Source organism: Mesocricetus auratus, unplaced genomic scaffold (genome assembly GCF_017639785.1).
Source record: "Mesocricetus auratus isolate SY011 unplaced genomic scaffold, BCM_Maur_2.0 Super-Scaffold_100676, whole genome shotgun sequence".
Taxonomy (NCBI): domain Eukaryota; kingdom Metazoa; phylum Chordata; class Mammalia; order Rodentia; family Cricetidae; genus Mesocricetus; species Mesocricetus auratus.
In genome coordinates, this window is record NW_024429266.1 from 60,465,624 (window position 1) to 60,537,712 (window position 72,089).

At 45.7% G+C, this 72,089-nt stretch overlaps 2 long non-coding RNA genes across 2 annotated transcripts; both read right to left on the reverse strand.

The window, feature by feature from the left end:
• Positions 1–706: 706 nt before the first annotated feature.
• On the reverse strand, positions 707–18,085 carry LOC110342755. The gene is made up of 3 exons (XR_005874460.1): positions 18,036–18,085; positions 11,190–11,303; positions 707–846 (listed from the first exon to the last, which is right to left on the reverse strand). It is a non-coding gene; the product is annotated as an uncharacterized LOC110342755 (long non-coding RNA).
• An 8,483-nt stretch (positions 18,086–26,568) lies between these two features.
• LOC121137135 lies at positions 26,569–33,085 on the reverse strand. The gene is made up of 2 exons (XR_005874362.1): positions 33,011–33,085; positions 26,569–26,926 (listed from the first exon to the last, which is right to left on the reverse strand). It is a non-coding gene; the product is annotated as an uncharacterized LOC121137135 (long non-coding RNA).
• Between the last annotated feature and the right edge of the window lie 39,004 nt (positions 33,086–72,089).

A 72,089-nucleotide genomic window follows, 5' to 3' on the forward strand; every position in this document is an offset into this window, starting at 1 on the left:
GTTCAATCTTAGAACCCTCCTCCCTGCCCCAGCCCACCCCATCCCTGTGAAAACAGTTTAGGAACAAACAGGACAGTCCCTGGAAACTAGGTCAGACATGAAACCATGCATTGATAGTGAATTCCATGTTGGACAGCCAGAAGGCCTGTGCTCTCTTCCTAAGCACAAGTGTGCAGGGAGGGATTCCCGGCTCAGTGCAGCCGCCGTGTCCTCAGTTGCCCCTCCAATCCCCATGTCAAGACCTCGTTCTCTAAAGCCTTTGTACATGCAATTTGAAAAGCACATCCAGATTTTCAAAGACCTCAGCCAAGAACTGTCCTCCTGTAAAACCAAGGCTTCCCACCCCAGCACAAACACTTGAATCCCTCGAGATGGAGATTAGCGTCTTCAAATCTGCAACTGTTTATGACAACTGACAGCTGGCTGAGAACTGAACAAGTTCGAACTTTTAAAATGTGAATCATTTCTGTTGTGGTTATTCTAAAGTTCCTTCTCACTGTATGTTTCTTGCTTATTGGACACTTAGTGACCTGTACCGTGGGGACATTCTGTTAGAAATGCATCCCCTCTCTCAAAAAGCTCGCTATTCTGGCCAGTCTATCGTTCCTACCCACAGAGATGATGTCTGAGGCTTGAAGTCGGAAAGCATCAAGCGATCACCTGAAACAGGGGCTAGGGAGGTGGCTCAGTAAATCAAGTGCTTGCCTTGCAGGTGTGAGGACCTGAGTTGAATCCGCGCAGAGTGGCAGCTGCTTGTAATTCCAGCATGGGCAGGTGCAGACAGGCATATTCTCAGGCTCATTGACCAGCCAATCCAGCCTACTTGGTAAGTTCCAGGGATACAATCTAAAAAAATAAAATAATAATAATAATAAGAAGATAAATAAGATAGACAACATCGCCAGGTGGTGGTGGCACACGCCTTTAATCCCAGCACTCGGGAGGCAGAGGCAGGCGGATCTCTGTGAGTTCAAGACCAGGCTGGACCGACAGCCTCCAAAACAATACAGAGAAACCCTGTCTCATGAAACCAAAAAAAAAAAAAAAAAGACAACATCTGAGGACTGACAGCTGTCCTCTGGCCTTTACATACATGCATACACATGTGCATCTCCACCTAAACATATATGCACCTATACACATATGAACACACATGTATACACAAGTTAAGTCAATAGATGAGTAAATGAATAAATAAACAAAAATAAAAATTCATTCTAGGGGCTGGAGAGATGGCTCAGCGGTTAAGAGCACTGACTGTTCTTCCAGAGGTCCTGAGTTCAATTCCCGGCAACCACATGGTGGCTCACGACCATCTGTAATGAGATCTGGTGCCCTCCGCTGGCATGCAGGCAGAAGACTGTATACACAATAAATAAATAAAAATATTTTTAAAAATTCATTCTAAAACCAGCTTTGAAACTTAGTCAATTCTAGTACAAGGTCTCCAGGGGTGACAAGTTGGCACAGCTTAAGTAAAAGGCCTTCGGAAAGTCTAAAACACCTCAATAATGTAATGTATTATAGATGGTCTCCCTCTAACCAGCCCTTAGCACTTGAAAAGCATCATCTAGGAGGTTAAGTATGCTTTGAAGTTTTAAGGACAGTGGGCAGCCTGGACTGTTGTCCCCTTTTGTCACCACAACCACCATGAGAAGGAAATGGTTTTGGAGGACAGAGAATAAAGTGGTGAGTAATTTTTGTCTTTTAGTCCTTCTGTGTGCGTACACATGTTCATCTGTGTAAGGGCGGATGAGTGCGGGCCAAAGCATACAGAGAACAACCTCAGATGCCTGCCCTCATCTTCCACCTTGTATGACACAGGCTTTCTCGTGTCATTTTTTTGCTGACCATGCCAGGCTAGATGGTGAGAGGGCAATTTGAATCAAGTAGCCCAGAGGGACAGGTGTGGGGAGTTGGAACATAGAGATGAGCAGGGGTGTTGGGAGGAGCAACGATATCCAAACATTGTCTCACATTTCAAGAAAAAGAAAACACACTGCAAAAAAGATCTCAGACCCAAACATTTACCCTGGGCAAAAACTGAAATCTGTCTATCGGAACAGTTGTTAATGTGTGGGAACACTTGTACGGTGGGCAAAGTGACATGCCAAGTGTTTTCTGTGTATTAATCCACACCTACCCTCTAAGAAGTCAGTGATAAGCAATTATCACACATGTAGTTCTTAGAACAGAGTTTAGCATGTAACCAATACTAGACAAGGGACTGTTATTAGCACCACCCTATAGGACTGGGAACTAAAAGAGAGAGTGGAGTTCACTCGCATCTGCACATCTGGTTGAAGTGGTCAAGCTTGATCTCAAAACACAGAGGGAAAGCATCGCCAGTGAATGTCAATCTAACTTAAACTGTCGCATTGTTTGGACAGCTAATTCAACTCAGCAGACACTTTTAAGTGCCTACTTTGATGAAAAGACTAAGTTCTGGGAGAAACGAGACCTGGGTTACATCATTGATGTGTTCCCAATCAATTAATTAACTGACTGTTTCAGGCATTCGAGAAAATAAAAATAAAGACACAGTAATGTCTGTTCGACCAGTGGAGAAGGCACATGCTTGAGTAACTGACTCCCTGCCTGGTCAGATGTGGATGACAATAGAAAGATGTACTGGAGCATGCTGGGGGATTTCAATCCAACAGATCAGGAAAAACCTATCTGAGCTGCGCTTCTCCCAGTGTGTCAATGTCAGAAGCTCTGGAGTGTAACCAGGTAGGAGGAGCTGTGCTCCCTCTGCATAATAAGGCCAGAGTTACTCATCTGCTAGAAATAGGGTTAAGGTCACTTTAATAGGAAGAATATGAATTTCTCCTGTTGGCCAGATGGGGGCCTTTGGAACAGGATGGATGAGTCCCAGGGGTCCTCAACTATATTTGAATTCTTATACTTTGTGAGAAAAATAATCCAGCCTAGAGACAAAGCCCCCACAGCCTGTCTCTCCCAACTCCCACCCCCTCAATCTCTTTTAAACCAGATCTCACCAGGAAGTGAGGTATCTTAGGCCCTGCTTTCTCCACCATAACCTCTCCCCTCCACCCTTCTTCCTGCGACCAGTGAGAGCTCTGGGGAAATCACATGAACCCCTCCAACACTGACTCCTTCTGAAACTCTGCTGTGGCTCCACTGGCAGTGTCGGCATAGCATTCCTGAAGTCTCGGGTTTGATCCCTAGCACCACATAAACCAGCTTTCGAGGTGCACACCTGTAATTCCAGCACTCAGGAGGTAGAAGCAGGAGCATCAGAAGTTCAAGGTCATCCTTCACAACCTAATAAATTCCAGGCCAGCCCAAGACACGTGAGACCTTATCTTTAAAGTACCACAAAAACCTTCAATGACTCCCATAGAGGAGTCACTGGTTGTCAGAAAAACTAACTTATTTCCCGAAATTTACCCATCTCCTGCTGCAATGGCCGTGTGAAAGTTCTGCCTTTGACCCACATGGGGAAGTTTTTAGGCTCCAAAGAAATGTGCTAAAAGGAAGCTCAGGAGATGACTGGTAAATACTTGCTATAAAAGCATGGAGCACCAAGTTCAATTCCCCAGAGTCTACCTAAAACACAAGCCAGGCATGGTACCACGCACCTGTAGCCTAGCACTGGAGAAAAAAAGACAAGTGGGGACTTCAGGCTCACCTAATTGGTGAACTTCAGGTTCAGTGAGAGACCGACCATGTCTCAAAAAGCAACACCTGGTAAGCCGGCTCAGCCAGTAAGGACCCCTGCTGCCAACCAGACTACTTGAGTTTGGTTAGTGGCACCACATGGTGGAAAGAGAGAACTGACTCCTACAAACTGCCCTCAGACCACACTGAAGCTGTGGTGTGTGAAACACACACACACACACACACACACACACACACACACAGTGTGTGCTATTGCACTGAGTCCTACTGTGGGCATTGTGTTTCAGACTTCCTATTGAAGTGATGGGTCAGCAGCCTCAGCAACAGCAGCAGCAGCAACACCCAGCAACAGGTTAGAAAAAAAAAATCCAGTCTCCACTCCACCCCTGTGCCCCTGCTCTACCATTAGCATTTCAATGAGATGCCCTTGTGACCTGGTACTGTGCCTTGGAAAGGCAGGAGGCATTTGTTCTTCTCTGGTCCAGGAAGCACTTAGTCTTCTGTTGAGGCAGATTTCATGTATCCCAAGTTGGCCTCAAAAGGTGTCAGGTGCTCCTGCCTCTAGCTGCCAAGTGCGGGGATTGAAAGTGTATGTCCTCATGCTCTGTTTATGGGGTCCTGGGGACCTAAACCAGGGCTTCAGACACCCTAGGCAAGCACTCTACCATCTGAGGTATATCCCCAGCCCACATTTGCCATTTTGAGTTTCCAGCCTTAACATATTCCCACAGCTTGACAAAACTATGAAGAAGAAAAACTGGGACCAGCCCTGGAAGTGGGAATGATCTGAGAGGCTGGTCACCCAGGCTGAGGGGATGAGCATCTGTCATGGGCGAGGTCAATGCCTAGATCTTAGGAGCACAGGAGATATTTACAGCTACTTTATAACCAGTTGAGGAAACAATCGGAACAAAAGCAACCAAAACCACTTGGAAAGAAAAACAGAGCATGAACAAGAAATAATAGCTAACTCAGTTCCTGGATCTCCAGGTCCCCAAGATAAAGCATAGTACAATTTAAACCTCAAAGAACTTACAACCTTGATGGAGATAAGACCTGGGGACATGAAGCAATGCAAGGCCAGAGACCAGGGTTATGTAACATCTTGCTTGCACTTTAATATTAGCAGAGTCTTGTGTACTTACTGTGTGCTAAGCACCCCTCTAAGGACTAGAAAGTGTGTGCGTGCGTGTGTGTGTGTGTGTGTGTGTGCGCGCACGCACGCGCACGCGCACGCGCACGAGTGGGTGTGTCCCCTTACAATAAGAGTGGGGAGGCAGAGACAAGTGGATCCCTGGGACTCACTTGTGCTGTCTCAAAATAAATTTTTTTAAAAAGTGTGGGGGAGGGCACCTGAAAAAAACAGCATCCTATGTTGTGCTCTGGCCTACACACACACACACACACACACACACACACGATCTGCTTTCTTCTTGAGGAAATTGAGGCACAGCGTAATCAGGTGACCTACCCAATGCCATGCTCAGCTTCTGCCACTAGCCCTAATCCAGCTCCACAGTATTTGGGGGGGGGGAATGTAGGGAGCCCCTAACCGTGATTTTAGCCACATCTTCAAGTAGTCACCTAGGCTGTGTTTGAAGGCTGGCTGGTGTGGGGATCCAATTTTACCAGGACAGTATTGCGCAGCAGTAGCAAGGTTTCCCTCCTACACTTCTGAAGAAGTGAGGTCAGTGAGTTCCTCTCCGTTAAAAGGTCAAGGACCCGGCTGGACGGTGCCCAGATCTAGACTCAGAAAGGCTTCAAGGACCAAACAAATGTGGCCAGTAACTAGAGCATGTCCACAGTCAGTAGCTTGAATCCACTTTCCCTCGTGATTTAACCCAAAGCAGGAAAGTTAGCTCATTCCATAGCTCCCCCTTTTAGCTTGAAAATCCTACCTGGATGATCACTTAACCAGAGAGTACAGAGATGTTTCTTAAACCCATTTGCTAGGGTGTTGTGCCCAAATTCTGAACCCCAAAATCACCAAGAGGCCCATTTCTTTGCAAAAGCCAAGAGTCTTTAATTGAAGTTATTTAACAAGCTAAACCCATTAGCGCGGGCCCTTCATCCCTCCACCATGGTGGATGGCTGGAGAAAGACTCAGAGCAACCTGGAGGCAGGGATTTTAAAGGGCAGTGTAAGGGGAGTGTCCAGGGGTATGAAACAGTCTCAGGATTGGTCGTTTCCAGGTTTGGGTGCTGATTGGTCAACTGGTTGTTATGACCCATAGGCCCTCCCAGGGCAGTTGCTATGCTCTACAAGTCACTGTTGTGCACTGTCCGAAAAGCACACCCAGAGCCGTAAAGCACAGCCCTGCTAGCTAACTTCTGATTGGCTCCTTGCCACAAGGAAGGGCATCTGACCTCCTAGTGACCAGGACAGGAGTGGCAAGGTCAGGCGAGCACATCGTAGCCTGTCATGGCTGCTAAAATGAGGAGCTGGTCACTACAAGGGTACACTTTCACCAAAGATTTAAAGGGTGCCCACTTAAGATACTGTAAAGTCAAAATCTCACCTAATGATATCTACAAACATTCTACAAGCTCAGACTTCAAGGTGTTCTGAGCTTTTACAGGAAGCATCCCCACTTGGAGCATCCTGAATGCGGCTGTCATGGAGACCTACCCCACCATTTGTGAGTCTGTGTTCGTGAATATTTATACACAAATACATCCTAGTATAGATGGGAAGGTACCTGTGTGTGCACAGGTGCATGTACGTACATGTATTGCTACATATGTGAGTGTATACATGTAGAGGTCATAGGACAAACTCAGCTGTCATTCCTCAGGCATGGTTGACTGTGTGTTTTGAGACAGGTTCTCTCGCTGATCCACAATTCTCCTATACAAGTAGGCTGACTGGCCAGGGAGCCCCGAGATTTTCCTACCTCCACCTCCTAGCTCTAGAATTACATATGCACATTTCCATACCTGCCTTTTTACTTGGGTTTTGGGGCTAGAACTCAGATCTCCAGACTTACCACACAGCAGGAGCTTTACTGAGTAAGTCACCTCCACAGCCCACCCCCAAAAACTCTCACTGTGTGTTCCTTGTTGCTAGGGTGATACAATCATCCTACCAACACACAGATTTTCAAATGGATAAAAAGATCAGAGCCTATTTCCTCTATGCATCAATTTTCCAGAGAGTCAGCCTTTGAAGAATGCCACTTCGACCACTTTGTGGCAATCTGAAAAATGCCAGTTTCCAAGCTCCAAGAAGAGTGTTTATGAAGGTGACCTACTCAGTCAGCCTCCACCCCCACAAGTCCCTTTCTTCAAACACAATTCTCCTCCACCCTCCAGGGAGGGTCCTGTGAACGAAAAGGAAGCTGGCACTTTGAGAACAAGCCCAGGAAAGGGGCAGTGTGAATGGCCATTGTTCTATTCTGTTGTTGGTCCTGAAGCAAAGACCACAGGTTAATTTCACACTCTTTCCTTCCTATTTTCACTGGAACGCAAACAAGTCATTTTTAGGACTAGCAAGACACTTTGGATGCCTCTGCCACTCCGAAGGATAAAACCTCCCCAGGAGAAGCCTTGCAGAAACACAAATAGCAACCCCCCAAGGCAAGGAGCCACACAGTCCCTGACCCCAGGCACTTAACAGCCTTGATAGAGAGATAAGGGCTAGCCACCTGAAGCAACACAAGGCTGGTGCCACACCTTACGCAACAACCGCTCACATGAGTATTAGAAAGTTTCCACTGGTGGAATTTCCTCTACTCCCCCTCTGTCTCATCTTCAATCTTCTCTAAAACCAGCTATTTGCACCCATTTGAGAAGATGGCTCCTCCCCCGTCCACACAGCAGAGTCAAGAACCCCCACCCCCACCCCTGACTCCCAGCAGCCCCTTGGAAGTAGTATGAAAGAGTCCGGTGCCTTGAGAAACTAGTGCTCGGCAAGGTATTTTGGTAAGGGCGGCATCAAAGCCGTGATTTCTGTGATGTGAAGGGGGGTGGTGAGGACAACTGGGGTGAAATGAGTGAGCAGTGAATGAAAAAAGAAATAAAAAGGGAAGCCGGGCGGTGGTGGCGCACGCCTTTAATCCAAGCACTCGGGAGGCAGAGGCAGGCGGATCTCTGTAAGTTCGAGGCCAGGCTGGACCGACAGTCTCCAAAACAATACAGAGAAAAGAAAAAGAAAAAAGAAATAAAAAGGACTCAACTGCTCCGAGGTATGGTGGAGGAGGAGGCTTACTGTAGACAAAAGGAGGAGCCTAGCCAGGAGCAGGTTCATCTGGGAGAGTCCAAAGTGGATGTGGACATGACCCTGAGCCGTGTGAGGAGGTGGGGGAGGGAAAGGGGAGAGCCGCTGCTGACCAAGAGACTAGCCAAGAGAGTAGACAGAGACTAGATAACCAAAATGGCTGGATTATGTAGGGAACAGCGGCTGGAGAAGTTTAGGGGAGGGAGGCCTGAGAGGACTGCCTGGAGGGTCCTGTAGGCGGCAGGTCCGATTTGATATGTTAAGTAGGCACCTGAGCCAATTGTCCCAGGTTTGAAACCTTAGCCAGCAGGAGGCAGGAGAATGAGAAGGAAGACTGGGAAAGAGCAACAAGACCAACTTATGTATGAAAACCCCTGCTTCTTATGCTAATTTTTAATAGAAAAAAATTAGGGGCAGGACTGGAGAAATGGTTCAGCAGTTAAAAGCATGCAATGCTTTTCCAGAGGACCCAAGTTCTATTCTGAGCACCTATATCAGCCAACTCACAACTGCCTATAAATTCAGCTCCAAGGATCTGACATCTTCTGGCCTCTGAGGGCACCTGCACTCAAATGCATCTAACATACTTACACACACACACACACACACACACACACACACACACACACACACACTTTAAAAATTGTTTTAATTTAAGAAAAAAGTTTTTAAGTTGGTCTGGGAAGGTAGCTCCGTGGATAATGCACACACTGGGCAAGCAAAGACTAGAGTTTGAGAACCAAAGTAAAAGGCAGGCAGGCATGGTGTCCTACCTGTAATCCCAGAACTTGGGGTGGAGTGGGGTGCCTAGAGCAAGCTAACTAGCTGCACAGGCAATCTCTGGGTCCAACTGAGACCCTGTGTCAGTAAATAAAAACCAATCAAGAAAGACATCCAACATCAACTTTGGGTACAAATATCACACACACACACACACACACACCAGATTTTATTCTCAGCATTTATTTACTTTAGTGTAAGAGAATAAAAAAGAAGTTCCCTGCCTTGTCTTGGAACATGCATCAATTTCCAGGGCAAACTGGCATTCTCTAGAGACACAAACCATTGTGTTGCCCTTGCTGCATCCACAGCAGACATCACTAATCAATGGCAATGCTCTTCCCTGCTCAACTCTTGTCTGTCGCGTCTGCTGTACGGCCTGTGTCCGAGAACGTGCGGAGGGTGTCGGGGATTGACAACACAGAGACTTGTTCAACGGTGTAAAGAAAACTTTAAGCAGGCCCCAAAAAGGTTCAAGAAAACTTCCTAAGAAAGGCTCCCACCAGAGAAGCTTCTGCTCTCTCCTCTACCCTGGCTGGTTCTCTCTGACCCCAGAAACTGATCTGGGCGTATCAGAAGAGGCGGCTAGTCTTTGGACAAGGTCGAGGTCAGGGTGGTTTCTGTGGGCAGGCCTTTTCCAGGAACTTATTGCCCCGGGCATTGTATTGTTTTTAGTAAACATGTTTTTAGTAAACATTGTCTTATAGCTGCCTACTCCCAGGCAGAAGGGGAAGTGGGTCTCTGCTCAAGGTCTGGTGTTCCCACACTTGTCTTTTTCTCTGCTCTCCCCACTAACTCAGTCTTAATTAAGGTTTCTATTGCTGTGGCAGTGCTGGAGATCTAACCTAGGGCTTTGCATATGGTAGGCAAGCACTTTACTACCGAGCTCTATCCCAGCCCTTTTATTATTTATTTATTTATTTATCTATTTATCTATTTATTTATTTATTTATTTAGAGACAGGATGTGAGGACAATCTGATTGCAACATCTGTCACCTCATTGACCACCAGGGTTGATTCAGCTAACCTGACTGACTAGGCGGGTGTCCCCCCTTCCTCCCTTACCACTCCATAAGATGCATGCCTTCCCTGAAAAGAGCAGAACCAGTGAAGGGTACACTCGCTTGCAGCCCAGGTAGATCTTCCTGCTTTAGCCTCCCCGGTAGCAGGGCTGACAGGCCTGCCCCACCAGACCACTGAGCACCATCTCCATGCTCTTAGTGGCTCTCTGCTCCTGTCTGCCACATCCAGCTGGGCACAGCTGCCTGGCCTCATGAGACCATGCCTCTTTCCTTCCCAGTAAATGATTGGAAATGAAGACACTTGGGGCTGCTTTCTGGGCCCCCTCAGCTTCCTTCAAGCACAATTATTCACACCACCAAGTCATCACACATCAGGAGCTGAATGTTCTCTCTTCTGCTTTTTCAAGGTAGAGCCCCCCCCCCAACACCCTCCCTAAGGTTTGGCTGGCACCTGATCTCTCTTGGAACTCTGGTTCATGTTCCCATAAGAGAGCTCTATCTTGTGACTTCCGGTTTTGTTTTGTTTATTTTTCGTCCTTTGTTAGACTCCAAATATCTAATGCATTTCAAACATTCTGAAACTGTTCAAATGAAATCACAGGGCAGATAGATGGCTAAGGTACTTACATCCAAGCCCGAGGACTTGAGTTCAATACTCAGTCCCACAGAGTAGAGGAGAAAGTTGACTCCATAAGGTTTCTCTGATCTCTGCATGAGCTCCACAGTATGTCCCTACTCTCCACCCCTGCCCCAACACATAATACATAAGCATTACAAAGGAGGAGGGGGGAGGGAACCAAAGAAACCATAGAAGGACATTGGGTAGAGTACACATTTAAGAGATAACTTGTTAGAACTGGCACAGTAGTACCTAGCCGGGGTTTAGGAGGCAGAGGCAGGAGGATTGCCATAATCCTGAGATCAGCGTGGCCTATGTACTGAGTTCCCAGACCAGACAGGAGTATTCAGCAACAGCTGTTTCAGATGGATGGATGTATGGATATATAGATAGACAGATAGACAGACAGACTGCAGAGATAGCTCAGTCTGTAAAGTGCTTGCAAAGACATGGACCCAAATTCAATCATCAGCACCCACGTTAAAGAAAAACATCCAGGTGACTTGGTACATGTTTGCAATCCTAAGACAGGAACGGCAGAGACAGGTGAATCCTAGGACTTGCTGGCCATCCTGATTCGCCTGTTAGGTGAGTTCCAGGACAGCAAGATACCCTGTCTCAAAATAACAACAACAAACAAATGATGGACAGAGCATGAGGAATGACCTCCAGCCTGCACGCACACACACAGGTGCACACACACTGAAACACAGAAGTACCCACACAGCTGGAAGAAAGAGGAGACAGAGCACAAGAGCTTGTTTGTCTTCATCTGGTCTAGGGGTTGTTATTTGGGTGACCCTCTGACTGGAGTCTAGAAACAGCAATTGCCACTTCCTTTGGAGCAGCACTAATTTGAGGAAGCTTAATGGCCTTTCAGTTCCATCACTGAGAGGCAAGACCCCACCTGCCATGCCTGGAGGAAGCTACGAGGTCTTCCCATATTTGCATGTATGGGCCACACGCAGATGTGTCAAGTGATCTCCAGGGCCAGGCTGAGATGAAGGCACGGTCTCTTTCCCTAGAGAGAAATAAGAACTGGGCTATCAACTCTGTCAGCTCTGCCCAGGAGATCCTACCTCTAATGTGATGGCTGAGATTTTACTCTGTCTTAGTTATTGCTGTGAAAAGACACCATGACCATGGCAAATCTTTTTGTTTAATCACTTTACTTTTTTCATTTTACATACTAGCTGCAGTTCCCCCTCCCCATTCTTCCTCCCTCCCACCTCCCCTCATCTCACCCACCATCCACTCCTCAGAGGGGGTAAGGCCTTTTTGGGGGAATCAACAAACTCTGGCATACTAAGATGAAACAGGACCAAGGTCCCCATCCCCTTGTCAAGATGGAGCTAGGTATCCCCCCACAGGGAATGGGCTCCAAAAAAGCCAGTTCGTGCATCTGGGATAGGTCCTGGTGCCACTGCCAGGGCCTGTCCCCTAACAACAGATCAACCCACACAACTGTCACCTACATTCAGAGGGTCTAGTTTGGTCCCATGCAGTTTCCCCATCTCATAGTCCATGAGCTCCCATTAGCTCCGGTCAGCTATCTCTGTGTTTTTCCCCCATCATGCTCTTGGCTCCCACCCCTTGTTCATATGATCCCTTCTCCCTCTCTTCAGCTGCACTCCATTAGCTCAGCCCAGTGCTTGGCTGGACCAGCCTTGATAAAGGAAAACATTTAATTGTGGTGGCTCGCTTATAGTTCAGAGGTTCAGTCCATTATCATCACGGTGCGACATAGCATGCAGGCAGGCATGGTATGGAGAAGTGGCTGAGAGTCCTACATCTTTCAGGCAACAGGAAGTGGCCTGTCACTGAATGAAGTTAAAGCAAAAGGGATCTCACAGCCTGGTCCAATAGTGATACACCTCCTTCAACAAGGCCACACCTCCTAATAATGACACTCCCTATGAGCTCATGGTGGCCAATGACATTCAAACCACCATATAACCCTTATGCGATGGCAGAGATTCTACCCTTCATGTGATAGATAGCATTAGGAGATAGATGACTGACAGATGTGGTCATAAGGGCAGGTGTGCGGGATTGGACCACTTTCTAGAGAGTGCTCTTACCCACCATGTTCAAGCTTGGTAACTGTATTAATTGCTTTGGCCACTGCTACAAGAGGATACTTGATAAAACAACTTATGGAAGGATTTTTTGTTTGTTCACAGTTTGAGGGTACAGTCTATCACGGTGTGGCTACAGGCATGTAAGTGAATAAGAAGAAATAAAAAGGAAAGGGACATAATGGCTCCTAGGTACGGTGGAGGAGAAAGTTTATTGTAGATTAAACGGAGGGCATAGCCAGAGGTAGGGACATCTGGGAGAGTCCAGAGTGGTCATGACTCTGAGCCATGTGAGGAGTTGGGGGAGGTAGGAGGAGAGCAGCTGCTGGCCAAGAGCAGCCTGGGCCAAGACTGGCCAAGAGAGTAGATAAAAAGACCAAGTCACCAAAATGGCTGGATTACACAGGGAAGGGTGGCTGAGAGAAGGGAAGCCCAGCCCTTGGGCTGGAGAAGTTTAGAGGTTTATTTTTTCTTTCGGGGGTGGGGGTGGGGTGTGACAGCCTGGAGGGCCCTGCAGCAGATAGGGAGTGAGGGATGCAGGGAGAACCTGGTAGCCAATGACTGCCATTTGTGCCCAGTTTGAGACCTAACAGTGAGCAGCTGATCACATGGCAACCACAGTCAGGAAGCAGATAGATGTGTGCTGTACTCAGCTCGCTTCCTATTCAGTCCAAGACACTGGCCCATGGAACGATGCTGCCCACAGTTATGGCAGTCTGCCTCCCTTAGTTAACACAAGTTAGAAACTCACAAACGTGCCCAGAAGTTCATCTCCTAAGTGATGGAAGACCCTGTCAGGTGACAATCAATAATAGCCATCACAGTGCCCAGTCCTATGCTGTACCAACCTGATCAAGATACAGAGTCAGACTGGAGGAACATGGCCAGGAGACCTGGCCTTCATCCTCATGCTGTGTTGGCTCTAGGACTCAACCTGCACACTTAAAATTTGTATCTATAGTAGAGTATGAATGTTTGAGTCACCCCAAAATTATTGATTAGAACAGAATCACCAAAGAGTTGGTATTAGAACGTGGGGTTGGGTCAACATTCTATCATGGATGGGAGAGGGGGTAAGGATGAGGCCTCACTGCTTCTTCAGGAGCTATTGACAGTTAATAGTCATTTTTCTTCTATGGTATAGTCACTAGTAAGTTGCCTATGTTCCAAAAATAACGCCACACCCATGCTCGTGAAATCATCCATGATTAAACTCAATGGGTCATAACAAAACAAACAAAAACAAAGCAAAAAACATACATGAAAGTAGGAGGGGGACAAGCTAAGAAGAAGAGAGTTCTAGAAGGAAGGGAAAGAGGATACAAGAGGGTACTGGGGAGCAGCAATGGCCAAACTTCATCATACACATATATGAAACTGTCAGTGAATTTTTTTAATTAAAAAGAAAATGGTGCTGTTAGGAAGTGAGTAGATAAATCAATGGGATCAACATCATTATAAAAGAGACCCCAGGACTAGGGATATAACTCAGTTGGTAGCTGCCTGCCTAGCATGCATGTAGTCTTGGGGTCCATCCCCAGTACCACATGACAGGGTATAGTGATATACACATGTGACTCCAGCACTTGAGAGGTGGAGGCAGGAGGATCAGGAGTTTAAGGTCATCCTTAGCTACCTAAAGAATTGGAGGTCACCCTGGACTACATGACACTCACAAAAAAAAAGAAAAAAAAACAAGAACATGGATGGATGTGACGGTGGTCAGCCACAGTGAGCCATTTCCATCAGAACTCTGACAGTAGTAGCCAGAGTGTATGACTCTGTTGCACTAGGTGCTTGTGTAGCATTCCAGTTTCGGATCTCTCGTGCCAGCCCCATTCAGACTGGTCCACTCAGAAAACAGACCCTCACCCTCATCGAACCCTTCCAGGCTAAGCACCAGCCAGCTGGGGCAGCCCTGAGTTTCCTCTCTCCCCTTCCTCTGCACTCCATATCCTTCCTAGCACTGACGACATCCCTCTCTGCTTAGAGGCACTTCCTTCCTCCACTCCCTCCTCAAGCCCTCTTCTCTTGTTCCTTTATAATAAATATCGTGACCCATCAGGTCCGAGATCAAAAGGGAGGGGGCGATCCTGCTTCTCTGGGAGGCAAAAGGGGCAGAACCTCATAACCACACCGGAGGTTAGGGACATCGTCACAACAGCAAGACAAGGGAAGAAGTGTAGACTGCCTCACTTGTTTGCTGGGTTAGATAGATGTCAGGGAAGCCGCTGCAGTGAGACCAAAATCACAGAGGCAAAACTGAGTAAAGGTCTCAGCAGGAGGACCTAAATTCAATCTCCCAGAATTCACTTTGAAAAATAATACTTGTAATCCAGTTGTGGTGGTGTGTGTTTATAATCCCATTGCTGAGGAGGCAAAGATAGGAGCATTCCTGGACTCCCTGGTCTAGTTGTTGAGGTCCAAGCCAGTGAGACACCCTGTCTCAAAAAACTATAAGTCGGACAGCACCCGAGGAACACTAAGGTTGTCCTCTGATATACACATACACAGTCATATACACATATATACATATACAAATAAACAAAATTTCTCTCTCCCTTTCACTAACCATTAAGGCACAGGTGAACAAATTGGGATAAATGTCTACTCTAGTCTACAATCAGTGTAGTCCTTCTGTTCTTCCATTATCCCATCTGCCTACACAGTTAGGAAAGAAAGCAAAGTGAAGTCTCTCTCTCTCCCCCTCTCCCTCTCCCTCCTCTGTCTGTCCTTCCCTCCCTCCCTCTCTCTCTGAGAGGTAGGGTTCTAGGGGTTGGGGACAGAAGTTAACCTTAGCTGTAGTTCCTCATGCACTCTCCACTTAGTTTTTTGAGACAGGGTCTCTCAATAACCTGGAACTGGCTAACTAAGCTAGGCTACCTGCTCAGAGAACCCCAGGGATCCTCCCGTCTCCACCTCCTCAGTGTTGGGATTACAAGTGCTTGCTGCCACACCTAGCCTTTTGTAAGTAGGTTCTGGGGCTCAAATTCAGGAACTTGCTCTTAAACCGCAAACACTCTGCCAACTGCACCATCTCCTCTGCTCAAGAAGCTTTCTTTTAAGAATGATTATGAACTTCTTTCCACAAGCACTCTGTTATATTCCGTCATCAACCACCTAGCTGCAAGGGATGCAGAAACCTACAGGCTAACTGGGTGGCCATGTGTCTTCATCAAGGAGGGGGAGTGGTGTCATGTTAAAATAGTTGCACACAATTATTACTGTGGTCATTGTTATCAGTCTTTGCCAAGTCCCCATCATTAGACCATTCTGAAATTTACACCCACTCCAGCACTCAACTACATATGATGCAATACAATGATGAGTAGAACAAACGAAACTCTCTAAGGGTTCCAGGGAAGGAGGATTTGTTTTGTGTTTATGGTTGAGATAAACTACCTTTTTTAATAGTTTGAGTATAAAGAGTGTTAGTCTTGTTAACAGGTGATGGTGTTATTGAGGAGTGATTGGTGCACAAGGGCCTTGACGTCACTACTGCATTCGTCATCCTCTCCTTCTCCACATACCCCACACCCCTGCTCCTTCCTGCCTGTCAGGAGTAAGCATCTTTCCTCTGTGGGTCACTTCCACCATGGTGTCCTGCCTCACTCGACTGAGCATAGGCAGAAACCTCCAAAGCTGTGAGTCAAACAAAGCTTTCTTCGTTCACGTTGAATTGCTTGGATATTTTGTCACAGAGGAAAAGGAGTCTACCAACATAGCCTGGGTCCTGGAAAAAAACAAAAACAAAAACAAACAAACAAAAAAACAAGTCTAAACTAAGAAGAGGGAAGGAGGGAAGCTGCTCTTCCATTTCACTGAAGGGTGATTTTTAACCAGTCATAGCACCATTGGGCACATCCACACATTGCCATAAATATTACAGAAAAAAATTAGGCTCTTAATAAAGGCTGAATCACACACTGAAGACATTCATAGCTCAAGTTACTTGGTCAACAATATGTTAAGCCTCAGGCTTCTCTCTTTCTGGTTTTACAGGTGTGTACTAAGCAGTTAGGCAACTAACACAGAGGAAGACAAGCATTAAGTTCAATTTCCTCTGTGAGCACTCTATTCTTCCTGAACAAAGTCATTTCCTGATGTATCACAAGACAGGGTTCACCAGCTCACCCCATTAAATCTATTTGTTTTCACTGTATAGTTCTAATCCCACTGACCAGGAACAAAACATTTGATTTTTCTCCCAGTGCATTTCATATCTTATTGTAATCACTACTTCCTTTGCCCATTTTCCCAGCTTGTAGTCTCCACTCTAATCCTCCAGCTTCCTTCTGACCTGGGAGACAGAGAGCTCACTGAGGCAATGCCTACTCACACCTCCACCTGCAGCCCAGCATTATACCCGACTACTTCCCAGCAGGAGCCGGACCTCAGGGTCAAGAACACAGGAACTCGGAGTGGTTTTGCAGCCAGATGCACTGGCCTGTGGCGAGCTCCTTAACTCCCCTCTGAAATAACATTTTGAAGCAGGTGTAAAAGTCATCCCAAGTCCATCTTTCTGAAGCATGAGGTCGAAAGGACAGCCATCAAAGGCTGGCACCAGCCTCTTCCTGCTCCTGGTTGGATCTCTACTGCCGCCAGAGTCAGGGGAGACATTAGCTCTGGAGTTATAGTCTGAGCACCTTGGCCTTCTTGTAAATGAATGTTTCAGAAATGCCTGGTAGGCAGGTTATTAAAACCTCCCCGAGCATTGTCTAAGCAAGGCCACCGAGAGTCACAAATCATGCCGTGGGGGTTCAGTATTAACCCAGTCAGCATTTCCTCGGTGGCTAAGGGCTGGTGAAGGTTTTCACAGTGATTCTTTCTACTTCTCTATTTTACAAGGTGGCCAGGTGAGTTGACCTTGAGCAGGTCATGTCTCTTCTACCTCAGCTTCCTTTCTCATCTGGAAGACCAGAGCCTTCACTTCTGAGACATAAGGAAATGACTCCAAGATTCCTGTCTAATCCAGGGGTCTGTCTCAGAAGAGAATGGAAAACAAAGCAAAAAACCCTTGCTGAACTGGCTATTGGCCTGTAAACTCTAACTGGCCGAGGCTGGCAGGATGGCTCAGTGAGTGAGAGAGCTTGCTGCACACGCGTGAAGAAGGGCACTCAAGGTTTGCTCTTTATTACCCAGAGTCACCTTCTGCTGGTGCTAATAAAAAGTCCGGAAGAAGTGGGATAGGTTTTGGGGGGTGGGAGATGTCTTCTTTTTTATTTTATTCATTTTGAGACAGGGCTCACCCAGCCCAGGCTGGCCTCAGACTCACTATAGCTGACAATGGTCTTGAATTTCTGATTCCCCGCTTCTGCCTCCTAGGAGCAGGGTTGCCATGCACATGACTATATCCGGTCCATGTGCTAGGGACAGAAGTCAAGGCTTTGTGCGCGCAAGGCACACATCTGCCAGTGAAGCACGTCCCCAATCCCAGAATAGGGTTTCAATGTGGTAAACATCCAAGTTGAAGGCTCCTTAACAGTTCGCAGAGGGTTAGACAAAACACGGGCAATTCGTGACCTGTCACTTTGTCCTTGTAAGAAAGCCACAGCCTGTCCCAGCTTCCCCCTGTAGCTGTTGCTTTATTACTCTTTACTCTTTGGGGGTCCTGCCAGCCAGCTCCCAAACACATACATGGAGGCTTATTATTACTTATAAATGTCCGGTCTTACCTTGGCTTGTTTCTTGCCAGCTTTTACTAAGTTAGCCAGCTTATCTTTTGCCTCTGGGATTTTACCTGCCTCTACTTCTGTATGCCTTTCTTTACTTCTTACTCCGTGGCAGCCTGTGTAGCTGGCCCCTGATGTCTTCCTCCTCGATTCTTTTCTTCCAAGATTTCTCCTCCTATTTATTCTCTCTGCCTGCCAGCCCGGCCTATCCTTTCTTCTTTCTGCCTTGCTACTGGCCATTTAGCTCTTTATTAGACCAACCAGGTGTTTTACACAGGCAAAGTAACACAGCTTCACAGAGTTAAACAAATGCAATGCTAGAGAATGAAACGCATCTTTGCATCGTTTAAAACAAATGTTTCACAGCATAAACAAATGTAACACAGCTTAAAGTAATATTCTTCAGCATTCCCTTTTACTGTGCTTCAGGGAAACCTTTAGATTCTTCACAGGATACCAAGGTTATGTGACTAGTTTACTTCTATGGCTCTTGGAGACAGCATCTAGTAGGTATCGTGTGTAACATGGATCTCCAAGCAGTGAGCTAGAGAAATAGCCAGGCAGCATGGAGAGAAACCAGAATTAGGTTAGGAGGAGCAGATGCCCTGTAGCCCTTGGACAAGTCCCTTAACATCTCTGGCTTTCAACTAACTCCTCTGTGACTGTAACCAGGGGCAGTAGGATGAGATCCAAGAACCTAGGGTCAGACAGTGTGGTCAGATAGTTTGGTTCCTGCAGCCCTCCCCACCACCAGGTTTCCCCCCAAACCTCCTGTATCCTGACCAGCTCCTAGAAGACTCACTCCTCAGAAAGTGTTTGCTTTTCCCAAGCCTTTCCCTGACTCTGCTTGCTCAAAAGAGCTCTGATTGGGATTCACACCCTGTTCTCCCCCCTCTACTTATTTGAATTGATGAGTCTGGGACCGTCAGTCAGGGATGCCCCGGTAACAGACAGTTGGGTTTATTGGAAGTGAACACCAGGCTTTCCATTCATATCGGTCTCCGTCCTTGGATCCACATGACTGCACACTCAGAGGCAGACACCTGCCCCTCAGCATCCCTGGCTGCCCCCACGATCCACTGAGCCAGCTCCCCTTCCCCCTTACAAGCCAGCCTGTTTAAATGAGGCCTGCTGGGAGCCCAGCGTGGCCACTGAGGTGAAGGGCTTGTTTGTGCTTGAGGTTACTTGCACAGGAGAATCCTGGCTTTCCACCAGGCCTGCCTGGGCTGCTCTTAAAAATACCCAGAAAGATTGTGCAGCCTCCGTTGAGTCTCTTCTCCCGGGATCAGAGCACCAGCTCAAGCCTGTTCCTTCCAGAATTCACTCTTGCCCTGCTCCAGTCACGGGGTCTAGGATGCTTAGCGGCTCCATTTGGGAGGCCTGCCTGGGCCTCAGGCTTCCCCAAGGAAGGCATTCAGAAGCTGTCTCCATAAGATTTCATGTAAGCAGACAGTCCATGCTTAATTTCTGGACTGCGGTGTTTAACACCGTCAACTTGACAGACTCCAGAGTCACCCAGCAGTTAGGACTCCCAGATTAAGGTAACTGAGACAGGAGGCAACAGGCTGTGTGAGCAGCACTGTGCTATGCAGCTGCAGTCCGGGGTTGAACACAGAGTAGAAAGCTCGGGACTGGGGCTCCATGGGCAACGTGCTTGCTGCACACAAGGAAGGAACCGGCTTTATACCCTTGGCAGCCACGTAAAAGCTGCGTGTGGTGGGCAGCATCTGTAACCCAGAAAAGGGAAACACAGAAAAAAACAGAAGCCGGGGCCCACGGGCCAGCGCCAGGCTGTCGGCCAGAGCTCCAGGTTCAGTGCAGGGCACCTGCCTCAAGAAATAAAGGCGGGGAACAACTGAAGGTGACACCTGACACCGGCCTGCACACTCACATACACGCGTGTGTAAGCCACACACATTAAGAAGTGTGGCATGGGAAGTCAGCTGACTTCTGATTTGTTTTTGTTTTTTTTCCTGTATTTTCCTGAGCTGGGTTACAGATGCTGCCCAACCACACGCAGCTTTTTTTGTTTTTGTTTTGTTTTTTGTTTTTTCGAGGCAGGGTTTCTCTGTATTGTTTTGGAGGCTGTCCTGGAACTGCTCTGTAGACCAGGCTGCCCTCGAACTCACAGAGATCCGCCTGCCTCTGCCTCCCGAGTGCTGGGATTAAAGGCGTGCGCCACCAATGCCCGGCTCCACACGCAGCTTTTACATGGCTGTGGATGCCATGTGACCAGTTGCCTGTCTCCTGGCACCGTGCTTTCCTTCCAAGTGTCAGCCAAAGCAAACCCTTTCTTTTCAAGCTATTTTCATCAGACACTTGATCTCAACAGCTAGACAAGAAACCGATACGAGGCTTCAAGTCCTAATATCATAGTCCCCAGCTGCAGAACTCCAGGCTTTTCAGACCAAATGCTTCAACTGTAATTGGGAATAATAATACTGCCTGCCTCATCATGTCGCACAGGATTAAATGAATTAATACTTGCTGATCACTTAGAACAGGGCCTGGCACGTGGCAAACACCCAATAAATCTCAGTCATTACTGCTGTCATTAAATTGGCCAAAGAACCAATGTGCAGAGTACCTGGAAAGAGACTTTTTAAGTTCATCATTGAAAAGCCATTGTCTGACATAAGTATCAAAATGTTCCTTGCCAGCAAGATGGAATCATTTAACTGTGACACCGGGTGCTAATGGGCAGAATGTAATTGCTCGTGAAATTTTACAATTTTAAGATGAAAATGGGATCTTGGGGAATAGCCTAGCGACTGAAGTGTCTGCTGCACAAATGTGTCAGGTGAGCACGGCACCCAGCCTGAAATTCCTGCCTGGGAAGGTGGAGAAAGGGAAGGGATTCCCAGAGCAAGGTGGCTAGGGAGACTAGTCATATTGGCAAGCTCTGGATTCATTTGAGAGACCCTGCCTCTATGAATAAGGGGAAAGGGACATCAAGAATGACTCCCCAACATCAGTCCTCCACATGCATGCACACACGCATGCACATGTACCCACACACATGGGTGCAAAAATCATCCATCTACAAGCAAGCACAACATGAAAATGTGCTATTTAGAATACAAGCTGAGGAGAGGGTGGAGTAATGGGGGGTGGTGCAGTCCCTGTAACCAGATTATGTAGACTGCCCCTCTCTCCATGTCTCTCCAGGGTGACTTGCTTTCAGTTCTGGGAAATAAGCCTGAAGATCACAGAAATTAAGGAATTCATTGCTGACTGATGAATAAAACTAAATCTGCCTGCATCCCAAAATCTGCCTCTCTGTCTTTCTGTCTGCTCCAGCACTGCACTGGCCAACGCCCCACAGGAAACACATAGAATGTGGCTTCATGAGAGAGGTTTCAAGTGGCTCATTTGGCCTTTTTGTTCTTTTTTATGTGAAGGCATCGAAAGATCCGTGGGCTAGAAAATGGCCGTCTTCAGGCACCTAAGATGCTTCAATTGGATTTGACTTTGGACTTCCAGCCTTGTTTTTTTTTTTTAATAAATTATCAGCCTGTGGCATTTTGTTATAGTATCTCAAACTGACAGAGACAAGATCTTTAGGAGAACAGGCTCAGAATTCCAAGATGGTGCTGAAGAGAAATTTCAGGGCAGTTCAGGAGAAGCTAAATACAGACATGGAAAGTTCTAGAAAAGAAAAATAAAACTATTCTTATCCAAGTCTGAATGATTAAAGCTAATAGGGAAGATATTAAGCACATTCTGGCACTTACAGAGCCAGGGTCCCACCCTCAAGCTCACAATACCACTCTCATGGGCTTGTTTATATATAGTACACTGGGGAACTTTATAGGGAAAATCCTCCAGGGTCCCTCTTGGTCAGGTTCAAGATAGTTAATGTGGGGCTGGAGAGATGGTTTGGTGGTTAAGAGCCCTTGCTGTTCTTCCAGGGGACCCAAGTTCAGTTCCCAGCACCCATATCAGGCGGCTCATAACAATCTGAAACTCCAGTTCCAGGAGGGATCTGACACCTTTTTCTGGCCTCCAACAGCACTGCACACACATATATCATACACACACACACACACACACACATGCACACACACACATGCACACACACACGCACACATGCACACACACTCACAAACTTAAAATAAATGAGCTTGGTGGTGGCAGCGGTGGCGCACACCTTTAATCCCAGCACTCCAGAGGCAGAGGCAGGTGGATCTCTGTGAGTTCAAGACCAACCTGATCTACAGAGTGAGTTCTAAGACAGTCAAGGCTACATAGAGAAATCCTGCCTCAAAAAAGCAAAAGCAGAAAAAAACTTTTTTTCTTTTGGTATTTCAAGACACAGTTTCTCCGTGTTGCTTTGGAGCCTGTCCTGGAACTTGTTCTGTAGACCAGGCTGGCCTCGATCTCATAGAGATCTTCCAACCTCCGCCTCCCGAGTGCTGGGATTAAAGGCGTGCACCACCAATGCCCGGCTCAGAAAAAGACTTTTTAATATTTAAGCTACAAAGAGTAGCTGGGAGCTGTGGATGTAGACGTGTGAATGCGCATGCGTTTGAGCACACGTGTGACAGTCAGAGGACAACTTGCAGGAGTCAGTCCTCTCCTCCTACCTCAGAATTCAGTGACTGGACTCAGGCTGTCTGGCAGCAGACACCTTTCCCCACTCAGCCTGGAGTACATAGCACGATGGAAACAGAAGAGACCTTGCCTCAAAACAGGGTGGAAGGACAGACCCAACTCCCAAGGGTGGTCCTCTGACCTCCACCATGACATGTACATACATTGCCATTCTCTCAATAATAATACATATATGCAATAACAATAATTAATAAGTTACTTGGAATGAGTTAAACCTAATCAATAATTACCCTGGAATCCATGACATAAAATACAGAATACATTCGTACTTGTAAGATTTATAAGTGCCGGGCTGGAGAGATGGCTCAGAGGTTAAGAGCACTGACTGCTCTTCCAGAGGTCCTGAGTTCAATTCCCAGCAACCACATGGTGGCTCACAACCATCTGTAATGAGATCTGGTGCCCTCTTCTGGTATGTGCAGACATACATCAAGGAAGGATGTTGTATTAATAAAATAAATAAATCTTTAAAAAAAAAGATGTATAAGTGCCACAGACCTAGCCTGCTACCTAAATGATATAAAACATCCCTGGAGGTTTTATCTTTGCATGAGAGAGAGAGAGGGAGAGAGAGAGAGAGAGAGATGTTTGTGTGTTCATGTGTGTAGGCACACTCACAGCATGTGGAGGTTTGAAGATCACCTCAGGTGTCAGTTCTTAACTTACACCTAATTTGGGATGGGGTTTCTTATTCCTGACCCACAGCAGGCTAACTGGCCTGCAAGCTTTCTGGAATTCTCTTGTCTTGGCCTCCAGCTTTCATATAGGTTCTGGGAACCCAAACTCAGACCCCCACACTTGGATGACAAACACCTAACTGCCAAAGCATCTCCACAGTGCACCATTTGTTCTGAAAACTGCGTGTGGACCCACAGGCCTAAGATTTTTTTCAGGACTGAAAGCTTGCACAGTCTTGCCTTTACAATCCTATCACCAGATCAGATCCAGTAGGAGCTCAGAACACTTTGGGCTTCTTAGAACACATTTCATTATATTGTCTTAATTAACACTCTGTGTCTCCCTCACCCCTCCCCCAGTAATACATCTTTATTTTCTTCTAGAGCAATCATAGGTCAATAACAGCATTCTCTACTGTAGCTGAAAAGGGAAGGGAAAAATCGCAGCCTGTATTCGTTCCATGGCTGCACATGAACCGAGCGTCACTGAAAGTTAAACTTCCACTTTTGAACAGTCTCAGGCATGTCCACAGAGCGTGCCATGCCAAGGCATTCACCAGTTGTGTTTTTTTTTTCAATCACATTCCCCAAGTTACTGCCCTTTCAAACACGTATGTAAATGAGGAGGCCCCAAGAGCTACTAATGCAAATTTGTTTAAATAAGGTTTCCAAAGACTAAAAGGGCTGTTGGTGGTTTCAGAAAATATCTTGCTGGGAAATGTTGTGTCCATAGTGAACAGGGGCTGTAGAACCCTGGGAAAATCAGGTTACGTGGAGGACAAACAAAGAGCCAAGGCTGAAGCAGGGTATCTCAGCCCATCCCCCAGCACAGAGCCTTGCTGCAAAGCTGGGGAGGGAGAATTTGAGGGGCATAATTCTTTTCTGTGAACTTAAGGATTATTCTAGGGCAGGAAGATGACTCTAAACATCATGCTTAAGAATTCATTAATAGGGGTTAGGGAAATGATAGGGTAAAGGCGCTTGCAGCCAAGTCTGGTGACCTGAGTTCGATCCTCTGGCCCCATATGGCAGAAAGAGACTCGGCTTCTGAAAGTTGTCTTCTGACCTCTGTACATGTGTGCCAACCAATAACTAAATAAGTGAATGTAACTTTAAAATTCATTAATAGGGATAAGGGAGATGGCTTGGTCAGTGGGTTGAAAAGTACTTGCCACTCAAGCATGAGGGCTGACCTTCAGATCCTAAGACCCTGCATGCACACAAGATGGAGTTCATGATCTATGTATGATAAGATGGAAGCCCAGACAGGAGAATCCCCGAAGCTTGCAGACCAGCTGCCTGGGGTAGGTGGAGAAGAAGGAGAGGCCTCATCTCATATAAAGTGTAAAGCAAGGATCAAACCTCTGAGGTTATCCTCTGACCTCCATACACACATGATGGCATACAACATGTACCCTCACACATATAGACATACACACAGATTAAAATTAGTAAGTGTGTCAAATGGTCTTCGTAGGACAGATAAATCCTTGAGATCCATGTGTTATGCAGTCAGAAGGCCAAGAAACCTGTAAGGTCCCCTTGGCCTTGAACTCCACCCAAGACTCTCTAGTCTGAGGAGGCCATATCATTAGCTCCAGGAAGATAGCCCCAGTTTAGACTTCACTTCCTGCATGCTGAGTTTACACTTCCAGAGGCCCTGAAGACTGAACTGAGGGGCCTCCTGCATGTGAAGCAGGAGGTCTACCAGTTGGACCTTGCCCCCAGCCTTCGCTCTTCTTGCGTGAGGAATTAAAGAATACATGTCCAGAACACCTGGGCATGCTGGTGAACAGCTGAGGACCAGTGACATCCACCTGTCCTGATAACACATCAGAGCCCATTCCTGACTCAGCACCAGCTGAGGACCAGTGACATCCACTTGCCCTGATCACCCATCAGAGCAACACTGCCTCTAAACCCCAAGTTCTTCTTCAGCTTTGTGAAACTTTCACACCACAAAGTGACCCCCAACGTCCTCCCTCCTCATCTCAAATTCCACGAGAGTCCACCGACAGCTAAAGACGCAATTTAATTCTGTAAGCTGCCTTTGAATTTACAGCCTATTGAAGGTATCTGCACTTGGGGGCTAGAGGTAGGAACTAGAAAGTCAGAGACTTGAAGGAGAAAATCCTGAGTGCTGTTGACACACATTTATTATTAAGGTCTTGGTAATTCTTCCTACCTCTCTCAGTAGATTTCTCTGCTCCATTAATTTTAGTGCCTTTGAAAGTTCCCAGTGCAACCTTAGAGGCTCGATTCCAAACAGTCCTTGAAGAACAGCAGCTCCAAGGAGGAAAGTGAGGAGCAGAGTTGCCTGGACCAGTCAAGAGGTACAAGTTTACAAGCAGCTCAAAAAACAAGGCCAGAGTAATCGCACACCTATCAAGGCGCACACGCCAAAGCAAGGGCAGACATGGGAGGAGCAGAGAATGATGCTCTACACTTTGGCTTCAAATGTCTAAACACATCTAGAACACATGCACATGTGTACGCATACACAGATACACATACACACATATGTACATATACACATACACTCTCTTTTCTATATGTGTCAGTCTGTGTGTTCTCTCTCCCTTCAATGTGTCTCTGCGTATGCATATGTGTCTTTCCACTCTGTCTCTCCTCTGTCTGAGTGTCTCTATATGTCTCTCTTTTCTCGCCTTTTGCTGTTCTCTCTCTCTCCCTCTTTCTCCATCCCTTTTCCCTCTTTCTTCCCTCCCTCTCTCCCTCTCTCCTATACCTGACTGCTGCTCTCTAAGTCTAGGCTCTGTGAACTTGGCCTTCAGCCTCAGGCCTGACCATTAGGCTTGTTTCCCTCAGGGTCTCAGGAATGTGAACTTGAGCTAACTCTAATGGTCTCTACTCCATTCGCCGTACTTTCCATGAGCTGCAAACATTATTTGTAGCTCAAATCTCAGAGGAGTCCAAGACATAATGCCTCCCCATTTGGATCGAGATCCTATTCCTTGAGTTGTCAGGGTCACAGCCTGGGCCTTGGGGGCCCCAGCAAGATGAACTCTGGGTCCTCTACTCAAATAGACAAGACACAAATAAGAATGGAAACAGAAGCCGGGCGTTGGTGGCACATGCATGCCTCTTAAAAGATTAACCCAGCACTTGGGACACAGAGGCAGGCAGATCTCTGTTAGTTCAAGTCCTTCCTGGTCTACAGAGTGAGTTCCAGGACAGGCTCCAAAACAATACAGAGAAACCCTGTCTCAAACAACAACAACAAAGAATGAAAACAGAAAAAGAAGGTTTATTCATTGCAACCACATTGGAAAGAACAATGAGACCCAGTAACACTGCCCCCCAAGTCCATCTTTAGGGTCCTGATGAGAGGTTTATGTTTAAACAGAGGGCAAGAAACATGCATAACTAAGTGGTGTTGGCCAAGATGTGGTCCCGTCCATCACTGACCTATCACTGTCTGGGCTCCAGTCTCTCCTGCAAGATGGTCTAACAAGTTGTCAGCACTGTGTGAAATCCTCCTGGGAGACAAGCTCCTCATCTGGCCGACAGTAGGCTTTTGGCCTCTTTTCCCAGCATGAGACTCCGGGGAAATTCCAATTCCTTGGGGTCCACTGCTTCAGTAATCTGATAGCCAAAGAGAGGGGCACAGGTGTCTGTTTAGAATATCATATTTGCCAGAAGGTTCCAATCTAAGCAACCAGTCTAACACTGAGTAGGCTGTGGACACTCAGAGGTTCTCAGATCCAGCAGGATGGTCCCAAGAACATCAGAGCCCAGCAATAACCTACTATAAGCACTGACTGAGTCAGCTTTGAATTCTACATTCCATGCTATAACCATGAGTAACCCCATCAGAGAACTACATGGTCACAATGCTACCCTAAAAAGCCACAAGCAGTTGACTCAATGTTGCAGATCTTGAGTTGATTTCACACAATATGGTTCAATTAGGGTTTTTTCAGAGGTGAGCCCAGCATTCCCTGACTCTCCTTGAATGTTCCAGAGACAGTAGGGCAACTATTCCAGGCAACCAAGAAAACCTGGTGGAGCCTCTGCTGGCTAGCTCAGCCACATCTGTGTGCCAAAACTATTGACCAGGCTGCATGACGGTCTAACTGTACAGACACTGACGGTCCATCTGCCTTTTGATCTCAGCCTCATTTCCCACCCCAGAGTCTAGTTCTAGAAGCTGCACATAGCTGCCGCCTCCAAGAGCATCACGGTCTTCAGTCTGGATGCGTGTCCTCCATCGTTCCCATGTGGTTAAGGTTCTTTTCCGTGAGTGCAGGCATGGGGGAGGGTGGAAGCAGGGGAATGATCCGGATCACACACAGAGAACATTCATTTGCAATGACACCTCCTGCTGCCCACTCTCAGACGACCCCCCCACATACACACACATGCAAGCAGAGCCCAGCGCCTACTGCCAAACAACAGCCTTGGGCATTCACAGGAGCACCAGTGACTCACCCTCCCCCATGCAGCCCAGGCTTCCAACAACCCATGAGCTCATTTTAATTGAAACCCATCCACCGTTTTAATGAGGGAAACAAACATGGGGAGAGAGTCATCTCCTGCTTCTCCAAAGGAAGAGATGCTGATGCCGGTGAGCCAGGGATCAAGCTGAGCTGTTGACTTCTGAGACAAGTGAGTCCCTTCACAGATCCTGAGTGGGGCTCAGGAGCACAGGAGAGGCCTAGAACAGGTTTCGTCTGATGAATGAGTGCCTTCTCACTTTATCTTCAGAACTCAAAATTATGCTGCTAGGCGCTGAGGATGCGGCTCAGTTGGTAGAAAGCTTGCCTGGTATGTATGAAGCCCTGAGTTCTATCCCCAGCACTGCATAAAGTGGGCTGGTGACAGCCTGTAATCCCAGGATTAGGACCAAGGTCCTCCTCCACCCATGTCAAGCTTGAGACCAGCCTGGCCTGGCCTATATAAGACCATCTCAAAAATCACAACAGGAAAAAAAGATACTATTTTTTATTTTTATTGTTGTATAGAATGTTGATATTGTGTACATAAGCATATATATTTATATACATATATATTTATGGGGGAGAGCAGGGAGAGAGCCTGTCTATTCCCACCCTCTTAGATCCTTGGCTGAATCTAAGAGCCAAATTAACAAGAAACGAAACAGTAAGAGAAAGTATACAAGCTTTAAGTTTTATGGTTAAGATCATCATAAAAGAGTGACGTCTACAGAGACCAAAGAAAAATGTGATATATATATACTGTTTCTAGCAAAGGGTGTGAACTTCTAAAGCAGCAGCAGAACAGAGGGCTCTGTGGCCAGGGACCTGGACCTAGGGGAGCCATCAAGACACACGAGGGGATGTGAAGCGGACAGAAGATAAGATCGACTTGCAGGTTTATTTATTCAGGCCCATCCAGCCCCAGTTCGGAGACTCTGGTGATAAGGGTTATTTTCCTGCCCTGGTAGGAGGGGACCACCCCTCCCATAGGAATCTTTATGACCTGCTATGCATAGGAAAAGGTGAGCCATAGAACCCTTTCCACAAATGCAGCTTTTCCACTGTTTTCACCTCCAGAGTATGTGCACACCAATTCTGTGAATACTGGGGTGGTATATCCTTGCATACACATAGGCAAGCTTTAATTGCCTGTATTCTACCTCATGACAAAAAGAATTTGTCCAGTAGCTGAAGCGATACACCACACAAAAGTATCTTATTTTTTAAAAAGTAATGAAAAACCCAAGAACTATCTACAAATGGGAGGGTGGAGAAACACAATGGGGTATGTCCACTAAAATGGAACATTGTTCAGCCATGAAGAGGAATGGAGTGCTATGTATGCTACAATATGGATGAACCTTGAAAAGAGTCTGATAAATGGAAGACAATAGACACGAGTATGGTTCTCTATATAAAGAATGTCCACAATAAGCAAACCTCTAGGGTTGGACAGTCCATTGTTGGGTTTCTGGGAATGGGAGAAGAGCAAGGTAGTAAGTAGGGAGGCCAGGGAATGGTTGCCTACAGGTAAATAGTTTCTTTGAGGATGAAGAGGTGTGAGTGCACTAAAGCCACTTTCAGAAGGGTGAAATGTGGACTAGAGATGTGCCTCAGTTGGTAGAATGTTTGCCTAGCATGCATGAAACCCTGAGTTCTGTGCCCAGGGTCACATAAAGCAGGTGTGGTGGCACTCACAGCAGTGTGAGGTGGAGACAGGAGGACACAGGATTCAAGGCCAACCTGGGCTACACGAAAGCCTGTGTCCTAGCTTCATCTTCTTGCTGCCACAAACACCATGACCAAAGACAACTTAGGAGAGGATAGGGTCTGTTTCAGCTTGCACTTCCAGGTCACAGTTCATCCTGGAGGAAAGTTTGGGCAGGAAGTCAAGGCAGGAGCCTGAAGGTGACACCATGGAGGAATACCACTTGCTGGCCCACTCCCAGGCCCATGTTCCCCTGCTTTCTTACAGGGTTCGGGACCACCTGCCCAGGAAGTGGTGTCTCCCACAGTGGGCTGGGCCCTCCTACCTCAATTAACAATCAAGACAATGACCCTTAGACTTGCCCACAGGCCAGCCTGATCTGAGGACTTCTTCCACTGAGATTCCCTTCTAAGGAGACTCTAAGATGTGTAAAGTTTACAGGTAAGGCGAGCTAGGATACCTTGTTGAAAGAAGAAAAGGCTGAAATGACAGGTAGCCGCCACGCCCACTTAGCACTCACACGGGTATATAAAGAGCTGAATCCAGTCCTCAACAGCTAAACCACCATCCCACATTTTTGCTCAGTTTCCACTGAGGGTGGGAGGATGTCTTTTTCTTGCTGATCTCTAGGTGCTACTTATGTATTATGTGCAGTCATCCATCTGTTGGTACATATGGTATGATGGTTCTCTCCTAGTCTCTTAATTTTTAATGTTTTTGGTGACATTTACATAGCCCAGTTGCTGCTGCTTGTGCTGTTGTTTTTAATTATATGACCAGGTCTATCCATCTTTCTGTTCTTGTATCTAGCCCTCATAGCATAGTGCTGGCCATTATCATAAGGTTCTCGTAGGCTCTTATGAATGAACTAAATGAGTAAATAAACTCATGTGAACGAGAGAACTAGATACTGCTATGGTGAAAATTCCACCCAAGCCCCCTCCCCCATCTCCCTCTAAACCCTGCTGCATCTCAGAAAGCCCGCCAAATGATGACCCTTCCCCCAAGAGGTGCTCAAGACCACTCCCACAGGGTATTTAAACTGTCCCCCAGAAACCAGACTCATAGTTTTTATGGTCTCCCTCTCCTCTCTGCTTGGGGAGGCTGGAAGGCCATCCAGGAGCACTGTATTCATTAAATGGGGGCTTTTTCTAATTTGGTTTGATTTGGATTGCAGTATTGGCAGAGAGGCTTATCGGGGTATAGAAACTTTTCAGATACTATTGGAGAAATTCTCAGGTTTAGAGGTAGAAGCTCCAAGGAGGAAGACACCCTTCCTAGAGTTACATCTGAACCTGCTTAAGATGAGTGTGTGTTGATTTGGGGGGAGGAGCGTACAAACGTGTGTTCCGATATGCATATATGTGTGGAGGCCAGAGAAAACACGCCAGTTCACTGCCATCCCTCTGGGTCCTGTCCATACTGTTTTTTGAGATAGACAGTTGGTAGACTCTCAGTTAACCTGTAAGTCCTATCTGCCCAAAGACCAGGGAACTTCCTGAAATGCTGGGAGTTGTAGTTCTTGGAAAGTATGGTGGCTTATGAGTTTTGTCCATATAAACCCTGTCAACACATGTCTCACTCAGTCTACTAACCTGTTTCCAGGAGATGGTACTAACCAGATTCCATCTTGATCAGTATTTAACATTTAATAAAAGCTTGCTTAAGCTTGGCCAAAATGGTGTAACTGGTTTTTTGTTTTATTTTGTTGTTGTTTTTCTGACTAAATTCAGGATTAACAAATGTCTCATTGTCCTGAAACTATAGACCCCCAGGCATCTGCCCGTTTCCTCTTCTCCAGTGCTGGGATTACAACAATATACCACACCTGGCTTTTTTTAAGTGGGGGTCCTCAGGCTTGAACTCAGACCTTTGTGCTTACAACGAGGCAAGCACTGTGCTGACTGAGCCATCATCTCTGCAGCCGCATCCAACTCAGGCCCTGCTGCAGGCAAGGCGAGAGCTCTGCTCCTGAGCCTACTGTGAGATTCTCATCCTCATGAGCTCATGGCAGCAAAGACTGTCTTTCCCAGAGCTTCGGGCTCCAAGGAAGAGGTGGAGAGCACAGATGCTGGTGGCTGGCACGGGTCCAGGCTTTTCTTTCTGCCCACAGCACCCCCAATTTCTAGCAAGTACTGAATGAGACTGCTTTTGACACTGAGGCGATGGCTCAGCGGGTACCGTGCTGCTGCATAGGCACAAGGACCAGTAGGCACAAGTTCCATCCCTAGTGCCCACATAAAAGTCAGGCACGATGCTGTGCATTTTGTAATCCCAGGGCTGGAGAGGCTGAAACGGGTGGGCTCATTGGCCATCCGGCCTCGCCTACCTGGGCAGTTCCTGGATCAGGGGAGACCCAGTCTCAAAATCAAGGAGTATAGCTTCTGAGGAACAACACTCAAAATTGACTCTGGCAAACTGCGTGCGTGCGCGCACACACACACATTCTCTCAAACACACACACACACATACATGTACACACAAACGCATAAATGCACACATGCATGCACACACAATCTTAGAACTCTAAAGCGTTTAGGTCATTCCAAGCAAGCCACACATGCTGGAACCAAAGTTCAAAACTTACGAGAAACAAACTGTGTCCCCTGATTTCACCGGATTCATCCTCTGTGTTGACCTTATAGACAACAAAACCCACAACTTAGCTGCCTCTTGCGCTGAGAGCGCAGTGCTGAGAATACAGGCTTCAGAGTGGACCCAACATGCCTGACTTCACTGTGCCTCAGTTTCACCATCAGCAAAACTAACCTGAAGGACTGTTGAGAGGCTTACTTGAGTGAATACATAACCAGAGTTTGCCGGTCACAGTTAAGGAAGAACCCTCAAGACTTTTGGAAATTCTGAATACACTTGGGGTCTTTGTCTTATCTGAAGAAAAAAGTTTAAGTGGAGGGCCTGGGAGATGCTGAAAATTAAATCTGCCAGTCTAAAATGAGATACAATAGCTGAGCCCAATCCCTTCACCCCCAGAGCCAACTGGCTATTGTCCTTCCTATTGCAACAGGCTGTTATCATGGAGCCTATTTCCTGGGGCTAATTTAAGCCAACTGCAAAAACATAAATGGTGTTAGGGTTTAACTTAGTTTCCGATGGGAAGGGTGGCCAGACCCAGGGCCACCTGTGGCCTAAGCTCCAGGAACACTGGCTCCATCAACAGTTGCTCTGTGCTAAGAGCAAGTCAGACACTAGAACATTCCAGCGTTCCTACCTCTGCAACTCCCCTGAGCTTTCTCCTGGGGTTCTCTGTCCCCAGGCTTGTAGGCAGAGAGGACTCCAGGCTAGATTTTACCAATGCAGTTTCCTCTCCTGGGTCAAAGAATGATTTCCCCCCCTTCATTTTCATTTAAGAGTTGATATTCAACTTAACACAGTGAAACTTCACTCCCCAAAGGAATAGAAAAATACACCTAAATCCTGCTCAATAGTGTAAATATTGGGATAAGATAAACATCTGAGCTGCCTTAAAAAAGACCATTGTATTCCAGCAAACTGCTTCCTTACCTTTAAGAGAGCTCTGGAATCAGAGTCTGAAGTTTTGAGGAGGGGTCAAAGCTGTGGTCAGATAAGAATGGCTGTATAGCCACACCCCTCCTGAGGCCCCAGGTGACACCCAAGGACTTTCCCACTGACCTCTTTAACTATTCAATACCCAGCATGGGAGACACCTCCATCTCCAAGGCCTGGCCACCCCCTACGGTTTTTGTTTTTTGTTGTTGTTGTTGTTTTTTTTAACCAGGAATGTGTGGTGGTTCAGCTAGCAAGAATGTGTGACCAGACTCTCCACACTGGTTTAGTCCTCAGGACTTTGTCTTCCTTAACAAGATTCTTTCCATTTTAAAGTTTCTCAGTCTTCTTCTGGGATAGGGAATATGCACACAGTAACACTGACAGTTGCATTTGTTTGTTTGTTTGTTGTTTTTGCAACTCACTGCGAGTTTCCCAACATTTTATGTGTACTATGTATAATTAAGTTCATCCTGTATTTTGCTGCTTTTGTTTCATTTTGTTTTGTTTTGGTTTAGTTTTTGGTTTGTTTGTTTGTTTGTTTGTTTTTTTGAGACAAAGTCACATGTAGCCCAGGCTGGCCTCCAACTCATTCTTGTAGCCCAGGCTGCTCTTAAATCCTGATCCTCCTAAGTCTATTTCCTAAGCCCTGGGATTATAGACATACATCACCATGCCTGGTCATTCGCTTCTATTAAGGCATAAGAGGCTCAGAAATCACCCAGTTCATGGACTTTTGAATTCTGTGTGTTTATCCACAAATCAAAGGCAAGTGGAATAGCAAAGAAAAAAAAACCCTTGACTTCTTTAGGAAACCACAGCTGCGTTCTTTCCATTTGACATTTTCCCCAGGGTCCATCTCCTTCCCTGTAGATGGAGAAGAGGAGCCTAGCTTCATTTTTTTTGAAAGGCTTGAACTCCAAGAGCCATCTCAGCAAGCCATGTAGAATTCCAGAAGTTTCCTTTGGGTACAAAGCTTAGAGAGAGTTTGGAGATAGAGGTCTTCCAGTTGACTCGGCAGAGCCAGAGGGGCTCCTCTGCCACAAGGAAACTGGAGGGTGGCCTGAGGATGGATGAGGGAATAGGAGGTCAGGGGCTGGTGTTTTGCTTGGGGGTGGGGGTGGGCTCTGTTTGCTCTCCTTGTTTTAAGTTTCTCCTGGGGTTTTTGTTTCTAGATGGTTATCTCTTGTGCATTCAAGCAAAGAGACCAACACATTAGGAAAAAACAAACATTTACATAGCCAGGGAAGTCCCTGCTCCAGACCCCCTCATTCACAGGACTCCAACCATTTAGAGATTAAAACAAGCTGGGCTTGGGATTTTATTTGGTTGAGGCTTTTTCCTCCTGAGTAGCATGGATTCTTTCCAGAACTCCAATACTCAGGAGTGAACGTCAATGAGGAGATCCTCTTTTCTCTTCCTGTAAAGGAAAAGCCAGCCAAACAACACAGCCTCCTCACTGGTGAGTGAATCCCAACAACCAGACTCTTCTGCTCCATGAAATCATGCTTTTGCAGTCCAGAACACTGGTGTGGGAGCCAGTCATATATGTGATGTGCTTTTGTTATTATTTAGTCTTGCTGAGCTTTCACCAGTCATTACCCCAGGAGATTAATTATTCCTTTTTTAAACCCATGCAGACCCTGTGGCTCTAAAATTACAGAAAGTTCAGGCTGAAAGCCCCTGAGGGGACAACTAGTCCAGGGATTTTCAGACTGAGCCATTAGAGGGTCAGAAGTCAGCGTAATGGGCTACAACTGCATTTTCAGAAAAACACACAACACAGAGGATTTCATATAGGCAGGGTTAGTAATGTTCCGTGAAACCTTTGTTCAATTATGTATGTGGTTCTGAGGGCTATGGTATAGAAAAGTATGTCAGTTTTTCCCATTGTGTGAGTGTGTGTATACATTTGTGATGTGTAGTATATCCTTACATATGTGTGTGGCGTGTGAACATCCATGCACATTTGGAAATCAGAAAAGGATATTAGGTGTCACTCTCTATCAGACTGGGTATCTCACTGAACTGGTGGCCAACAAGTTCCAGTAATCCTCCTATCCCCATACCACCACAACTTTGGCATTAAAGGCACACGGGGCAATGGCAAGGTTTTTAGTGAGTGCTGGGGATTTGAACTCTGGTCCTCTGTCTTACAGCAGGCAGTCTTACCTATGGAGTTCTCTCCCCAGATCTCCTTTCAGTGTCTGGTTTGTAGGTCAGTGAGGAAGCTAGCCATTCTCCCATTCTCACCAACCCGACTGGCTCAGCTCCCTTCCGTTGGTCAGCACACATCATCTTCTGTCTGTTTTAAGGTGTATTAGCATTAATTCCCTTCATGCAATAAACCTGTGATAGTTAATATTGTCAACCTGACTGGATCAAGAGTTACCCAAGATACAAGGTTACTACAGGCATGCCTGGAAAGGAGTTTTTCCCATTGGGTTAATTGAGGAGGGAACACCCACCCTGTATGTGAGCAGTGCCTTTGCACAGGCTGAACCCTGGACGAAACAGGAGGAAGTGTGCACACCACCATTCATCTCTCTCTGCTTCCTGACTATAGATGCCATGCAACCAGCTGCCTGGCACTCCTGCTCCCGTGCTCTCCCACAGTGAGAGAGCTATGCTCCCAAAATAAATCCTTTCTTAAGTAGCCTTTGTCAGATATTTCAGGACAACAAGAAGAGTAACTACCACACACATGGTCCGGTGTTACCTCTGTGGCAAACATAGTACAAAGTGCCAGGTAAGTGTTAGATGTCCAAACCTTGTGACTCACTGAGTCAGCAGAGAAAGATAAAGGGGATAAAAGAAGAGCCACCATAGAAAGGGCAGCCATATTGAATCTCCAGACCCCCAAAGATAATAATTACACCACCACCAAGTGAGTCCAACAATGGCCATCCACAACTGTTTATGTCCTCCCAGGTCCTAGTCTGAGCTCATTGGATATAATGCCTCCTTCATCTTGATGAGGAGCTGATAGGATGTTATTATTTCAGGACCAAAAGTGTACACTAACTATACCACTGCACTCAACTCCTCCATAAAAACCCTGCTGGATAATTGACATTGCTGCAAGGTCAAAGCCCAGAGTTTATTGGCAAACTTAATAAATAGATAAAGAAGTAGGGACTCTTCTTGGAGGCTGAAACAGAACTACTGGGAAGGGTGAGTCTAAGGAATAAGCTAGCACAAGGAAGTCTTTGCCAATGAGTGTGAAACACAGATGACCTGAGACATGTCCACCTTTCCACCCTCCAACTGTCACCATTGCACCGCCACCATCGGTGGGCCCAAAGGCCAGTCTTTGGCATAGTGTATGGGTTTGTAACCTCATAAAGAAGACTTTCTTTTTATTTAGGGACAGGGACTCATGTAGCTCAGGCTATCCCCAAACTCATCATAAATGACCTTGAACTCCTGATTCTTCTACTTTCACCTTCCAAGTGCTGAGAACATCACTATGACCAGTTTATGCGGCGCTGGGAATGGAACTCAAGCTTCGTATCAGATAGACAATCACTCTATCAACTGAGCCATAGCCTCAGCATCCCCATAAAGAAATCCCACAGCACTCTCCCATAGCCCAATGCCTTTCCAAAATTCCTGCTTTAAAACAAAGAAAAGAATGAATGTGAGGCTGAGCCATGGAAGAGAAAATTAACTCGGCTCTTCATCAGCGTGGACTCCTGGGGTTCCCCAAAGACAGAGTGGCAAGTTAAAGCGTCCAGTGAAAATAAAGACGGAATAGAAAAGCCTGCCTTGGAAAGATAGCCTTTTCTTTCTATTCTTTGCTGTTGAGGAGGCAACGCTGGTTTGGTTATTCTTGTGTGAAATTCTCAGTGTGATTGGCAAGACATCAGGAATAACAAGATAAAGTAGTGACGTGAATGCCACTGGGAACAGAGGAACCTTTGTGCTGGCCTTGTCTAAGAAGTGGGAAGAAAAGCTGGGATCTGGGCTTTGATGCAAAGCCCTTGCATGCTAAGCTTACAGTATCCTTTCCATCGGAAAGGCTGAAGTACTTTCCCCACAGGTATTTACAGTCTGTCTCAACATTTGGATGAGTCCTGGCACTCTCCTGCTTTCATTCATAATGGAGACTCCAGTATCGTGTTGAACTGAAACAAAAGCTAAATCAACCAAGAAATATGGAGGTCCAGAACTCGTTCACTGTCTAGAGAGGGGGAAACCATTATTTTTCACAAATACAACACAACACCAGGTGTAAGTAGCAAGACATAGGATAGGACCCAGAGAGCTGGGAAAACCAGACCAGAAAAACTGCATCTAAAACCACTGCAGGGGCTGGGGATACGGCTCAGCTAATAGAGTACTCTCCTAGAATGCACAAAGCCTTGGGTAAATCCCCCTGCTTATCAAAAATACAGAGTATGACAGTACTCAGAGGATCTGAGCTGGATCTAACCTGGAAGCTAAAGAACTAACTTCCAAAGTCACAGAAGATGCTATGCAAGCTACCCAGGGTGAGGAGCAACCACTGTCCCTACCCCCAGATATGACATCTATAAACCACAATGGTGAGATATTTCTAAGCATACAATCTCGGTAGTAGCCAACAGCTTTCTTAACTCCGATTTAAGGCCCATTCAACAGGAGGGAACTCATGCCTGGTACTGGAAACCTAGCCAAGCACCAGGGTTAGCGAGGCCATGGATCCTAAAAGAGAACCGTGTACCACCACTTTCCTAAAGCATAATTCCTAATTACATTCAAAGTACTCATCCTTATACCCACAGGTAAGTGTAGCTTCCAATACCCACCAACAATGTTGCAACAGATGAAGACCATTACAGAAAACCCAACTGATCGAAATGAAGAGTTGCCCAACCCCAACTGATACAGCTACAGCAGAACCCCTAAACCCAAGGTTCAGGAACATCATAGAAGACGGAGTAGAAAGATTGTAAGAGCCAGAGAACCAGGAAATGGTATATGAGATTATATCTCACAGAAATGACAGGACATCTTCACCCGTGATACCGTGATACCTGAACAACATGGCTGTCTAAACAAGATCTAAACAAAGACAACACTAATAGATACCCAACACAGAAAGGAGAATTTTCTTGGGCTCCCATTCCTTGATTAAAAACTATAGGCAACTAAGGGATGCTGAAAGTGGGAGAATTCGTTTTCCTCCAGGATGATCCCCTCAATCGGTTACCCAATGCTAAGAGGTCAGCTCTGAGATAATAAACACACAAGCAACACAAAACAAACTCAGCTGGTGTATTTAGAGTGTATATAATATATGTAACAGTAACAGATTTTTAAATTATGTGTATAGATATTCTGCCTGCATGTGTGTATTACTTCATGTGTGTGCCTGATGCCATGCTTCCCAGCCCCAACAATAACAATTTTTTTAAAGACCATGAATTGGAGAGTGAGGACATGAGAGGAATTGGAGGAAGGAAAGGAGGAAATTATATAATCATACTTTAATTTTTTAAATTTTATTTTAAAAATGTGGTGGTGCATGCCTGTTATCTCAAGTGGGCCAGGAGGTCAAGGTTTTCCTTTGCTGTACAGAGAACTCAAGACCAGCCTGGGGTGAGAACCTATCTAAAATGAATAGAATGGGTGTGGGCTATGAGAACATATCTAAAATGAATAGAATGGGAGGGGGAGTTAGGAGAAGGAGGAGGAGGAAGAAGAGGAAGGACAAGGCCAGGCCACTTGAATACCCATCTCTGTTGAGTTTAACATGTATTCATTTATTTGTGTGTATGAGCGTGTGTGTGTGTGTGTGTGTGTGTGTGTGTGTGTGTGTGTGTGTTTGTTGTGGAGGTGAGAGAACAAATTTGTGATGTCTGCTGTCTCCTTTTACCTTTATGTGGTATCCGGGATCCAATTTTCCACTTTGCATGGTAAGCACCTTACTAGCCAAGCCATTTTTCCAGGCTTGAATACCCCCTAGCATTCCATTTTCCCATATCTTTTCCAATTTAATATCCCTTCAGTAATCCCAACAGACACAGTCCCTTCATGTGTCTTACTTGATTTAATTCAAGCTGTCTTATGTCTGTGTTCCACAGAGAAATACTATATTGCTTACATCCTGTAATATCCTGAGACCCTCCAATCTTTGTCTGAAAGCCATCCTAAGTATCCCATTTTGTCTTGTGGATTTTATTTTCAATGCCAATATCCATGTCCAATTTCATATGAAAGTGCTTTTAAGTTATCATGGAGGTAAATGGATATGCTAGGACAGTACATCCTGTTTCTCTGTCTGCTGGAAGTGCTGGCCTCCCAGTAAAAGGCCCCTGCCCCCATTGCCATCCCAGCTCTGGATGGAGCCTCTGTCCCTCCCAATGTTCCAGTGCTGAGAAGAGAATATTCCATTTAAAGTAGCCTAGTAGGCATTACTGTCCATAAAAGACCACAGAGGTGCCGGGCGGTGATGGAGCACGCCTTTAATCCCAGAACTCGGGAGGCAGAGGCAGGCGGATCTCTCTGTGAGTTCGAGGCCAGGCTGGACCAACAGCCTCCAAAACAATACAGAGAAACCCTGTCTTGTAAAACCAAAAAAAAAAAAAAAAAAAAAAAGACCACAGAGGCAAAGTGTAAAGTTGTTTTTAGTGCCTCCAAAATGGGATCAAGAGCCACACAAAGTGACACACATCTGTAATTCCAGTGTTTAGGAGACAGGAGGATTCCCAGAAGCTGAAAGGCCAGCTTACCTGGTGTCATAGCAGCCAGCAACAAGACACCCTGTCTCAGACATGGTGGAAGATGAGAAACGTCACCCAAGGTTGTCTCTAACCTCCACGTGTGCACCACGGAGTATACATGTGTTCTCTCTCCCTCCCCCACATACACACATGTGTGCACTCATGTGATCGTTTTCTTCCAGGGCCTTAGTCCTGGTCAGGTTGCTATTTTGTAGCTTCTGAATGGAGGCTGGTCTTAGGTTTGTTCTTCCACAGTCACAAAACCGCTGTCATGAGCTCAGCGTTCCACATAAACACAACAGCACTAGCTTGAAGAAAACAAATGTGTCCTCCCACAATCCACTCTCAGGAAACTTTCCTTTATGCTTCCTCAGCTACAACTGGACTCCAGGCCATGTCTTAGCTGCAAGGGAAGCTGGGAAGTTTCTACAGTAGGATGTGAATTCTGAATCAAGAAGAAGACAAAATAGAGGCCCTGTTACCCATTGTTGGGTAAACAACTAGAAAGATCCTTCACAGCTCCCCAGTCTTTCAATCAACTTTGGCCTTCTGACAAGGAAGGGCAAGAAACAACCATTTGAATGAACAAGTGTCTCAAGAGACCCCTCAATAGCTAGCCTCTAGGTAGCCCTGGGATCAATGTTTTCCTTGTAAAATACCTTCCTCCTCTTCCAGATGCCAGATGAGGTCAGAAGTTCAAGGTCATTCTTGGCTACATAGTTGAGCTCAAGGCTGGCTTGGACTACATGGAGCCATCAAGAAAGAAAGAATTTTTTTGGACATGCAGAAAACAAAAGAAAGTCATAGATAACTAACAAATAACACTAACTTTACATCGGAACTGGGAACTGAGGAATGACAGTGAGCCTGACAAACTACACTAAGATCACAAAGAGCTGTGACATGATAATTTAGACATCGGCTTGCCTGACAATCCTGTTCTTCTGCAGAAATAAAAGACTAAGACCAAAAAGGATACGAAGAAAGTGACAGGGCTCACCCAGATAAGTAGTAAAGTTAACTAGGGTTTAAACCCAGGCCACCTGACTCCCGTAAGCCCTGGTACTTTCATAGGATGAAGTAACTTCATCGGCAAGGTAACAGACCCCATTGTAGGCAAGAATCAGAGTCCAGAAGACATCTGATAAGAATCCCAGCTTCCCACATCCCAGAGAAAAGAAATGAACCAGAGACACATGACTGATGAGTAGTAGAAACAGACATTGCATTAGGATAGAGAAAGACACTCCTGCCTTAGTTTAGTTACTGTTCTATTGCTGTGGAAATGGTGAAGGCAACTTATAAAAGGAAGTATTTACTTGTGGGCTAGCTTAGAGTTTTAGAGGGGTAGTTTGTGTTCATCACAGCTAGAAGCAGGCATGGCTGTGGAGCAGTAGCTGAGACCTTTACATGCAGATCTGCAGGCAGTAGGCAGAGAAAGGGAGACTGGGCCTGGCCTGGGCTTTTGAAACCTCAAAGCCCACTCCCAGGGACACACATCCCACCAAGACCACACCTCTTAATCCTTTCCAAATAGTTGCACTGCCTGAGGACCAGGCACTCAAATCCATGAGCCTATGGGGCCATTCTCATTCAGACCATCATAATTCCTGAAAATGGAAGTAAGCCAGAGAGCTGGGGAAAGTTAAAGACTCAAGAGCCCCAGAGCCCAGCTTCATGGCCCTTTGTAGGCCATTTGCACTGTACCTATTTTTTCCCACACTTGTGAGATCGGGGCTTTCCTTTCCTTTCTTTCGGATAGATATAGCTATACCCTCTCTGTATGTATGTATGATGTATATGTGTTAGTGTATGTGTTCATGGAGAGGTCAGAGGGCAATCTCAGGTATCAGTCCTTGACTATCACCTTGTCTGAGGCACTGCACAGCCAGGCTAGCTATCCCAGGACTTGGTGGGGATTCTTCTGCCTTTGCCTCTTATCTCACTGTAAGAATGCTAAGATCGCAAATGCACACCATGTTGTTTCTAGAATCCCAAGTCTGACTCTCACACTTGCATAGCAAGCACTTTTACCCACTGAGCCAAGTGCTAAGCCCCCTTTTCATTCCTCCTCACTCCCCCCCAGGTTTTTTTCCTCCTTAATATTTTGCAAACAGCTCAGGATGACTTTGACCCTGAAGTCCTTCCACCTCCATGTTCTGAGTCCTGGGGACAGCTGACGTGTGTCACCATGCTAGGATTGAATGCAGGCCCTCATAAACAGTAGGTAGTCAAGTAATATACAAAAGGGGGGGCTACATGCCAAGCCCCGATTATAGGAATTTCTTGTGCGTGCTCTGTTCTTACATGCAGCCTGGTGGAGAGCGGTTTCGGGACTCCCGGGTAACTTGGTTCTCCGCTATGTTAATATTGATGTCTTGGCTCTCCATTCTCCCGCCATACTATGACAGCAAGTGCTGAGGCAGACCCTCAGGACAGGGCACTAAGCAAGCCCACACCCCTCACTTCTGAGTTCTACCATGTAACCACTCCCTTCCTTGAAGGATGAATGACTGCTATGTAAAAGTGTGACCAGAGATTATCTTCTAGAATCCAACCTCTTTCAGGAGGTACCTGATCCTTTAATTACCTGGCACCAGAAAGGTCCAAGGTCAGGGATGGTTGTGACTCTGCCTAGGAGTAGAGGGAGGCCTTGAAAAAGATGGGCTCTGAAGGCCACATGTAGGACATTCTTTGGGCATTGTCTCAATACATTTTAGCATGGGGCTAGTTGTTTGTTTGCTTTTAAATTAATTTTTTTACTTATTGGATCTTATGTAGCCCAAGCTGGCTATGTAGCTAAGGATGGGTTTGAACTCCTAATTCTCCTGTCTCTACCTCCCAAGGGCTGAGATTTCAAAAGTGTACCATCATACCCAGTTTATACAGCACTAGGGATCGAGCCCAGGGCCTGGTGCATGCTAGGTAAACTCCACCAGCTGAGCTACATCTCCAAGTCCTGGCTTATCTTCTTGTGGTTCTACCTAGTCTGAGAAGCCCCTACAGATTACCATTACCCAGAGCTAGTTCAGAACCCTTCGAAGGAGGCTTCCAAATGCCCAGATATCTGCTTTCATAGAGCCTGAAGACTGTTAGTCCCAAGTGTTCTTAACATCATACATGTGTTTTTATACCCCAAACAGAAGCAGATCAGACAAGACACTGGGGCAATGTTCTGACTGCAAGTCCTTCCAGATAATATCTTCAGATAATATAGAGGAGGTAAGCAACCCTGCTCTCAGTCTGCTGAAACGACTGTTGCTGGGGAGCCTGGGGCTGTAGAGAAAAAAGGAAAGACACTCGCTGACCAGCAAACTGTCAAGGCTGGCTGGCTGCAGGGACTTCCCAGCTAAGCCCTGCTGCCTTTGTGAGATGCTCATTGTTACACAGGGCAGCTACTCATCGAAGGAATCCCGACAGGGATTCAGCTCCTGTTGAAAGCTTTGTCAACTGCTATTGTTTTGACGTTTCTTGAAACAGTCCTCTCTTTCTTGTCACCCATTCATGAAAACATGCCCCCCGCCTTTTCCCTAGGCTCTAGGATGACTTGCCATTTATGAAAAGTTCTCTCTTTAAACAGTCGGTGCAAATCCCAAGTTAGGCATTTGAAGTTCATGACCCTTTCTTCCTCTTCAAGTTCCCAGCTCTCCCTCTCTCAGTTTGCTGAGCTGTAGGGAAGGAAACACCCCCTGAAAACTGAAAAGTCTCCCCCATCTTCTTTCTCCTTCCAAACAAGGAGAGTCTGCTAGAAGAAGTAAATGCAAGGTCTTTGCTCCTCTTCTGCACCCACGCCTGGCCCTGCTTTCCCTTATTAAGGAAACAGTGAGGCGAGCCATCCAGGATGTGCCTCTGTGGACAGTGATCTTCAGCAATTAATCACTTCCTCACTCGGTGACTTTTATGGGTCAGGGAAACCATATGTCCTGTGCCTCTGACTGCAGGTCAGGCTCAGCTAAGCAATGCTCATATTAAAACTGCTGTGGAGAGACAGTGAAGTCAATAGAGGACTTGCCTTGCAAGCACGAGGACCCAAGTTCCATCCCCAGAACCCAAGCAAATGCTAGGCATATAGGCATGGCTCCCGAGGAAGGACATTTGAGGTTGTCCTCTGATCTCCATGTGCACACTTGTGTACATACACGGATGAGTGCTCTCTCACTTACACACTCACATGTGTACACACATACACACACACAAAGATTGTGGTGTACACCTTGCATATGTTTTAATTCCTCTGAACTTCACTCTTTGACCTGGGCTGCCTTCCTGACTGCTCGGTGGCCACCCCATCCCAGTCCTCATTGGTCCTTCCTCTGTTGTCATGGTGGAGATAGCCCAGTGCAGATATTTCTCTGGGGATTGCCACCTTGGTGGATAGACTTCATCTTTGTCTCACTGCTTCTCCTCTTGGCAACAGGAATTGCATAATGCCATTTACCTCTTCTGCAAAGTTACTGAATTAGGCAAGGACAGCCTTGGCCAGGGTCCCTCTTGTACTGCTCCTACTTCTATGCTATGAGGGCCTCATGGCTACCCTATTGTGACACAACACTAATTACAGAATCTTTCTCCTTCCTGCAACTGTTCATCTCTACAACTTCTCACAGACGGCACTCTGATCCCAAACATACAGCAGTCCGGGACTGTGTGATAACACAGGAGGCCTAGGAGAAGAAGGCTAGAAATAATTTAACTGGTTTTAATTTGAAACATCTTCAACATTGAGGCCAGGTATGGGGAAACAGGACTAAAATCCCAACACTTCAGAAGTGGTAACAGTTCAAGGCCAGTGTGACTACTGTCTCAGCTTTAACTGTCAACTTGACACAGCCTACAGCCACCTGAAAAGGGAGTCTCAATTGAGGAACCTCCCAAGTCAGATTGGCCTCTGGCCATGTCTGTGAGAGGTTATGTTGCTTGTTAGTTGATGAAGAAGGGCCCAGGCCACTGTGGACAGCACCATTTTCTGAGAGGGTAGTCTCTGGGCCTTTAAGAAAGTTAGCATGACCTTGAGTGAACCAGAAAGCATTGATCCTCCATAGTTTCTGCTTCAAGTTCTTGCTTGAGCTCCTACCCTGAATTCCCTCAATAATGGAGTACAACCTGTAAGCTGAAATAAATCATTTCCTCCCCTAAGTTGCCTTTGGTCAGAATGCTTCATCATTGCAACAGAGACTAAACAAGAACACTTATGAGTATGTATATATGCAACAATTTAATTTCCTGTTTTAGTTGTGGGTCCTATCCCCAAGCTAGTTCATTATGTGTATATAAGTACTCCAAAATCCTCCCCCAAAGACCCAAAATCTGAACTGCCTCTCTTAAAAGATGGCCAAGGGTCTGAGACTTTGGGCTCAAGGGTTGGTAGGGTGCTTGTCTAACATACAGGAAGCCCTGGGTTTGATCAATACCACACAGATCAGCTGTAATGGTGTGTGCTGTAACCCAGGGCTCAGGAGACAGGAGGGTGTGTGAAACCTTGTCTCAAAAAAGGTGCTCATTTTACAGACAAGGAGACTGAGGCAGAGAGTGACATTTCAAGAAGGAACAAGCCATATATCCTGTTTACCGTTCAGTGTAGTACTGTCCTATTGTGTAGTTGGCAATACTGAAGTGAACAATTTGAATGCTCTAGACATGTGATACTTGATTTACTATCAGTAGGGGTCTGGTTCAGTTAGAATGTTTACCTACCATACATGAAGTCCTAGTTTGATTCCCAAAACTGAAAAAACCATATGGTGGCACAGGCCTGTAACCACAGCACTAAAGAGATAGAGGCAGGAGGATCAGAAGTTCAAAGTTGTCCTCAGCTACACAAGTTCAAGACCGTCCTGGAAGTGTGTGTGTGTGTGTGTGTGTGTGTGTGTGTGTACATACACACTTACATAAACAGAAACAATATGGTATAGTTCAACTATATTCTCTATTTTGTTCAACTAGATCTCTAGCCTCCAGCTTAGTTTGATAGTGCACATTAGTTGAATAAACTAATCTTATATTTACACAATATTCAATGTATTATTAATATATTTAATATGTGACATCAGCTTGCTTAGCACTACTTACACATAGAAGGCTGTGTGTGTGCTCGCGCGCATGTCCGTGTGTACAAAGTGACATATTAACCAAGACTCTTGTCTGTGAATGACAGAAGATAAAAGGAAAAGCAAAGAAGACGACAAAATGGCACATGTTCAGAGATGGGCTTCAAGCAGAACTGTGTCCCGAGGCTTCAGCAAACGCCGAGTCTGGTTAAAGGAGTGTAGAGTTTCATTCTCTTTGCTGGCAGCTCGGGTACCAGAAATCACTTGGGTTATGCAAGCTGAAGTCATACGCTGCCCTGAGCTGACCTCAGAGGCCAGGGGAGCCCAGCTCTGATTAGTTGGAGCTGGTTGTGTGTCTTTCTCTACAAGAGAAGGAAGGTTGAGGTCAGCCTCATTGCTTCCCAAGCTAGGGGAGCCAGTTCCTTGTGGGGAAGGAAGGCTCAGATTTAGAAGCAAGCAAGGAAGATGAACGCGAGACAGCAGCTCTGCATGCTGTCATTCAGTAAAGCAGAGGTCCCACTTCCCCAGCCATGCTCTGAGGCCCAGGGATGAGTCTCCAGAGCCTAGACACTCGTCAATCCGTCTGTCCTTCCTTCAGCCTCTGTTGGGAGCTTGCTAAAGTTGCAGCCTTGATGAATAAAACACCTTCCCAGTCGCTCCCAGTCCTCAGGTCCACTATACAGACTCGAAGTAAGTCTCTTTTCCTCCTGTGTATTGTTTAGGAGGCAGGGAGACCTCCTTCCCAGCACAAGATCTCACTCTCACCCCACCCAGGGGTCACTGGGCCCCTTGACTCATTCATGCTCCATTTCCCCAGTTCTCACCCCAGGCACATGTTGTCTGTTCTGTGGCCATTTTCAGTCCTTTATAATTGGTCAAACCATTGCACGCCAAGTGTAAATCTAAGCCTGCCATAGCATCAATCACACTCACACAAAGGGGATGAGAGATGGCCTCTGTTCTCACTCATCATTGCAAAGCCAGTAATGCATGCAGAGAAGGCAGATCCATTTATGAGAGGCCGTGATCTGTAACCAACTAAATGACAGGGTTCTGAGCGCTTATGTGGGGCTGCCAGGGAAGGAGCAGAGCCCTGGGAGTTCACTGCTATGCTTGGTCTAGTTATCTCTTCTGACAGCCATGATGACACTTGCTAGACGGGCCACTCAGTTGCAAGGCTTATGTGGATAAGGCAGGGCTTGACTTTATATGCAGTAGTAATACAAGAACCTTCCAAATGGCTTGCAACTCTCTAATGAAGTCTCTGTTCAGTAACTTGGTAATCACTTATCAAGGTTTGTAAGAATGGCCAAAGAGCTAAAAGGATGCTGCAGGGTAGCCTCCTGATGAAATGAGACACACAAATGCATTATTATGGGTTCTGCTAGTGTTTCCCAATGAGTTAAACTCACCATTTAAAAAGGCCAGACTTCTAGGAGTTGAGGAGATGACTCAGTTGCTAAAGTTGTATGCCTTGTAAGCACAAGGAGCTATGTAAAATCTCCAGCACACATGCATGCATGCACGCACACATGCATGCATGCACGCACTCATGCATGCACACGCGCGAGCACACACACACACACACAGAGCGAGGCATTGTGATGCATCCTTGTAATCTCAGTCCTGGAAAGGAGGCCACAGAGGGATTCTTAAGCTTGCTGGCAGTCTGGAAGAGCCAAATTGGTAAGCTTCAGCCCAGTGAGAAACCCTGTCTCAAGGAAGAAAGGAAGGAAGGAAGGAAGGAAGGAAGGAAGGAAGGAAGGAAGGAAGGAAGGAAGGAAGGAAGGAAGAAAGGAGAGTGAGGGAAAAACACCCAAAGAATGACACCTGACTTTGTCCTCTGATAGGGAGGGAGGAAGGGAGGAGGAGAGAGAGAGAGAGAGAGAGAGAGAGAGAGAGAGAGAGAGAGAGAGAGAGAGAGAGAGAGAGAGAATCAAACTACTTGTCTTAATCTACTGAAGTCTAACAAATTAGGCCCATAGTCCAGCATGGAAGCAATCAGAGTGACTGAAAGGAAAGCTGCTCTCGATAGTTCCCAGGGTCAACCCCTCCCTCGGTCCTCCTTTAAGAACACTCACACCTCTCTCTCCAGTGTTTGATCTCCAGCACCCATGTAAGTGGAGCGTGATGGTGGGCATCTGAAGTGCCAGCCCGGGGCAGGTGACCAGAGGATATCTGGGCCTCAGCTAGCCTAGCCTAATTAACTGCTAAGGTCTACGTTAAGTGAGAGACCCTGTCTCAGAAAACACAGTGGAGAGGAGCTGAGGGTGACACCTAAACAGGTCCAATCCGGAACGGTTGGCATAGGTTATGGGCTGGCATCCTGCAATCTCCCGAAAGCCTCAGATAGCAGTGTCTGTGTTGTTACTCCAAACGCGCTTCCCAGAGCTCCCTGAGAAAGGATGCACAGAAGGTGTAGTTCTTATCAGGCAGCTCTGCGCTCACCTGATGGCCTGGCTGGAAGCTGAACCCCAGGTCTGACCCTTCACGATTCTGAAGGCAGTATTCCACCAGGCTTCCACGCCCCCCCCCCAGCTTCATTTGAGAACTGCTCCCACTCCAATTAATGATTCATTTTAAGTGGCATGGTTTTAGTCTTTCTCTGGCTAGGTGCTCTGGAAGTTGGTGTTGGTGTAAGTGTAGGGCCATTTTCACCCATGTGCAATTATGACGAGCACATGCTGGCCTTCGAAGTCTAGAGCTCACATTTGTCTATGGTGGGGATTATTCTTTAAATTAGTTCCAGCATGGGACTGATCAAGACCCCCTGAATGTGGGTGTCAGTGAGGAGGCCTAGGTAATCTATTGAACCTTGGGTATTGATCAGTATTTATCCCTGGCATACAAATGGACTTTGGACTCGCATCCAACAATAAGAGATGCACTGTCACCCTGAACTCTTGGGGGAGGGTCAAGGCCCTGCCCTGTATGAAATGACAGACTATGGACACCCCCATGGGAAATGAGGAGGTATTGGGGGGTTGGTGGGAGGGAGTGGGAGGAGGGGAGGAAAAGGGAGGGGGACCTTGGATTGACACGTGAAGCAACCTTGTTTCTAATTTAAATTTGAATAAAAAATAAAAAAATTAAAAAAGAAAAATAATTAGTTCCTTGACAACACTTGCACGTTTCCCAGTCTCTTCTTTCTCTGAAATCCATATTAATTAGATGACGTCCATATCGTGCTGTTCCTGTGACTATTGACTTCACTCCTCTATGTAGCCGTTTCTGTTTTGGTTTTTGTTTGTTTTGTTTGGGGGAGGTGTTGTTGTTTTTCAAGACAGGGTTTCACTCTGTAACTTTGGAGCCTATCCTGGAACTAGCTCTTATAGATCAGGCTGGCCTTGAACTCACAGAGATCTGCCTGCCTCAGGCCCCAGAGTGCTGGGATTAAAGGCGTGCACCAACACCTCCTGGCAGTCTTTGTTTTTTAATTTATTATTATTATTATTTTTTGGTTTATTTTGAGAGGAGGGTCCATGCCACTATTGCATTTGAAGGTCAGAAGACAACTTATAAAGTCAGTTCTCACAGTCTTTCTGTCACCGGAGTCCTAGGAACTGAATCAAATCTTCAGGCCTGGCCCGGCGGCAGGTTTCTTCACCCAGGGAGCCAGCCTCACACTAGCTCCCAGGTAGCCCAGGCTGATTTTGAACTAGCTGTGTAACCAAGGATGACCTAGAACTCCTGACTCTCCTACCTCCACCCACTGAGTGTTGGGATATACATGCTCGAGCCCCCACAGATGATTTATGTGGTGCTGGGGACCAAGCCCAGGCATCTGAGTCTGCCATGCAAGCAACCCACTGGCCAAATTGCATCCTCAGCCCTGTTTTAGGTTTTCAAAGACAAAGTCTCCTGTAGCATAAGCTGATCTGTCTTTTGACTCTTTTGGGGGGAGGGGAAGTCTTTTCCATTCTAATACTGAATTTTTCCCTTTTGCTATTTTTTTAACTCTCCAGAGCTGGGGACTGAACTCGGGGCCTGCCTGCATGTGATAGGCAAGCGTTCCACTGCCAAGCTAAACCTTCAGCCCCTGGGTTAATGCAGCTCCTTCTTGTTCCCTGTGTATTGTTTTTTAGCCTCCCGTTCCCATTACCCAGTTAGAGTGTTTTCTGTACCTGTGAGTACTTTTCTCTGTTGTGGGCACTTCCTTCTCCCTGTGTAATTTGTTTCTTCCAAACTATTTTTTTCCTGTTTACTTGGTTTTTGTTTGGTCCTTCCTGTTAGAAACCTTCCCCAGATGTCTGGCGATCCTTGACCATCTGTTCTTCTGAGGAATGGGGAACTAGGCTGCTGAGTACAGGTTCTGCATACACAACAGGTGGGCTTCTTGACAGGGTTTCACTCCACGGTGTGATCACCCTGCACCGTCTGTTTGGAAAATCCCAGCATCGGTGCCTTCAGATCTTGCTTTCTAGTGATGGCTGGACTCTCTAGAAAGGGCTTCTCCAATCTTCGGCTGTGGACCTGGTCCTAGCTGCCCTCGTTTGCGGGAAAGTGGGGAGCCACAGAGCACACACTGTTCATTTCATGCCCCTTTCTGTATACATCCAGCTGGTCCTGATGCCATCCTCAGAGAGCAGAGTTCCAATCTTCTACAGGAGTGCCCAGTCTAGAGTGCCAACCACTTCTTCAACAAACTAAACGGACCTTTTTTGTGTAGGCGTATGGGGTATGTGTAGGCATGCCTGTCCAGCATGCCATGCCTGTCCAGCCACCTTCGATGTTTGGCTTGTTGCTTTATGTATTTGCTGTTTTGTTTGTTGCTTTATTTGCTTGTTGGGTTTTGTTTCGAAACTCCGGAACCCTTGTTTTCTTTTTTCTATTTCTTTTTAATTTAAATTAGAAACAAGCCTGTTTTACATGTCAATCCTAGTTCCCTCTCCCTCCCCTCCTCCCCTGCCCCCCACTCGTCCCCATCTCATCCCCTTTCTGCTCCCCAGGGAGGGTGAAGCCTTCCATGGGGGATCTTCAAAGTCTGTCAATTCATTTGCAGCAAGGTCTAGACCCTCCCCCATGTGTCTAGGCTGAGAGAGTATCCCTCTATGTGGAATGGGCTCCCAAAGTCCATTCATATGCTAGGGATAAATACTGATCCACTGCCAAAGGTTCCTAGATTGCCCAGGCCTCCTCACTGACACCCACATTCAGGGGGTCTGGATCAGTCCCATGCTGGCCTCTCAGCTATCAGTCTGGGGTCCATGAGCTCCCCCTTGTTCAGTCAGCTGTTTCTGTGGGTTTCACCAGCCTGGTCTTGACCACTTTGCTCATCACTCCTCCCTCTTTGTAACTGGATTCCAGGAGTTCAGCTCAGTGTTTAGCAGTGGGTGTCTGCTTCTGCTTCCATCAGCTACTGGATGAAGGCTCTAGGATGGCATGTAAGGCAGTCATCAATCTCATTATCTGGGAAGGGCATTTAAGGTAGCCTCTCCACTGTTGTTTAGCTTGTTAGTTGGTGTCATCCTTGTAGATCTCTGGACATTTCCCTAGTGCCAGAGTTTTCTTTAAACCTATAATGCTTCCCTCTTTTATGGTATCTCTTATTTGCTCTCCTCTATTCTTCCCCCGACTCAGCCTTCCTGCTCCTTCATGTCCTCCTCTCCCCTTGTCTTTCTCCTAGCTTCCCTCTCCCTTCCCCACATACTCCCAATTTGCTCAGGAGATCTTGTTCCATTCCCCTTCTCCGGGGGACTATGTATGTCTCTCTTGGGATCCTCCTTGTTTCCTAGTTTCTCTGGCACAGAGCCCTTGTTTTCTTAAGACTAATAAGTTGGATGTGATGGTGTACACTTATAATTCCAGTTTTAGGGAGGTAAAGGCAGGAGGATCCCTGATGCTCATGAAATAGCCAGCTTAGCTTTGATGAGTTCCAGGCCAGCGACAAACTCTGTCTCCCCACCCCACCCCACCCCCCAAAAACAAAACGAAACACAAAAGATGGACACACACACCTACACCTTTGTGAGTGCTCACCCATGCATGTGCCTGTGTGCTCATGCACACACAGAGACACACACATTGCTAATTGGCACTGAGTGAGGTGTTAAGTTTCACAAGGAGTAAAAGCAGATGTGTGATTTCACTCTGACATCTGTATCCAGCCCTCCCCATCCTGTATCTACTTATTTGCTTACACCCACCTTACTGGATTAGAATGTGAACACCAACAGGGGCATAGACCTAGACATCTTGGTCACCTCATCTTCAGCTCCCTGCCACATGGAAAATGACCAACAGTAGTTGGCAAACAAATGAGCCAGTGTAAGAGAAGATGTCTCCTCCAGCTCATCTGCTAGTTCCTTCCCTTTCCCGTGACAAGTGTCCCTGTGAGCTGAGCGCCTCACACCCCAAGACATCCCACCTCAGGTTTCCAGTCTTGGTTTCTTCTGGGTGCTGACTCATCTTCCTGGCCTGCTCTAACTTCTCTCTCTCCACCTCCCTCTAACTTTGACTTCAGTCTCGTTTTCAGCAAAGGAGGTGAATTTGCAGCAGCTGTGAGAATGCAGAGGAGGCAGGCTTCCTACCTAGACTCTCTAGAAAAGTATAACTAACTTTCATAAAAATCAGAGGCTGTGGAGCAATGACTCAGCAGTTAAGAGCACTTGCTGCTCTGCAGGTAGGTGGGCCAGCCCGCAACTCCAGCCGTAGGCCACCTGATCCTCTGGCCTCTAAAAGGAGCTGCACACATGTGTGTCTACCCACACACAGACACAGTTTACACACATACACACACATTATGTCATATACACACACACACACACACACATGCACCAACATTCTTGTGGACTTACCTGGCATGCACATGGGTTCCATTTCCAGCATTGCATAAGCCAGGTATAGTGTGACTCTTACCTGCGATGCTAGCACTTGGAGTACGGAAGAGGGAAGATCACTGAAAGCTCGTGTGTGTGTGTGTGTGTGTGTGTGTGTGTGTGTGTGTGTGTGTGTGTGTGTTTACTCCTGTTCCTGTGTACAAATGATATGGGGGGATGGAGTGCATGTGTATGTGATGGCTCCTCTGAGAAAATGTTTCACATTGCAGATGCCTCATATTCCAATTTTTCTGCCAAGGCTGGCTCATTACTCAATATGTAGCCAAAGATGGCCTACATGGCCTAGATCATCTGCCTCTACTTTCCAAGGCAAGGACTGGAATTACAGGCATATATACCATCCAGTTTACGAGAGATGGGGATGGAGTCCCAGGCCTTACACATGCTAGGTAAGAACTCTACCAAATGAACTACAACTTCAACTCCCAGAAGTACTCTCTACCACTTGGGAATTAGGCCTTCTCCTGTACTAAGTCCAGTTGTTATAGGCAAGTTATAGGAAATGAGTTCTGATTGGCTGAAGAAACCTGTATCACCATCTTGTATTCATCTTGATTCCAAAAGGATTGGTTCATATATGGTCATATGATTCAATTAAGGCCAATAAGAGGCCTAGGGAAATGATCCCATGAGCACATAGGACCTGAGTTCCATCCCTAGAACCGTGTGTGTGTGTGTGTGTGTGTGTGTGTGTGTGTGTGTGTGTGTGTGTGTTGTTGTTGTTGTTGTTTTAAACCTAGGCAAGGTGGCACACACTTGTAACCTCAGCACTGACAATGGTGACAGGCAGTTAGAGCTGACTGATATGGGTGTTAGGGCCTGAACTTGGGTCCTCTGAAAGAGACTCAAGTATTTTTAACTGCAAACCTAATCTAGTCTGCAACCTCTGGCCAATAAGAGACCTGCCTTAGAAAAAAAACAGAGCTCCTGAGGTTTACCTCTGGCCTCTGCACGTACATGGGTCAAAGCTTGTGCTCACCCAAACACATGTGAACACATACACTCACACAGAAGATCAGTATGAACACACACACTCACACAGAAGGCAGTGAAGGAGAGTGTTTGCCTGCACTTGAGAAGCCACTGGCCCTTTCTTCTTCTGTATTTATGCTGAGATAATGCAGCTGAGATATGAGAGTGGTTTTGTTGTCACTGAAGAGACAACTATACAGAGGATGAGAGAAATGGGGTCTTCGGAGATGTGGGTCAAAACTTTCTGAAAGTCAAGGCTACTTGAGACTCAGAGGGCAGCAGCCCATCATTAGATTCCTTAAATAGTTAGGGCATTTCAAATGGGAGTTTGGTTTTTTTTCCAGACAAACAAAACAATCGTGCCTGCTAAAGAAGTGACATTTCAGATAAATCCTGAGAATGAGGCAACCCAGGATCTAAGAGGAACTAGGAACACTCTAGGCTGAGAAGCAACTCTGAAAAAGTTCTGGGGAGAAAATTCTTTCTTAGAGATCAGGGAACTGAGAAGAGGCCCCTGTGTGTGAGCCTGGGAAGAGTACAGGCTGAGGCCAAATTGGCAAGCAGGAGGCTGACTCTGACTTTCTCGGGCCCTGGGAAGGAATGTGGGTATCTTGGGGAATGGGGTTCCTTTATGTTCCTGTTGCTTTGATAAGATACCCTTACAAAACAAAGGCTCACCTTGGCTCACAGTTCACGGAGAGTCCATGCTGGGGAAGTCCAGGTAGCAGGGGCTTGAAGCAGCTTGTCCCATCATATCTACAATCAGAAAAGAGGACAATGAAGGCTTCCTGCGATTCAGCGCCTTCCCTTACCTCTACAGTCCTGGGACTCCAGCAGAGGAATGATGCTACCACCCACAGTAAGAGGGCCCTCCTGCCTCAACTGAGTTAATGGAGACAATTCCCCAACCCTAGTTCCCAGAGGCCTGTCTCACGGGGGATCCTAGATTCTGTAGGATTGGTAATTAACACTAGGCAGCACACTGGGATTTATTTCTTGTTTCTTGAGGGGGAATATGAAGGGATACGTGTCTGTATGTAGCAGCCAAAGGCCAACCTGGAGTGTCTTCCTCAGTCCCTTATTTTAGGAAGCTGGAGATTGCCAATTTGATGGAGTGGTTGACCAGCAAGCCCCTGGGATTCTCCTGCCTCCACCTCCTCCCCAGTGCTATGATTATAGGCCTGTGCAGCCATTCTCTATTTAATGAAGTTCTGGATTAAACGCGGTTTAGCATGTGATAGGCAAGGCCTCTGCCAACTGAGCTTCATTGCCCAGTTCATACAATTCTGTAAGCTTCAAATCCCACATCTGCATAATGAGAGAGATCATTAGACTGCTCTATTTCCATTTTGATGTTTCCTAATTCTCTAAAAGGAGAGAAATTAATGGGAAAGAGAAGAAAGTGGACCCAGAGAGATGTCTCAGCAGTTAAAAACCCCTGCTTCTGTTTCAGAGGACCAAAGTCCAGTTCCCAGCACCCATGTTCTGTGGTTCCAACTCCAGGGGATCCAACACTCTTCTCTGGCCTCCAAAAGCACATGCACATATGTGCACATACTTCTACATGTGTACACATAAATAAAAACATAAATCTTAAAAAAAATAAAGAGGAAAGAGAAGGACTATGAGAGAGCCCATCTAGGACCAGGAAGGAAGGAAGGAAGTTGTGGCAGAAAAGACAAAAAAGGACTCAAAATGAGGTCCTTTATTTAAAACAGCACTTGCGGAGCTGGGTGTTGGTGGCGCACGCCTTTAATCCCAGCACTCGGGAGGCAGAGGCAGGCGGATCTCTGTGAGTTCGAGACCAGCCTGAACTACCAAGCGAGTTCCAGGACAGCCTCCAAAGCCACAGAGAAACCCTGTCTCGAAAAACAAAAAAACAACAACAACAACAACAACAAAAAACAGCACTTGCTTACCGGTGTAGGTTTTTGTCTTGTATCAGCTAATATGTGCTGTTGTTTTCATTTATTTAATTTGTATTTTTAGTTGATAATATTATAAATAGCCCTAATATACAAAAATGTGTCAGTGGTTCAAAAATGGTAACAATAAAAATAATATGTAAATACCATACCTCAGGATAGCACATAAACCTCAAAGAGAGGACAGACTCAGAGATAAATGAGTGAGATAAAGCAGCTTACACAGGCGGTGAGCGCATGGCCATGAGCTGATGTACAATCATGGTGTGGGTCTGTAAGTTGAGCAGAAGAATCTGCACATTGGACTGTACTGGATGGGTAATGGGTTTGCCCCTCAACCTTCAAGGTGATACCTGCCATAAAAAGTTTTTCTGAAATAGCAGGAAGTCACAAAAGTGTCAATGTCATTCTCAAAGTACAATGGCTTCTCTGATAGGACAATAAAGATTTCCCAGGACAAGTACAAACATAACAACTGCTTTCCTAACACAAAACTGATTGAGTTTGTTGCTAAATGAAACAGAGAAAACGGCCATCTAGGCATCATAAAACAGGTGTTTACCATCTATGACCAAGATGCCCATGGCACCAACTACCACATAATGATAATTAACTGTGTTTGGGAAGAAAGCAGAAGTTCTAGAAAAGATTCCTTTGTCATAGAACATTGGCAAGTTGAGTATCATCATAGGTGGTAGGAGAAAGTTGGATGACCCCAGTACTAGGATTACAGGCAAGTACCACCATGCCACTTTACGCCAGAGGTCTAACCCAAGATCATGTATCCTGGGCAAACACCCTACCAACTGTGCCAAATCTCCACACCCCTTTCTTTCCTTTTTTAAAATTTAATTTATTTATTTTCATTTTATGCGCATTGGTGTTTTGCTGTATGCACATCTCTCTATGAGAAGGTATGAGATCCCCTGGAACTGGAGTTACAGACAATTGTGAGCTGCCATGTGGGTGCTGGGAATTGAACTGGCGTCCTCTGAAAGAGCAGTGAGTACTCTTACATTCTAAGCCATCTCTCCAGCCCCTCTAGCCCCTCCATCCCCTCCATCCCTTTTTTCAAGACTATTAAGAGTAAAGCTTTAAAAAGCTTTACTGTGATAAAATACTATGTGTGTATGTTTGGATTATCACTTATAGAATACAAAACGTTTTGCTATGTTGCATTATTGATTTTTAAAATTACCATGAAATATAAATGACATAATTTTTCCATTTAACCATTTTTATTTAACCATTTTTATGCATATGGTTCTCTAGTATTGAATTCTGTTTGCAAGGTTGGGCAACCATCACCACCACCTACGAGGCTCTTGTTTATTTTTTAAACAAAGATATAATTAACCTGATTGTTTATTACTGAAAATCCATGCTGTAAGTGAAAATGGTTTTCATTTGGCAAACACTTATTTTTTGAGACCTCCTGTAAAGTGATAAAATTCGAGGATATTAGTTCTGACAAGTTTCCATCTGTGTGTGAATTGAAGAAGGCATTTCCAGCTACTTTATGAGAACCCCCTGCACACCAGCCTGCTCACAATGTCCCTCAAAGGGACCAGCAAGCTTTAGTTCTTATTTCTGTCTTAAAAGCCTTTCCCACGAACCAGTCATTTGAGATGCGTTTGAGATACAGGATATTTATTAGTGTTTAATCTTGGGATTGACATCTGTTGAAGAGAGAAAAAGGAAGCGAGAGGGCAGAGGATAGAAGATGTCCTCAGTAAATGTTAGCAGAATAATTAGCTGTGATCTAGAAGCAATCGTAATCGTGGAAGCAAAATCTTCTGGGAAGTGTTTCCTTACAGTCAGCACACAGAACTTGTGGTCCAGAAAAGCCCAAAGTTGTACTTTGTGGTGGTAGCTGAACTTGGAAATGTTTAAGAGTTTTCCAGATGGTTTTGAGGGCGTGAAGGGGTTAGCACCATGAGAGGTCAAGAGAGGCCGTTGGTGAATGTAGAGTCATAGTTAAAATGGAAGCCTTGGATTGAAGAGGTCAGAGGGAGAGGCTGAAGCTTGGCACCGTGTGGCAGGGGCAGAGTCTCTGAACAGAGCCCAGAAGAGGCTCCTAGTGAAAGTGCACCCCAGTTGCAATGGAGGCTGGAGTGTTTTGGAGATGCCAGTATTATGGGATGACTGCCAAGGATAGCAGCAGCTGTGGAGTGGAGCTTGCCTGAGCCTAAGAGATAAGCTGCACGTGTGACTGAGCCAGAGAAAGGGCATTCAGGACCCTTTGGAGCCCAGAGGATTGTGAGTGGGACCCTGACATGAAGAACTGAGCTTTACATGGTTAGACTTTGGTTTTGAATTTATTTTATTGTAACTGTGTTCTAGTTATTCCATTTTTGGAGTAGGAAAGTGTGTGACTTAATTTTAACTTTACAGGATCCCACAGAAAAAAAAAACTCTGGAGTTTTAGAGAGATTCTGAATATTTTAGAGGAACTTTAGATATTGTAGAGAAACTTTGGATATTTTAACTTTGAGTTTTCAAAGAGATTTAGGATATATTTTTTGTTTTGTTTTGTTGTTTTGGTTTTTCAAGACAGGGTTTCTCTGTATTGTTTTGGAGGCTGTCCTGGAACTCGCTCTTGTAGACCAGGCTGGCCTGGAACTCACAGAGATCCGCCTGCCTCTGCCTCCCAAGTGCTGGGATTAAAGGCATGCACCACCGACTCCGGGCTAGGATATGTTAAAGAGACTGAACTTTTAAAGTGTTTAAATTTTTTTAAAGACTAAGACTTTTAAAAGTTGGAATATTTTATATTGTGATGTTAATATTATCATGCCATCTTGGGAACAAATGAGAAAGGAAAGGATCTAGTGGAAATAATGTGTTTGTCAGGTTTAGAAGGGGTTGATCGTGCTTAACACAAGCTAAGGTCATTTGGGAAGAACAAAACCTTCAGATGGGAAAATGCACCACGAGATGGGTCTATCGGTGAACCTGTGGTGCTTTTCTTGTTTGATGACTGATGAGGGAATGCCCAGCCCATTGTGGGCTGTGCTACCACTGGGCAGGTGGTCCTAAATGGGATAAGACAGCAGGCTGAGAAGACAAGGAGGGGAAGCCAGCAGCAACAACACTTCTCTATTGTCTCTGCATCAACTCTCCTCTAGGTTCCTGCCCTGACTTCCCTGGATGTTAGACTACAAGTTGTAGGATGAAAGAAACTCTCTCCTCCTCAAGTTGCTTTTGGTTATGGTGCTTTATCACACCAATAGAACTCTAAAACAATCTGTAAAATGTGTTTTAGGTGTGTGTGTGTGTGTGTGTGTGTGTGTGTGTGTGTGTGTGGCCAGAGGTCAACTTTGAATATCATTCCTCAGGTGCCATCCATCTAATTTGTTTTCTGAGACAATGTCTTTCACTGACCTTGAAGTCAACAAGTGGGCTAAGCAGACTGACCAGTCTCAGAGATCTGTCTGCCCCCACCTCCCAGTGCTGTTATTGCAAGCACTTGCTGCTATGCCTGAACTCTTATGTGAGTGATGGGATTCAGCTCAGGTCCTCATGCCTGTATGAAGCAAAGCACTTCACTGACTGAGCTGTCTGTCCCTCTAGCCCCAAGCTTGTTCTTGAATGGAGAGAAAGTTAGGACAGAAAGAATTTGAGCTAAGGTCTAGGCTCTGTGAAGACATTCTGATGACCCCATAAATTTGTCTTGAGACCTACTGAAAGGGTTCATCCCATGGAAAAAGCGGTGATGTCTCTGACCAAAGCATCTCCAAAGGCTGCCTGTGAGAGCTGAACACTGTTGTCCTGGTTAGCTTTTCGCTGTCAACTTGACACAGTCCCCTGAGAAGGGATTCTCAGTGGAGGAATTACTCAGATCAGACTGGCCCGTGAGACCGTCTGTGTGGTTGTTTGGATTCTTATTTGATGTAGGACAGCCCAGCCCTCTGTGGGTGGCACCATTCCCTTAGCAGGTGATCATCAGCTGTATAAGAAAGCTAGCTGAGTTTAAGCCACCTGGGAGTCAACAGTGTTCCTTCATGGTTGCTGCTTGAGTTCCTGCCCTGACTTCCCTCAACCAATCTGTAAGATGAAATAAAGCTTCTTTCTGCCCCAGGTTGCCAGAGTTTCCTCGCAGAAACGGAAGGGAAAACAAGAACGGCTGTTTACAGGAATACATGTGACAACTTGTAAAAGAAACAGGGTCCATTTCTCGCTCCCAGAGGAGTGTGGGGCCCTGAATGTCACAGCACCCACCACCACAGAGGAAATGGTGAAATTAGAAACGAGATGGCAAGCGTCACCATCACTGATAAATAGTGGCTTTCAGGTTTTTCACAAGGAAGGTTATGAAATTAAAAAAATGAGATAAAAAGTAATTTCTTCATGACCATGTCTCTAGTTTCAAGAGGCTTGCTCTATGATCCTGTCTCATGGTGACAGCAGTTTGAACAGCCTGCACCTGAGTGGTCAACTGGAGGAAAAGATAAAGGGGTTGCCTTGAGTCACGAGTTGCAGCTACGGAACTGTTCAGTTGGTAAAGTGTTTGCTGGACAAGTAGGATGGTTGGTACCTGTCTAAAAGCTGTGAACATGGCTCCTGCATCTGTGACCCTAGAGCTAAGGCCGTGGAGACAGGCAGATCCCTGAAACTCAAAGTCTTTTACAATCAGTGAGCTCCAGGTGTTTTAAGAGACCCTGGACCCACAATAATGACGATAGATACTAACAAAGATACACAGTGCCAATCTCTGGCCTCCACACATGTCCCACATACATACACATGTGAATATGTACATAAACCTATATCACAAACACACACGTATACGTGTACACACACACACACAGAGAGAGAGAGAGAGAGAGAGAGAGAGAGAGAGAGAGAGAGAGAGAGAGAGAAAGAGAGAGTGAACCAAAAATTCTTAAAACAAAATGGAGCTGGAGATATGGCTCAAAGGTTAAGAGCACTTGTGCCCTTACAGACCACCTGGCTTCAATTCCCAGCACTCACATGGTGACTCCCAACCATATGTAATTACAATCCCATGGGATCTGACACCCTCTTCTGACTTCTTTAGGTACCAGGCAAGCATGATGCACATACGTACTATTCAGGCAAAACACTTAATATACAAAATTTTAAAAAATCATTACTTTGTCTTAATTCTGAGAAAACATTTTGATTCATTGCTAGAACTTAGTGGTTTTCTCGCTTTTTAGAAACAAGCCTACTATGCTATTTTGCGCATCTAGAAACACACCAAGTGTATTTCAGGGACAAGTGGGGCCCAAGAACAGAGTGAACATTCACTCTCTATCACCCAGCATGCCTCATCCAGCTGCATGCACAGATCCTCCTCCAGAGGATCACCATGATTCAGGATTGGTATGTGACCAGGCTTTACCCAGGACCCAGTACAGGTGCCTGTCCCCTGCTCCTTCCTTACTGTGAAGTAAGATTTTCTAATCCAATAACAGCCAAAGAAAACATAAGGGAAAAAGGGAAACAGGAAGAGAAACTGATGACATGTGGCTCAAGTGTGTGATTCAAAGACATCACAGAAGCCTGGCTGAGACATTCCTGGAAGCAATGAGAAAATTATCACTTCAAAATTTTTAGATTACCTGTATTTGAGTGTGGTGTGAGTGTGTGTATACTCATGCACAGACATGCACCATGGCATGTGTTTGAAAGTCAAAGGACAACGTGTGCGAGTGAGTTCTTTCTGTAGTTGGGATTTTCTGTGTGCCACCAACCAGCTCCCGTATAAAGACATGGAGACTTACTATTAACTATGAATGCTTGGCCTTAGCTTAGGCTTGTCCCGCTAGCTCTTTTAGCTCAAGTTAGCCTGTTCCAATTCATCTACAGTTTGCCTCGGAGCCTTTCACCTTTCTTTCATTCTGTGTGCCCTTCTTTGCTCCATGTTGGGTTTCCTGATGACACTTTCATGAATGCCGTCCTTTGATCATATCTCCATGGCCCCTCCCATATTACTCTCACCTCTGTCTTCCTTCCTCCCACCCCTCTTCCTCTGCCCTGATAGCTCCCTTTCTACTTTCTGTGGCATGCAATTTTGTTAAAAATGCCTAGTATTCGGATTCATGATTGCTTCAGTATTAATTATTAACACAGAATGACAATCACACCATATGTCTTTGTTATTATTAGAACTGATTACTAATATTATTTTTATTGCAGGGATTGAACCCAGGGCTTTCAGTATACAAGGTGCAATTTCATTTCTACCATTCAGGTATATCTCCATCCCAATAATAATAATAATAATAATAATTATCTGATTAAGTGACTTCTAGACCCTGAGAGCATAAGTTGAGTTTCTGATATTAGCAGGAATATGTTTCTTTTAATCCTTTCCTAAAACCGACTGCTCAGTGAGGTTTGCAGTGCTGAGAGTTCCTTTGATGTTGCTTAGCAAGTGCTGTGAGTGAATCAGACAGATTCACTTTTAGCTGTACACCGAGGGCCTTGTGGTTGTTATTTAGAAGGGCTTTGACTGAGTGAGTCTGCAAGGGCAGACCAGGGTCTCATCACTCCTGCTCACGATGGCCTCAGCTCAGGACTCCTAGTAAGCCTGAGACTGAGCAGAATCCTGTCTGTGCTTCACTTTGTTGTTTTATTTAATTAGAAGTCCCTTTTATTTTGTCCTCTTCCTCCTCTGTGGTCCAGACTCTTAAAGGTAGTTTCAAGGAAGGAAATGCAAAGTAGCTAGGAAAGGCTCTGCTATCCAATGGCCCAGCCCTTCAGCTCTCCAGGGTAGACGCACTGAGTGGAGGAAATGGATCCCATCTTCTCTCTCCTGACATTGTTTAGTTTTGCATTTTGATCAGAGGGTAAAGTGGACCAGACCTGTTTCAGCCCTTCTCACCCTTCGTTTCCAGACTGGGGACCCTGAGCAGAGGCTTTAATTAGGGAGCAGGGGGGAGGCCGATGCAGAAGAAGAGTTACAGGAGGTGGAAGAAGAGGGAGGAGGAAGATAAAACAGCAGCTAAGATGACTGAGGAAGTCATGAGCGCTGCCTCACACTGTTAATCCCAACACTCCAGAGGCTGAGGCAGGTGGATTTCTGTCAGTTTAAGGCCAGCCTGGTCTACATAGTGAGTTCCTTCCAGAGTATCCAGGGCTATATAAGGAGACCCTGTCTAAAAACAAAACTAAAAACCAAAAACAAATAACACAAGGATGTGTGAGAAAGTCATAAGAAATAGTCTATTTACCTAAAATCACATATAGTACATTTAAGTCTGTATACATACAGCCACATAAATTTTAAATTAAATTTACCTGCCCGGGTTGAATGTTCTCCCCAATAGCCATAGACTATCGAACAAAAACCAGGCATAGAAAGGCCCCCTTTGGATTGTTGCTTAGCATTGTCCAAAGAGACTCTGAAAACATTATAATCTATTGCTGTTGCCCTTGGTTATCCTCCAGAGATGGAAGGTGTGTCCTTATCTTAGTTAGGGTTTCTATTGGTATGAAGAGACACTATGATCATGGAAACTCTAAAAAGAAAACTTTTAATTGGAGTGACTCCCTTATAGTTCAGCGGTTCAGTCCATTATCATCATGGAGGAGAGCAGGCCAGCTTGCAGGCCAGACATGGTGCTAGAGTAGTAGCTGAGAGTCCTACAAAATACAGACAACAAGAAGTGCACTGAGACACTGGGCAGTATTCTGAGCATAGGAAACCTCAAAGCCCGCCTTCGCAGTGACCCACTTCCTCCAATAAAGCTATGTCTACTCCAACAGAACCAGGCCTTCTCATAGCACCATTTCCTATCAGATCTTGGGTTGTGGTGAGAGCATCAAAAGGGCAGAGACTGCATCCTCAGTAGCAGAAAGACTGCGGTGGCTATTTACTATTATTTATGTAATTGCTTCCCCAGTAAATACCTATTTATCATTTATCTTGGGTCTTATGAACTCATTTAAACCCCACCTTCACTGGCGCCCCATATTGTGCACCATTTGAAGACAGAGTTTCTGTCCTGCCTGGTTCCACAGCTGTTTAGTCCCAAATAAGCACACAGAGACTTATATTAAATAAAAACTGTTTGGCTGATGGCTTAGGTTTCTTACTGTCTAGTTCCCTCTTAATTATTAACCCAAAACTGTTAATCTATGTATTCCACATGGTCTTCTCTTAACAGTGATATCCAGCCCTCTTCTTTCTACCTCATAGCCTCATGGCGTCTCCTCTCTTGCAACTCTCTCTCTCTCTCTCTTTGTATTTCACTTCCCAGCATTCCTAGTCTTGTAGCCCCACCTATACTGCCTGCACTGATCAATCAACATTTATTCACCAATCAGTAAGAGAAACATATACTCACAGCATACAGAAGGACATCCCCTATCAGTGGAGGGGTGCTGCTTGATGGCTTGTTCCTAAGGCTTTGCTCAGGTTGCTTTCTTAAAAACCCAGGATCACCAGCCAGGGAAAGCACCACCCACAATGGACTGTGCCCTCTGCCATCAATCACTAATTAAGAGAATGCCTTACAGCTGGCTTTTATGGAGGCATTTTCTCAACCAAGGTTCCCTCCTTTGAGATGACTCTAGTTTGTGTCAAGTTGTCATAAAATTAGCCAGGACAGTTATGTGTGTATGGAGAAGAAATACATACAGATATATGTATCTGTGTTCTTGACATCATTCCTTGCTCAAAAGAATCACATCAGGACCATAGAGAGAAGACCGATACCCAAAGATGTTCGCATAAATAAAATGGTGGGCTAGGAAGACATCTCAGTTAGTATAGTGCTTGCTTCGTGAGCATCAGAACCTGAGTCTGAATAATCCCATACTGAATGTGAAGGCTCTTCATTGTCTTGACTGTGTCCTTGAGTGACACAGACAGTCCTGTGCTAGGCATTAAAGTGACTCAAAGGATATACGATTTCTGTGGTTTATGTTCTAGCAAGGCTAATAATTTATGTATGTCTAATGCTATCTGTCATCACATGGTAGTGTCCAAGTTTCAAATGAAAAAATAAAATGAAATGGGCCCCATGGCTTCTAGGAGAGAGAATAGAATATTGTGGAATTATGACATAACACTTTTCCCAGCATCTCCGAAAGTAGAGAGAAAGAGACAGGTCCTTTAGGGGAAGAAGGCAGTTTGCAGATGGGTACAGGTATTAGATTAAGTTGACCTTTTGTGTTTTGCTTCAGGTTGGTAGGGAAATGAATGACCAGTGTAGAACAAAGAAGAAAATGTGTAGTCTAGAGCAGAAGTCTGGGTATTAAGATGGAGATGTGGGGAGGGGAGCTCAGGTCCAGGAAGATCACAAGAACAGAGCCAAGGAGGAATCCTGAACTTGGAGGTGGCAGAGGAACTCTGATGTGGCTGTGGTGTGGTAGGAAACAGTTGTCCTGGTCACCAGTTCATACATTGGACCATGACATGAAAATAGTTAAGGAGATGGGCTCAGGGTGATATTGCTGGCATTTGGTTCCTGGTTCAAAGTCTTGTTTCCTCTGGATACCCAGTTTCTCCACCTGTGAAATGAGGATAACAGTAGTTGTTTCTCACAGACTTGTTCTGAGAGTAAAGGTGATGTGTAAAGTGGTTGGCACAATCCTTGGCCCCTGGATGGGCAGCTGCTGCATTCAAACTCAATCTAAAACTTATTCCACCAGTGTGCTAACAGTGGTAGTAATGTTTTTATTATTTGTATTATTTTTATTATTTGTTTTTTCAAGACTGAGTTTCTCTGTGTAGCTTTGGAGCTTGTCTTGGAACTTGTTCTGTAGACCAGGCTGGCCTCAAACTCACAGAGATCCACCTGCCTCTGCCTCTCAAGTGCTTGGATTAAAAGAGTATACCACCAATGCCTGGCTATTGGTAGTAATTTTGAAAAGCCATACAAGTACCTGGAAGTCTGAAAAATGACTGAGTGGGTAAAGCACCTGCCATGCAAGTGTGAGGACCTGAATTCAGAGTTCCAGAACCTATAGCAAGCAGGATTTGAAAGCACCTGTCTATAATCCCAGCATTCCTGTGGTGAAATGGGAGGAGAGACAAGACAATCCCCAGAAGCTCATGGGCCAGATAGTCTGGTATATGCAGTGGAGGACAGAAAAAGAGATCCCGTGTCTCAAACATGCTGGAAGGCTAGAACCATCAACAAAAGTTGTCCTCTGACCTCCACACATGTGCTGTGGCAAACATGTGCCCCACTCCCAACATAAAAAAGCAGCTAGACATGATTCTGCGTTTCCAGGGAATGGACTTGAGAAGGATCTAGAAGCTTTGTTGGAAAGCCTTGTCCTGGTCCACAACCTATCTGTTCTGACTCTCACAACTTTTGTGAAATATTTATATTGACAGGTTGTAATCTTTTCTTGGTGAGCAAGATTTTTTAAACCCTATATTACAGACATAATAGTTATAGGCACCGGGATGTTTAGTTACAACATCTCTTCCATTTGCATTTATTGTGGTTGCCATACTTGTTTCCTGGTCTGCAGAGAAGAAAAGTGGAGGACAAAGAGGCCTGCATTAGATGCCAGAGGCCAGTGCTGGAATGTCTTCCTCAGTCACTCTACCTGATTTTTAAAAGCAGGGTCTCTCGCTGGCCCCTGAGGTTACTGGTTCAGCTAGGCTGACTGATGAGCTAGCTCCAGTGCTCCTCATGTCTCTGCCCTTAGTGATGGAATTACAAGGTCATGCTGCTGCCCCTAGCTTTTAACAATATGAGTCTGGGACTTGAACTCAGGCTCTCATGTTTGTGTAGCAAGCACTTTACCAGTTGAGCCTTCTCCCCAGGCTCCTTGAAAGTTCTGGCTGGAGATTAGGAATGATTAGAATGCCTGACACAGAATGAGCAAAAGAAATAGAAAGCAGAACCCCACATGTTTTAGAATGTTGATCATTCTTCTGTATGCTGTAGCTTAAATTATCCTTAACTAAAACTCCCCTGGGAGAAATACATCACCAGTGGGCTTCTTAGTGGAGAATGGTATTACGTGACACAAGACAACATCCTCTGACTTGCCTTCCACCTGAAGTGTGTGTGTGCCAGATGCATGTGACTCTTTTTTAATCGGTAACAATGGTAAACTGGGCTTGTCCTCTGGGGCCATGATTCATGGTGAGTCAGATGCACATGGATGGCTGGATCCAGCTGTGAGGGTTTTTGTTTTGGTTTTGGCTGTTTTTGTTTTTCAAGTTGTCTCTGCTTTGTTTGAACTTAACCACTGGTTGGTTAGAATTGGCCAAAGTAGAAGGGGAGGTCATGCAGTGACTGCACCCTTGTTGGACACCAGCAGTGCCAGTCACCATGTCTGTGCCTGTCCCTGGTCCATGTGTACAATGGTAGCATTCTGCACCCCAGGTCCTGAGCCTAAATTCCTCTTCCTGCTTATTCTCCCTGCCTGTAGGACCTACCTATCGCTCCTCTCTTGCTATTGGCTGTTCAGCTTTTAATGCTCTGGAGTTGTAGGAGAGCTAAAGCAGAAGCTCTTTCTATTTCTCTATAGAAAGAGCTCAGGCACAGCCTTGGGACTGTAGGAAGCCTCCTAGTACAAGGTCCTGCCCATATATGAAGGCTACCCCTTTCAAGCCCTGCAAAGCCCAGGTGGCCCTATGCCTGGCTTGAATCTTCATCCCAGCACATGGAGCTGAGTTGCTGTGTCTTGTCTACTTCCCACCTCAGGGCTTTCACCCCAACTTAAAAAACAATGGCATCTGTAGTCGGAATTTTCTTTGGACCACCAACCTGCTCCTAAATAAAGACACAGAGACTTATTATTAAGTATGGATGCTGGTCCTTATTTTAGGCTTGTCCCACTAGCTCTTTTAACTTAACTTAAACTGTTTTATTCCTCTGTGTTTTTACCTTTCTTCCATTCTCTATGCCCTTCTTCCCTGCTTCCTCCATGGCTGTGTGGCTAGCCCATGGCATCTCCCTGTTGTCTCTTTTTCTGTTGTCCTGACCCTAAACTCCTCTTCCTGCTTGCTCTCCCTGCCTGTAGGTCCCACCTGTAGCTCCTCCCTTGCTATTGGCTGTTCAGCTTTTTATTAGACCAATCAGGTGCCTTAGGCAGGCAAGGTTAAAACAGCAACACATATTTACATAATTAAACAAATGCAACTCATCTTTACATAGTTAAAGGAACATTCTACAAAGTGTCTCCTTTCACCATGAGGCTCTGGGAACTTGATCTCATGTGGTCAGTCTTGATGGTAAGTACCTTTAACCAATGAGCCATCTTAAGGACCCCCTGCCACTTACTTTAATGTTATATTTTGTTTCTCTTTTTAAAGGTTTATTCTTACTTGTGTAGTTTATATAGTGTAAGGGATACAATATTATAATCAGTGACCTAAATTGTTAGGGAGGGCTCTAACATCACACATTTCCACAGATATATTTTTAGCTCTTTCTCTTATGAAACTGTACATAGGAGATATATTTTCAACTTCAAAATACGGTTTCCATTGTTGAAATCAAGTTTTAAGGGCCCAACACTCAATTGTTTGGAGCTTAAATGTTTGGCTGTAAACATATCCTATTATTCTGTCCATTCCTATCAGGTTGCCTCATTTAGTTGTTTCTACAGTGCTATGTTGCTTCTACTGTACACACTGTCTACTTGTTTACTAAAAACCTCTCACTAAAACAATCACTGAGCCCACAAGCTCCTGAGACAATGGTAAGTACACGATGCTTACTAAATGTTCAGTGAATAGGGGTTGGCTTGTTTGGCATGACAACTTGAGTTCAGGTTCTCAGTATGCACATGAAAATCTGGATATACTAGTGTGCCCCTGTAAAGCCCAGCACTGGATATATGTATTAGAGGCAGGAGATCCTGGGCCTCACCTTGCAGCCAGTCTCACTGAACTGAACAACCCTGGTTTCAGTAACAGCCCAAGTCTCACAATCTTAGAGTAGAAAAGCAACCAAGGAATATTTGCTGTTCAGCTGCTGAGCACATACCTGCACACATGTGTACATGTCCATGAACACCTGTGCACATGCACACAAACAAGCAAATGAATGGGTCTGTACTTATCCATGAAACCACCCTTCTCTATCATATGTAAAGACCAAGTATACTAGTGACTTTGTTTCTTTAATCTATTTGGCAGATTAAATATGGTCTACATATACAACATATAATGTGTAAAGTAATATTCTGGAGGAATCCTAGAAGTCCAGGACTGGGGTGTTAGGATAAAGCCTGTGGAGAACCTTGCATGGCACCAATGTTAGGATAAAGCTTGTGGAGAACCTTGCATGGGGGGCCTTGGTGGATTCCGTGACAGGCGAGGGTGACCAAGGTGGAGGGACAAACATGCCAGGTCGATGGAGTTTAATCAAGAAGTTTTATTAGAAGAGAGGGGAATAGAAAAGAGGTAAAGAGACACAGAGACAGAGAGAGAGAGAGGAGGGAGACAGGAAAAGTCCTGTCTGCCCCGGGGAGCAGCCGGAAAGAGAGAGGGAAATAGAGAGGGAAAGAGAGGAGCCGGAAAAAGAGAGAGGAAAGAGAGGGGGGAGAAGAGAAGTGGGCAGGGGTCTTTCTTTTAAAGGGACTCTTTGCACCTACGTACAGACTAGTAGTCATGGAACCCTGGGCTGACCTAATCTGCCAAATATATTAAAGAAACAAACTCACTAGTATAATTGGTCTTTACATATGATAGAAAAGGGTGGTTTCATGGATAAGTACAGGCTCAAAACAACATTCTTTCAGGTGACAGGGGCAGGCCAGCATAATGCCTGAGTCCTTACTTACACGGGGCAATGATCCAGGGAGGGAAGCACTTGCTGCTCAAGCATAAGACCTGAGTTCAGATTCCCAGAACTTAATTTTTTTATTTCAATTACTTTTTATTTTTCACATCATATTTTGAAGGAAGGAAGGAAATTTTTGTACATACATTGTGCTAGGCACCGTGGATACATTCACTAACAAACCAGACAATACCCCTGCTCTCATGGAGCTGACAACCTAAGGAGGAGAAAACACACCACCCCAAATCCACACTGCCACAAATTCCTCGCAAGTTGAAGTGAACTAAGAAGGCCAAGTATGAGGTTTTATAGTTCGTAGACATCATGGATTGTATCTGACCTGGGTGGTGTGCAGGAGTTTCTGTATGGAAGAATGGCTGTGGGCTGGAACTGCAGGCTTTGTTTAAGACAGGTGGAGCCGGGTTAGAGTGTGCACTACAGAACACACTGTAGGAGAAGGAAATAGATTTGGACAAAGCCTGCGAGAGGGGCAGACATACAGCCCATTTATAAAAGTATCAAAGGTCCCTACAGCTTATGTGTAGACACAGTGGAAAGGACAAGGCCAGCACACAGGAGCCAGTCAGCAGACGCTGCAATGGCAACTTCATTCTTGACCTGTGCCACATGTACTCAAATGTTCAAACAACAAGTGAATAATGGCATAATAAATGATAAGTCAAAAAGGAAAGGAGCGCGTTTTTAAAAGTCCCGGAACTTCAGTTTAAGTGTCTTAAGCTTTTAATCACCATGGTGGGAAGGTAGAGCTGATGGACACCTGGTGCCTGCTGCCAAGCAGCCTAGCTGACTTCGTGAGGTCCAGGCGCCATTTAGAGACCCTGTCTCAGTAGACAAGGCAGGCAGGACCTGAGAAATATCTGAGGTTGATCTCTGGCAAGCCCATGCCAGGTGCATGTGCATACACACATACCTGCAGACTCACAGCAGAGAAAAAGAGAATCCAGAACCCCAACAAAGTGACAGCTGGAAGGGCCATTTTTCATTTCATGTCCCAAGAGACTCGGGAAAGCAGTCCTGGGGCAGGCGTCTCTGGGAACTAACTTGTTTGATCAACCCTATTGTGCTTTGCATGTCCTTCATGTTTTAAAAACCCTCCTCCCAAATACCATGCTAGCACAGCCTAAAGCAGTCCTTTGTACGATGCACATCCCTGATGCTCGCTAATGAGCCCTTGGTTCTGATCTCCCCTGTGCCACACAGATCCAGTTACTGTCGGCTCTTACCCAGGCATTTCCAACAATCCCTTCATGCTCTTCTACACACATTTCTTAAAAGCTGCCTGCTCCATTGTGACCATCCCGGGGGATTATCGACCAGCTTAGGTTTGCATTTATGAGCATATAACTGGAGCTGACACAGACCTTACCACAATTAATAGTTCTTGGAAGAATTTGCCTTCTTAGCACTTTATAAGTGGCTTCATATATCTAAGGGCAAGGCAGGTTTTAATTAGCATCACTAATAGCTAACTAATCAGAGAGAAAATAATTAAGCGACTGCACCAGTTGAAGTGAGAAACATAAGATGGTGTTAGAGTCTGCACGGGTTCAAGGTGGAAAACATTGCCACTTGTTTCCAGAGTGGTGTATATTACTCTCCGCTCCCACTGACCAGAAGTTACTGACGGCTGGCAGACTCCGTTTCTATGTATAAAATATCATTTAGAAACACCCGGTGCTTCCTTCCTCCCCTCACCCTCACCCGGGTTGCTCCTCTTATTTTAGTCAGGCTCACTCTATTTTATAAGCAAAGCAGCTGCCTGTGCGGGGAAGCCATGTACCACTCAGAGTCATGGTTCACAGTTTGCTGGATGCACGCCTGCCTAATCCTTTGGTGTCTTTGGATTACTATCCGCCAGCAAGTTTTCCCAGCTTTTCGTTGTGAGAATGGGCTCCCTGCCAAGAAAGCACTCAGCCCTGCTCAGACCCACCTGGTCCTTCCCTGTCTGGAGCTGCCTTCATTTCAGGTCATTAGGGGGCCCGGCTCTGAATGTTTGCACAACCAACTCTGCAAGTTGGATCCAAAGTCTTTGCTCCATAGAACGGCAGTGCCCACCAGATTCTGCTTAAAGTTAGTGTCAGGGAAAGAGACAGTGAGATGGCTTAGCACATAAGGGGGGCTTGCCACCAAGTCTGAAGACGTGGGTTCAATTCCCAGGACCACATGGTAGAAAGAGAGAATCTATCCATGCAAGTTGTCCTCTAACCTCAGCATGGCCCACTGTGGCATGCCTGTACACACACACACACACACACACACACACACACACACACACACACACACTAAATAAAATGTAGAAAAAAGAGATACAGAAAAAAGGAGAGCCTTTAATTATAGTCAGTTTGCTTTAATACATCCAGTTATATAAAATATATGTATTTTCCAAAATACATATGTATGTGTATTACATGAAATAAATGTATCTAAGTTTAAAGAGTAGCCAAAGTCAGATCAGAGGACTTAGGGGGAAAATAATATACCTACAAAGATTAATGTCACTCCTCAGGCGGCTGAATTTAGAAGACAAGTTGAAAAGCCTACTTGGAATACCTAAACCCCTCCTATACTCTACATCAATTAAAGCTTTAACCCATTTTTAAAAAATGCTCATGGCCATTTACTGCCTGATTTTCTCTCCAAACCCATCTTGGATTTCAAAGGGGTTTTTGTGACTGGGAAACAGAACTAAGCATTTGAGCTACAGACATACACATACACACACACACACACACCTGTCAGTCATGTCTAATACCCAGAGCATGTGTAAACTCCTTCACAGGGCCGGGACAGTAGTACCTTGCCATTTGATCTCCAATTTTAATCCTTTTTCATCTA